This window comes from Canis lupus, chromosome 10 (genome assembly GCF_003254725.2).
Source record: "Canis lupus dingo isolate Sandy chromosome 10, ASM325472v2, whole genome shotgun sequence".
Taxonomy (NCBI): domain Eukaryota; kingdom Metazoa; phylum Chordata; class Mammalia; order Carnivora; family Canidae; genus Canis; species Canis lupus.
Genome location: NC_064252.1, coordinates 3,454,364 through 3,526,452, shown reverse-complemented (window position 1 = coordinate 3,526,452; position 72,089 = coordinate 3,454,364).

Below are 72,089 nucleotides of genomic sequence, written 5' to 3'. Positions count from 1 at the left end.
ATACTATTTCCTATAATCCTAACCACTCACTATCTTATGGGAATAGGTATTATTATATCAGTTTTATGGATGAAAGAACAAGCTTGGAGGTGTTAAATAACTTTACCCGAGTCACACAGATAATAATTGGAAAATAAAAAAATCTAGTTACATCAAATTTTAAAACTTTTTCTCCTATATTAGGTTATTGGCTTGGATGGCGCAGAGAAAAAGCAATACTTTTCTGAAACAAGCTCATGCCAAACCATAAGCATTTGCTCTGTCAGTTAATAGAACTAACTGGTAAGGAAGAAATTCTTACACCAACTTTGCAGGTGAGACACAGAGAGGTTAGGTAACTTGCTGATAAACACATGTTTATTCATTTATATATTTATTGACATATTTAAAGCCAACAAAGGGTTGGATATGAAGTTAAATAAAGCATGCCTTGTGTCTGCCCTCATGGGGATTGTAGACTAGTTTAAGAGACAAATAATAAATTGATCTATACCATAATTTGTGATAAGTGCTGTCAGAACAAAAACAACAGAAATCTAATTTAGAATTGGAACCCAAAGAAGGCTTATCCAGAGAAGTGCACTTGAGCTAAGATACAAACCTTGATTAAGATTAGCAAGATTAGCAAGATTAGTAAAAAGTGAGGGGAAAAGAATCCAAGCAGAGGGAATATCATGTGAAAGGTCTATGAGGCAGAAAAACTTAGTCCTTTAGGAACTGAAAGGACAGTGTGGCCAGTGATGAGGACAAGGGGGTGAGTGGTATAGTACGATGTTGGAATCAGTGACCAGATGACTGAGGTCTCTGATGGTAAAAACAAAGATCCTTGGCAATTCTTCTTCTTTTTTTTTTTTTTTTTTTTTTTAAGATTTTATTGATTCATTTGAGAGAAAGAAACAGTGATAGTGAGAGAGAGCACAAGTGGGGAGAAGAGGGAGAGGCAGGCCTGACTCAGACCTTGACCCCAGAACCCTGAGCTCATGATGTGAGCTGAACACAGATGCTTAACCAACTGAGCCACCCAGGTGCCCCTCTTGGCAACTCTTCTATGTCAAACCAGATAGAGAAAGAGATCTGTTTTACATTTTAAAACATCATTCTGGTTGTTCTGTAGATAGACCAACTTGGTTATGGTATAGTTCAAATAAGGAGCATGGATAAAACTAGTTGAGAATGGCAGAGATTTAATTAAATTAAATTAAATTAAATTAAATTAAATTAAATTAAATTAAATTTAATTTTAAGGATTTTATCTATTAACTCATGAGAGACACAGAGAGAGGGGAAGGCAGAGACACAGGCAGAGGAAGGAGCAGGCTCCCTGCAGGGAGCCCGACGTGGGACTCGATCCCAGGTCTCCAGGATCATGCCCTGGGCTGAAGGCAGCGCTAAACGACTGAACCACCCAGGGATCCCCCGGTTAATCGATTTCTGACAAGAGTGTCAAGACAGTTGAATGGGGGAAAGAATAATCTTTTTTTAAAATTTTATTTATTTATTCATGAGACACACACAGAGAGAGAGAGAGAGAAAGAGAGGAGAGAGAGGCAGAGACACAGACAGAGGGAGAATCAGGCTCCATGCAGGGAGCCTGATGTGGGACTTGATCCCGGGTCCACAGGATCAGGCCCTGGGCCCAAGGCAGGCGCTAAACAGCTGAGCCACCCAGGGATCTCAACACAGAGATTTTTAAAATAAGGGTTTTTTTAAAGATTTTATTTATTTATTCATGAGAGACGTAGAGAGAGGCAGAGACACAGGCAGAGGGAGAAGCAAGCAGGGGATCCCAATGTGGGACTCGATCCCAGGACCCCAAGATCACGACCTGAGTCCCATAAAAATAAGTTTGGGTTTTGAATCGTCTGAGCTTTATACTGATGGGGTGAAGACAAGGACAAAGCTACGCTGAAAATGGTTTCAAAATTTCTGTCTTTAGCAACTGGATGAAGAGAGAATAGGAGGCCATATGCTGAGAAAAGGAAAATTATAGAGGAGCAGGTTGAAATACAGAACGGAGGGCTTGGATGGAAATATGCATGTGTGGGCTTTTTGAGCACAAAGATGGTATTTTAATCCATGACAATAATAGAGTTCACCTAACGAGTCTAGAATGAGAAACAAAGAAAGCACAAGAGGTTAAGCAGAAAAGGAGCCAGAAAGTGAGACTGAGCAGGAGAAGCCAGGGACATACAGGAAATGAGCAGTGTGATGGTGTTACATAAGCCTGGGAAAGAGAGAATTTCAAGGATGGGATGGTCAGTTGTGCAGAGTTTCAGCAAGGGTTGACCGGGTGAGGAGTGAAAAATGTTCTCCACATGGCCAAACCCCAGGGACAGCTTCAGGCTCGCCCGACTTTGAAAAATATTGGCAGTAAAAATGTATAGGGAATCAGGATGAACTTTGGAGATTTGGAATTAGGGGAGGGTACTTTCTAGGGCCTCTTCATATATTAATGGGAAGGGTCCAAAAAGGAGGAAGATTAATGATCCGCAAAAATAATAGATAAAGGAAGGATAAACATTTTTTGAGAAGATGAGGACATGTGGAGGACCTCTGGCAGAAGAAGGGACACTCTTTCTGTTCTAACAGGGTTACTAAAGGATGACGATGATGATGATAGCTACCACTAACTGTTTTGCTATCCGCTGTATCATTTTCTGACTTACATACATCTGTGTGTGTTACATGAATGTTACGTTAGTATATATTAATTCAATAAATATATTAACCTTTCTAATAACTTTGTAAGATTGATATTTTTATCACCATTTTATGTATGAGGCATAAGAAGTATAAGCAATTTGCCCAGGCCCCAGAACTAGGGAATGCTGAAATGGGATTTGACCCCGAGCCCTAAGCTGAGAACCGCACACTTGCTGGTAGGAAAGGGAATCCCTTCTTGTCTGAGTACTTCTTCCTCCATAAGGCATAAGGCAGAGTCATTGACTAGAGGCTGCTGGGGTGGTGGTGGTGAAAACAACAAAAGGAGATTTTAAAGTGCATGAAATGGTGGCCAGAGAACATGGGAGAGCAAGCTCACAGGGGCTCGGGGAGATTCTCATGTGGGTACTCATTTGGGTTTTGTGAGGACTCACTTCTAGTGACACCAGTCAGCCTGATTTTATGATCGAATCTCTTCCGTAATATGCTGCATGAATCCAGGTAAAAGGAAGTGGATAGTCGGGCTCACTCAGGGCTAGAGTGCTTTGGGTTCTATTTTGTTTCAGCAAGAAGCTGGAAGCTGACAATATTTGCAAAGGAATAGCAAACCAACAGTGTAAACCTAGATCTATCTACGTGTTTTCCACTCCCGCTGCAGTGCTACCAGGAATTACTGGATTACTGCGAGTAAACAAAGCAGTAATGATGCTTCAAACTGTGACTCTGTAAGATTAAAACTGGAAGAAAGAAAGTGTTTAAGAAGAGGGAACAAAAAAAAAGAAGAGGGAACAAAAAAAAGTGCTACATAGCTAGTTACCCATAATAAATAATTTGCTGCAATTAGGGAAGTACTAGAAATTTTTCTGACTTGCAATATGTCTGAATGTACCCACATTTGGACAATCTTCCAGGATTGCTAGTGATACTATGCTCCAAGCACATGGCTGAGATTTCCTATATTGTCTCCAAAATGCTTAACTTTTGAAATGTGTTTTTCCTATACCTTTGCTATATTTTCCCTTAAATTCTTTGTTTTCTTAAAACTATTTCCCATATCTATTTCATCCCTGTTAATGGATACTTGCAAAGTTACAACTTCATGGACCTTAATGTTGATTAAAATAGATTTTCTATCATTTATATAGGAAAGACATGATACATAATTGCTCATAAAATTTAAGCAGCAATGGTGTGTAAATTGATTCCTTTAAGAGAGATGTGCGGTTTTAAGGTCACTATTTCATGCATGCATCATTCATTACCCATGGTGACACTACATTGCCTATTCAAAGTTATCTTAAAGCCAGAAACAAATAAAAAGCTAGGCCTAAGCTGGTGAGAAATGTGGTTTATTAGCATTTTTACAGATTCTTGCAAGTAAAGTTTCACTAAATGGATCCACATGGGAATGGTTGTGAATAGATAATTTTCTCTACAAATCTTTCATTGTAGGATCAAGGATTATGAATTTCACAGCCATAGACAATGTTAAATTTATTTTATTCCAATCTCAGATATACATATTTATTTCTGAGCTTTATGCAAAATCAGCTACCATATATTATGTGCAAATGTTGGTTCATGCCTGTATCTTAATTGAGAAAGTGGAATCAGAAATCAGTATGTAAAATTTTGGGAAAAGTCTACGTAGTAAATACTGGAATATATTCAGATATCAAAATTCATTATGGTGAAAACCAGTACTTTTTAATGAAATTTACACGTGTATCAAAGGCAGTAGCTATAATTCATAAACCCTAAAATAAGTAGACAAGGTAAGTGACATAAAAAAATTAAGATCTTTTTCATGTCACTTGATACTGACAGAAGACTTACCAGAAGGAGGGCTAGAGCTTAGTATCGGGATGGACAAAACAAAGACATTCTACAGCTGATACCCAGACAGGCCTGATGGAGTTCCCCAAGTGAGTGAGTGAGGAATCAAAAACTAGTGTTCCAGCATTTCCCTTCTAGAGCCTGTGTAGGCAATCTTCTTGCCAAGTAAGGAGAAACTCTGACTTGGCAACTTAGCCAAACAGACTGAAATATTTCCATTATGCATCTTGTTACACTATCTTCTCAAGACACAACTTCATGTGTCATGGAATAAAAAGTCCTAAGATTAAAAAAAAAAGAAAAAAGTCCTAAGATAAAATATCTCTCCAACTATCCATGCCACAAATTTAAAAAGTGTCAAAAAAAAAAAAAAATCTCAGTTCCTGGGAAGGCTGAGAGACTGTCTAATAAGGTATTGAGTAGAAGAATTGCAAATGCATTGTTTCTGTTGTATGTATTAAGTATTTGTTTTAAATACTAAAGCCATACTGAATCCTCCTTATCATAATTTATGCTCCTAAGAATGACATACATATATTTAATATTTCAAATGACATAATTATTTACTTAAGGCAGTGATTTTTTTTATATGTTCCAGGGTTTAAGTTCTTGAGAATAAGTCTTTTTGCCACAACTTTCAATATTATTAGATTCAAGTGACTATTTTCTCTTCAAAATAATTATCAACATAAGCAACTTTTCCTCTATTGAGGACAGATCTCATCTATTTTTTGAATGACTGAATGTCACTTGGATCCAAATCCAATGAGTGATTTGGGATCAAATGATTTTGTGATTATGCAGTAATTGACTTGGGAACTAACATTTCTGGGGGGAAAATTAAAGATATAATTTTAACGTGATGAGGCTGGTTTCTCATGCATAGTAAAAGGATTCTAGAAAGAGGTATAACAAATAGTAATATGGAAAAGAACTACATCTTCAAAAGAGAAGCATTGCTTTTCAAGATAACTACTTGGTAAAACATAACCTTAACGTTGAAATTTCTAAGATCAATATTATTCTTTATCTTGTCAATTCATATGTGACATATGGAAAACTAAAACAAAGATACTTGAATATTACTGGCATTGAAGGCTTTATACTTCTAGTATTCTCCTCTTGATTTTTAATTTATGCCTTGATTTTAGAAGGAAATGCATATGTGATTCAATTCCTCAGAACTCATATGCTATTTCTGGCTCTCACCCATTTATAGTACTCAAAAGGCATGTAATAATTAAATGAAAATTCAGAATATTCAGAAAGTCAGAAATATTCTTTACCCTATTTCTTTTCTTACAATCTCAAATATGTGTGTCACTCAGATTAAGCCTACTAGTATACTTCATGAATATTAAATCCAGAAATAAAGATGAGTGCCATTTTTGTTAAATGTTAAATATATCAGATATTTTCTTTTAAAGAGTGAGAAATTAATTGCTTTGCTTTTATTTTATCTTTTAAAATATTTTATTTATTTATTCATGAGAGACAGAGAGAGAGAGAGAGGCAGAGACACAGGCAGAGGGAGAATCAGACTCCCTGCGGGGAGCCTGATGTGGGACTCGATCTTGGGACCCCGGGATCATGACCTGAGCTGAAGGCAGATGCCCAACCACTGAGCCACCCAGGTGCCCCAATTGCTTTGCTTTTTGACAACATTACCAGTGTTTTCTTTGTTTCCCCCGCAATGAACAGCATTGTAGTATAGCTTACGTGTAACTAACGTAGTGTTACTTAAAAATATTATTGTTAGTAATGAATATTTCCTAGAAATCAACTTTGAAATTTATGAAAGTGGGCTCAAAAAGAGGCAAGTTTTCAACTCTTGCAATTGGCATGGGTTCTAATAAATAAACATAAAAGAAATAATGTATCCTCAGCAACAAATATAGAAAACTTATCCATTTCTACTATAAAATAGCTATATTTCAGGTTTATCAGACTGAATTTAATTAGTTTGCCTTATGGTCTACATGTTAGAGATTAAATGACTTCCCTTCTGTGAGTGTATTTGCCACATAATTTCTAATATTTGAAATATATTACAAAAGTTAGTTGAATCTGTGACTTCTTATAATAAATTTATGACTAGATTGCTTTAAAATTAATTGAAATTGGAAGGAAAAATTATCCAGTAAAATTGTAATAAAACAAGACACAAATAAGCTTCTCAAAAAGATCTATTTGATGTTTGTTCATTGTGAATAAAAGAGGAGTAATGAAATTCTCTGAAACCTTTTTTTCTACAGAGACTTCAAAAATGGAAAAAATATTTAAAAAGCCATTTATTAAAACAATCTTTTTTAAAATCTATGAGTCATCAACATCCATTTCACCCCAGATTATTTTTTTCTGAGCCAGTCATGGTAATTCCTTTATTATTATTATTTTTTTTTGCTGACAATTAGTTCAGAAATAGATGTGTGACCCAAATATTGTGGATTTAAAGTAAAGACAAGTTAACAGAGAGATCTGGGAAATATTCTTTCCCTTTTAAATGGAATTAACAAGAAGAGATAGTTTAGTTTATCATTTGCAACCATGTTTCTACCTACTTGAATATGAAGCCAGTACCAAGGATCACAGATCAGATCAAGGAAAGCAGAAGCATAGTTGATATCTCAGATATCAACTTTGGAGCACATACCCTACATCGGACTTGCAATTACATAATATAGTATTATACTTATTTGCTTTTTGTCTCCATCCCACTACAACATAAGCTCTATGAAGCAAAGCAAAACATTATTTTGTTCACAGTTGTAGCTCTGAAGCCTAAATCAGTGGTGAATACATGGCAGGTACCAATATCTGTCAAACTGATAAGTAAATAACAAACTCTGCTGCTTTAAAGACAGCCTGATCAGGATTTCTCTTACTTGTAGCTGAAAGCATACTACTTGATAAAACCATTTTTAGTGTCTTCAAAAAATAAACATGTTAGTTTTGAAGTTTGACTTAAAAGGTAGCAAGAGAATGTTTATGTAGTCATATATTCAGAACCTAGTTTAGATATATTATAGGCATATGAGCAAATGAATACAGATATTAATGTTTTTAGGAGCCAGGTTCTGTAGAAAAAGGGATACACAAAGATGGGAGGAGGGAAAACAAGAAAAAACCTCTGACAATGAAGTGAGATTGGAGGTATCATTTAGATGTATATAAAATTATGTGTGTAAATACATATATGTTTTCACATGTTTATATGTATGTGCATATATACATGTATTTATGTGGGAATATATTACACAAACATATATAACTATTAGCTGTTTCCACTGAACACATATTAATGACAAATGAGCACACCTAGTGCCTTGGTTTCTAATAACATTGCTCAATAAAAGGAACTAGGGCTCCTCAGAGAAATGACAGATTCCAAGCTGGGGCAGGGAGGGAACAACATGAGCTGGAAACCAGCTGTTATGCATGAAAAAACTGTCTAAAAATATGATAGGGTTATGTCCCAAGAACACAAGAGCCCTGAATGTCTTCCACTGGTCAAATCTGAGGTATTTGGGCATTGAAATAACTCAGGCTTATAAGTAATTATAAATTATTGAAGGAATAGGAATTTATACACCCCTATCGATATTTAATAGATAAATAACTAAAAAATAAATTGGGGAAAGTGTCACCTGGCAAGTTTGGAGGGAGTACTGGAGTTGGAAAACCATTACGTCAAATCATCATAGTTTGGATCGCTTCATTCAAGATATATCAGTGGATGCTAAACCTATATACGGAGGGGATTTGATGAGGAGTGGGGTCTATGAATGATCCTAACATGTTTCTTAACAGATTTCTTATTCTTTACTGGGAAGAATAGTAACTATGAAGTGAGAAAATTGGATAATACCTGGAACAGTTAATCAAAATTAATAGCACCAGTAGCCTCCAGATTTGATACCCTGAAAAGGATATAACATCACTTTTGTAGTTTTCCAGGTCAAAAATGCTTTACTTAAGTCTAATCATGTGGAAAAATTAGACAAATAAAAAATTAGGGGCATCCTATCACCAAGGTAAGGGAAGTATTCTTTCAAAATGTGAACATCACCGTAGTCATCAAGACAGTATGATACTGGCACAAAAACAGACACATAGATAAATGTAACAGAATAGAAAACCCAGAAATGGACCAATAACTATATGATCAACTCATCTTTGACAAAGCAGGACAGACTATCCAATGGAAAAAAAAAAGCAGTCTCTTCAACAAATGGTGTTGGGAAAACTGGACAGCAACATGCAGAAGAATGAAACTGGACCACTTTCTTACATCACATACAAAAATAAACTCAAAATGAATGAAAGACCTAAATGAGAGACAGGAAACTATCAAAATCCTAGAGGAGAACACAAGCAGAAGCCTCTCTGAACTTGGCCATAGCAACTTCTACTAGACACGTTGCTGGAAGCAAGGCAAACAAAGGCAAAAATGAACTATTGGGACCTCATCAAGATAAAAAGCTTTTGCACAGCAAAGGAAACAATCAACAAAACTGAAAGGCAGCTTATGGAAGAGGAGAAGATATTTGTAGATGACATATCTATAAAGGGTTAGTATCCAAAATCTATAAAGAACTTACCAAACTGAACACCCCAAAAATAAATAATCCAGTTTAAAAATGGGAAGGAGACATAAATAGACATTTTTCCAAAGAAGATATCCAGATGGCTAACAGACACATGAGAAGATGTTCAAAATCATCATCAGGGAAATACAAATCAAAACCCCAATGAGATACCGCCTCACACCAGTGAGAATGGCTAAAATTAACAACACAAGAAACAACAGATGTTGGCAAGGATGAGAGGAAAGACCCTCTTACATACACTGTTGGTGGGAATGCACACTGGTGCAGCTACTTTGGAAAACAGTATAGAGATTCCTCAAAAAGTTAAAAATAGAACTACTCTACAACCCAACAATTGCACTACTAGGTATTTACCCATAGGATACAAAAATACAGATTTGAAGGGGTACATGCACCCTGATGTTTATAGCAGCATTACCAACAATAGCCAAACTATGAAAAGAGTCCACATGTCCACCAACTGATGAATAGATAAAAAAGGGGTGACATATATATATCATATACATATATATATGACATAGATACATGTCACCCCTTCTTTATATATGACATATATATATAGATACATATATATAAGCCATCAAAAAAAATGAAATCTTGACATTTACAACAATGTGAATGGAGCTACAGTGTATTATGCTACCGAAATAGAGAAAGACAAAGAACATATGATTTCCCTCATATGTGGAATTTAAGAAGCAAAACAGATGAGCATATGGGAAGTGATAAAAAAAAAAAAGTGAGAAGGGAAAAAACCATAAGAGACTTTTCATGACAGAGAACAAACAGAGTTGATGGAGGGATGCGATGGGGGATGGGCTAGCAGGGTGATGGGTATTAAGGAGGGCACTTGTTATGATGAGCACTGGGTGTTATATATATTAACATATATATTAAGTGATGAATCACAAAATTCTACTCCTGTAACCAATATTACACTACAGGTTAACTAACTAACTAGAATTTAAATAAAATTTGAAAAAAAAAATTAAGATGTGAACTTCATAAAAGACAAGGTGAGGCTGAGGAATTATATAGGTTAAAAGACCTGGCAATTAAATGAAATACATTATTCTGGACTAAATCTGGCTCTAACAACATTAGACACTACTTTATTGGATAAAAATATTGCATCAATAATAAATACTAAAGCTGATGATACTACTATGGTTATGAGAATATTTTTATTCTGTGGAAATACAATGAAGAATCTATTTATTTAGAGATAAAGGGCCATATGTATGCAACTTTCTCTTAAAGGCTTTAAACAAAAACAATGTATGAAGAAAGAACAAATGATAAAGCAGATGGGGAAAGATGTTGACAATAGGTGAATTTGGCAAAATTGTAAAAAGTTGTTTTGTATACCAGTTTTGTAACTTTTCTGTAAGTTTGAAATTATTTCTAAATAAAAGTGGTTTTGTGTAGTTCTTGTTTGTTTAATATGGTAAAGTTTGATATTCTTTAAAAATGTCTAGAATATCACTCCATGGGAATACTAAAATAAATGAGATGTTTCCAAGATGATATCAAAAGATAAGGGGATATGCAAAAGGAGGAAGAACTTTATTTAAGCTGAAACCAGAAAAGCCTTAAAGAAAAGTAGTACAAGATTGATTTGCCACTTATATAACTAATAGTTGTACGGGGGAGAAATGGAGATCTTTGAAAAAGATACCTTCCTTCGCAAATGAGAGATTAATGAGAGAGCCATTAAAGCAAGAATGAGAACGAATTCAAATTAAACACAGAGCAATGATAACATGAGGCAATCTTTCTCTTACAACCAGCCTGTAACAACAGTTTTTTTTTTTTTTTTCAAGTAAAAGAGGTGGAAAAGAGCAGAAAAGAAATTTAAATGCATTTTGGAAAATAGAAAAGTGGATGACTCTGGTAAATGAAGAAGTTAAACCATAAAAAGCTAACAAGAGAAAAGTTGAAGGGCCTGTGAAATCCCTGGAGAAACCTGGCAGGTTTGACACTTGGAAAGGGGGGGAATTCTCTATACAGATGATTTTCCTGATACACTCTGCACTGACTGACTTTATGTGCCATCTTGGCTATGCTTCTGTACCCAAGTGTTTTGGTTAAACATCAGCCTAGACTTGGCTGCGAAGGCAATTTTAAATATCATTAATATTTTAATCAATAGCCTTTGAGTAAAGCATGTGGGTGGGCCCCATCTAATCAGTTGAAGGCCTTAGAATAGACTAAGGTCTTTTTTTCTGCTTTCAAACTGCCTTCTGTCTCAAAATACATCAAATCCTGCTCAAATTTCCAGCCTGCAAACTTGCTGGCCTGCTCTGTGAATTTCAGACTTACCAGCTCCCACAATCACATGAGCCAACCCCTCAATTAATATATATACATATAGGGCAGCCTGGGTGGCCCAGTGGTTTAGCACTGCCTTCAGCCCAGGGCCTGACCCTGGAGTCCCGGAATCGAGTCCCACGTCGGGCTCCCTGCATGGAGCCTGCTCCTCCCTCTGCCTGTGTCTCTGCCTCTCTCTCTCTCTCTTTCTCTGTCTGTCTCTCATGAATAAATAAATAAAATATTTAAAAAAATTTATATATATATATATACACACACACACACATATGTCACACACACATACAAAACTAGAGACAAGACTACTTAGAACAGGCACAGAAACAGGACAGTGTGAGGTCAGTTACTAAAAACAGGGAAAATAGTCAAGGTAATCATCCAAAGGAAAACACAAGGACAAAGAGATGGAAAATAGTTCAAAGCTGATAAGAAAATGAGTACTCTGATGTAGAAGTTCCAGTATCTAAGAGAAGGTTCAAGTCCAATAAAAAGAACAGAAAAAGCAGAATGGACAAAATTATCAAAGAAATGTGTCAAGGAGGGATCCCTGGGTGGCGCAGCGGTTTGGCACCTGCCTTTGGCCCAGAGCGCGATCCTGGAGACCCGGGATCGAGTCCCACGTCGGGCTCTCGGTGCATGGAGCCTGCTTCTCCCCTCTGCCTATGTCTCTGCCCCTCTCTCTCTCTCTCTGTGACTATCATAAATAAATAAAAAATTAAAAAAAAAAAGAAATGTGTCAAGGAAAGTATATATCATTCACCAAATTGAAAGGGCAGCTTGTTGGTCTCAGGAACATGAATAAAATGACCTCTACAAAGTCACATCACCAAGACAAACACAGGGATAACCAGAAGTGACTAGCAGCCTCCAAAGTGTAGGATAGATCAAGCAGCAAAATATGGGATTCAGGATGTCATCAGACTTAGTCAACATCACTACATATTAGAAATAAAAGCTTTCAAACAGCTAAGAAGATTTTTTTCCCTAGAATTCCATATCCAGGCAAAAAGAATCAATAATACATAAGGGATAAAATAATGACATTTTTAGATATCCAAGAATAACAGTATCAACAACAACCACCCAAGCATCTTTTCTTAGGAAGTCAGTAGAGGATGTTCTTGATCAGGCAAAATAAGGGCTTAAATCCAAAGAAAGTCAGTTATGGGGTCCAGAAAGGAAGGATCCAAGAGAGGGAATCAGAAAAAGTAAGTTCTTCGAAAGCAATCTGATCACTCAGTCCAGGAACAACCTCTGCAAACATGAGCGGAAAGATGCAGGAGGAAAGTGGGGAGGCCTCCACGATGTAAGCACAGGTGATGGATTATTTCATACATTTGACTATTTGGAGAAAATTATTGATATTTGACAAATTTATTGGAGTATAAAAAATTCTCATGACTTCATAGAATTCTAAGCCAATGAGAAAATGAAGTAATTAATTAAAAGTAATTAACTAGAGGAGAAACAAAAAGTTGGACAAGAAAGGAGATTAAACATTGTCTTTAATAATGTAAACTCTATTGCTTTATCCAAAAAAATCCAAAACCAAACAAAACAAAACAAAAAAATAAAACACCCTAAGGAATATAAATTTTTGAGGGAATCGGGAAAGTGAAATTGGAGAAGTCTAGTAGAGAACTGTCTTCTTAGTGACCATAAGAAGAAGGTAATAGATAATGAGAAAAATCATTAAGTTAAGGAGAAATAGTATATATATTTTATTAAGGTAAATGGATATATGTACCAGAAGAAATAGCTAAAAGACTTGAAAGTGGTTGCCTCTGGTAATAGTACAGGTAAATAGAAAGGAACTTTCCAGAAGACAATTTTTGACATCAATATTTTATTACTATTCATACTGTAAACATATTAATAATCTTTGATTTTTAAACTTGGGTAGATATAATATTTTCATTTAAAGTTTAATTTTTGAGAACAATGATATACATCTCATGCATGTATAATCAGGAACATTATTTCAATTAGTATTTATAGAGGATGGTAATAATTTCAATATGGTTTGTCCTTTATAAAGCATTTTGATTGTAGGAATTGCAAATGTGTGTAAAACTGTGACTGAAAGAAACACAACTATGGATTTCAGTATTGTGAAGCTAGCTTCAGGTAAAAAGCACTTACTTTCATTTTACATAGAATTTGTGATCTAACTGAATTTAGGGCAATCTACTCTGGTGTTTACGAACTGAATAGTCACTCCTTTATACACGCTTTGGATAGAAATTGAGTAAATGGACACAATATTTGAAAAACTGTCACACAAACAATAGCAAAGGACTGAACATATGTATGGTACAGACTGCTAGTGCAAGCCAGTGCCCTTTTCATCTTCTTTTTAGTAATAAGAATCCCAATTTGATCTGTTTCCTAGAGGAGGGAGGATACTATAAACTTTGGCCTCCCTAGAAGCTGCATCGATCTTCCTTGCCCTTTTACTTGTGCTGCATTTTGGAATGAAGAGGGAAATAAGATGGATGGAGCGCAGGCATCTATCTTGGACTCAGAAGATGAGGATCATATCAGGGATGAAATATCGAAAACTCTGTCTACAATATGGAGCCACTATACCAGTCTGAGCCATTTTTTACATGAGAAAAACAATTATTTTTTGCTTAAGCTGGATTTCTCAGTCATACCTGTATATAGTATGAAATAGTTTTTCTTCCTCCTAAGATTTACTTAGATTTTAATGTAGACACAAGAGAAATAGAAACAGAGTAGTATTATAATAATAGAAGTTTTCAGCATGGCTGAAGAAGCAATGGTGTTACAGAGAGGTGTCAATAAAGAGGATGATAAACAGATTGATGGAGATAGGACTTATATTTGTTAGAAGCATTACTGCTTGAGGTTATAATTACTTATGAAGTAGGAAAATAAAACTAGCTCCATGAAGGAATATATCTAACCCAAATCCAGCAGAATCACTTAATAGGTTTATTGAGAATATTGCTGCTGTCAACTTCTATTGGCATCGCAGGCCAAATAACAAAATTAAGACTATTGTACTAATAGGAAGCACAGATGGAACTTGTAGTTTATTATCTCATCTTAAAAGAGGTCACTGTTTTATTAAAAGCCCTATCGATTTCTGTTATGTTTCTTATCCTCTGTATTTCCTGAGTGACCTATACTGAGAAGGTACATAGTGGTTTTACAAAAAGCCATGACTGGTAGGATATTATTTGTGCCCCTAATCTAAAAAAAATAAGTTTTATTGAGACATAATTTACATACTATAAAATTCATTCTTTTTATTAAAGAGTGCAATTCAGTGGGTTTTTTTTAGTATACTTGAAAAGTTGTGTAATTATCACAACTATTTAATCTGGGGACATTTCACCACCTCAAAAAGAAACATGAAAAATATAAATGACCCATTGGCCATTTCATTACCTCAAAAAGATATGTATTAGCAGTCACCCTTCCCACCTTGGTCCCTGGGAACCAATAAGCTACTTTCTCTTGGTATGGATTTGTTGGTAGCCTTTGTGTCTGATCTATTTTATTTAACATATTTTTTGAAGATTCATCCATGTTGCAGCATGTCTCAGTATCTTGTTGCTTCTTATGGCTGGATCATATTACATAATACATAATATTAATAATATTACATAATATTGTGTGGTTATGCTGCTTTTTGTATTTCTCGTCAACAGTTCGAGGACAATGGGGTTGCTTCCATCTTTTGACTATCATGAATAATGCTGCTCCGAGCATTTGTGCACAGGCTTTTCGTGTGCATGTGTCTTCAATTCTCCTGAGTATATACCTAGGAGTGGAATTACTAGGTTATATGGCAATTTTTTTTTTAATTAAAAATTCTTTTTTTTTTATATGGCAATTCTAAGTTTAAAATGTTAAGTCAAATTGTTTCCCACAGTGGTGGTACCATTGTAAATCCCCACCAGTAACGTAGGATGGTTCCAGCTTCTCTAAATCCTTGCCAACACTTGTGTCTTTTTTGTTATAGTAATTGTAGTGAGTGTGAAGCGAAATCTCATCATGGTTGCGATCTACATTTCCCTAACAGTAATGATGTTGAGCATCTTTTTATGCGTTTATTAGGCATGTATGTATCTTCTGTAGAGAAATAACTATTCAAAGACTTTGCCCATTTTTAATTGGGTTATTTTTTATTGTAGTGTTCTTTATATATCCTAGGTATAAGACCCTTTCAGATGTCTTAGAAATATGTTCTCCCATTGTCTGGGCTGTCTTTTCATTTTCTTTGGGTGTCCTTTGAAGCACCAAAGTTTTGAATTATGATTAAGTCCAATTTATTTTTTATTTAGTTGCTTATGCTTTTGGTGTCATTTTAAAGAAAGTATTACCTAATCAAAAGTCATAAAGACTTACACCTATGATTTCTGATCAGAGTGCTATACTTTTAGCTCTTACGCTTATGTCAATGGTCCACTTTGAATTAATTCCCATACATGGTGTGAAGTAGGGACTCAACTTCATTTTTTTTTGCATGTGAAAATATAGTTGTACAGCAACATTTGTTGAAAAGAATACCTTCCTGCGTATATTGTCTTGGAATCCTGATCAAAAAATAATTGACAATAAATATAAGGGCTTATTTCCTGATTTTCAATTATATCCCATTTATCTACATGTTTATCCTCACACCAGTACCACAGTATCTTGATTATTGTATTGAGTATTGTAGGAAAATTTTGAAACCTGAGAGTGTAAATCCTGCAACTTTATTCTTCTTTCCAAGAAAATTTTGGCTACTCTATGTCATTTGCATTTCTATATGAATTTTTTCAGCTTGTCAATGTCTACAAAAAAAGACAGTAGGGGTTTTGATAGGTTGTTCTGTAGTTTCAGTATCTAAGTTTTGTTACATTTATCATAAGTATTTTACTCTTTTTGGTACTATTATGAATTAAATTGTTTTCTTGATTTCTTCTTCATACTGTACAGTTTGGCACTAAAAATACAATTGATTTTTGTATATTGAACTTGTGCCTTACAAATTTGCTGAATTCATTTATTAACTGTTTTTTAATTACTTATGATTTCTACTTCAAGATTATGTCATTTGCAAATAGTTATAGTTTAAATTCTTCCTTTTTAATTGTATTCTTTTATTTCTTTACCTTAACTATTGACTTGGTTAGAATTCCTAGTATAATATTGAATAGAAGTGATGAAAATGAAAATCCTTGTCTTGTTCCTTATCTTAAGGGAAAAACAGTCTTTCACCATTAAGTATGAGGGTAGCTGTGGCTTTTTTGTACATAACCTATCTCAAGTTGAGAAAGTTCCACTTAATCTTGAGTGTTTTAAATAGATATTGAATTTGGACTAGTTTTCTTTTTTGTAATGTTTTTGGTCTGCTTCATACCAAGGTAACTGGACTCCACATGAGTTGAAAGGTGTTCTTGCTCTTCTAATTGAAAGAGTTTGTGAATGGTTGTTAAGTTTCTTTTACCTGTTTGGTAGAATTAACCATAAAGCTATCAGGGCCTGGGGTTTTCTGGGAATGTCTTAATATCTCCTTCATTTTTGAAAGATGGTTTTGCTGGACATAGAATTCTTGTTTTACAGTCTTTTTCTTTTAGTACTTAGAATATGTCATCCTGCTGCCTTATATTCTTCATGGTTTCTGTTGTGAAATCAGTTGTTATTGAGGTTCTGTTGTATATGATGATTAGCTTTACTCTTAGTGCTTTCAAGAGTCTCTTTGGATTTGACTCTCAACGGTTTGACTATGATGTTTCTAATTATGCTCCTAAAGTTTCTTGAGCTTCTTGGATTTGAAGATTAATACTTTTTATCAAATTTGGAAAGTTATTGGACGTTATTCATTTAAATATTATTTTTGCCATTTCTTTCCTCTTTTTCAAAGACTCTCATTATGTGTATGTTGGTACAATGAATGTTGTTCCATAGGTCTCTGAGGTCCTGTTAATTTTCATTTGGTGATATATAATTCTCACATTTTCTTTTAATTCCTTACACATATTTTCCTTTAATTCTTTGAACAGTCTTAAAATAGATGATTGGAAGTACTTGTCTAGTAAGTCCAATGTCTCTGTTTCTTTCTGAACAGTTTCTTTGCTCTTTGCCCTATGTACAGACCATACTTTGTGTCTTTTTATTTTGGCTGTTGTTGAAAATTGAACATTTAAATAAAATGATGTGGAAACTCTGGTAATCATATACTGCCCCAAGGCTTTTTGTGCTTTTATTTATTTATTTATTTTTTGCTGTTGCTGTTGTTTGTTTAGCGACTTTCCTGAACTAAATCTATAATGTCTTTGTCATGTGTAGCCACTGAAGTCTCTGCTCAGTGAGATAAACTACTTTAAATGTCTTCCTTCTATAAAACAAATCTTTGAATGGCAAGGATACTAATAAGAGAGGAAAAAAATGAAAATAAAAGGGCAATTACAAAACCAGGTGACATAGTAAGGACATGGATCCTTGCCACATTGCCTAGTCCCCTATAATCACTTCTTGTATACAGAGCTGAATTTAGAGGAGGATATGGGATTCCTATATTTCAAATTCAAAGGATGGCCGCTGGGGCCCTCAGTTTGGCTGCTCCAAATCCTAAGAAATAGACTTGATTTCTTTCCTTAATGTACACCCCTAAAAGCACATAGTATGATATAGTTATAGATAACAGTGATTGTTGATTTCTTCATTTTTAAAGATACAGAAAATGATATTGAGAGCAGTTCAGTATTTTTTCCCAGGTCACGCAATTCTTAGTAACAGAGTTGAGTTGTAAAATCCAGGCTCTTTGCCATTTACTATGCTACTTCCATTACAGCATTCTATTATGTCAATAGATAAAACACTTTTTTTTTTTTATTCTTCTGAGAATATAAGTAATTACTCTCTCATGACTTTTTCACATACTATATGTGTTATTGAGCTCAGGCTAAAGGGTTTCTATAAGAAATAGTTTTATAGTTCTGTATCAGAAATAATGGGACAGAGCTTCCAGATAAAATGGAAAAATGTATTTTGCAGATGGGTGGCCTCTGGTTTTTATGTGGGGTGCCAAATCACTTGATATATGAGTATTAGGATAAGTGTGAAAGTGAATTCTTTTCGCTTTGTAACCATGGTATGCCATTCATCTAAATATAATGTAAGCTTCTTAAAACTATTTTCTTCTCTCCAATTTTTCCTTTAAAGCATTGGAGTGTATTTTTCCAAAATTTCCAACAGATGTATTAAAAAATTAACTACATTGTCCTCCATAACTATAAACACTATAAAACTATGAAGCAACCTATATTAATGTCTCCTTATCATATTCTCTTTAAAATGAATATTTTGAAGGACTAGAATATGTCTGAATATGGGTGTTAGTTATATCTTGATATTTATTCGTAATAAAGGAATAAATACCAAAAGGGTATATTATATCCAGAAACAATTTTCTGATCTGGCAACATTAATATTCATTGGAGCTACCATTTATATTAGAATTTCAGATGAAAAATTAGCCTTAGTATCCAATTCAACTTTAACAATCAAGTCTGGATGCAGTATATTGATTCAGAATTTTGGAACATCACTTTTCATCACATCATGTTGCAACAAAATGTATCACGGCATGATGAGCCTGGCTTGAATCTTTGATATGAATAATTACAATAAATAAGATATGGATCAGGATTATCAAACAGAAATCCAAAAAGGAAAGGATGTATTTAATAACATTTGCAGAAAAGGCAGCACCTAATAGACTGTGGAAGTGTCAGAGTTTCTGCTTCTTAATGATGGAAGTAAGAGGTCTGGGGATAAGAAGTTTTACTTCTGAGAGAATGACTCCTCCAATGCTATGACCTCCCCTGTTCCCCAGGAGTCAAACTGTCTCAGAAATTGAGTGTGTATTCAGGGACAATAGAGTGATAATATCTTCCTGAGATAGGAGAGATCAAGGTTATATAGACATTTTAACATCAGCTGACTGCCATTCCTGGATTGCAAACCAGAAGAAAGATCTAAGTGATAATGTGTAGTTGTGAATTGCCTCTGTGGTTAATGGTGTTTTGATCCAGCCTGTTCTTGTTAATATGAGAGTGAGAAAGCAGATAGAAAGGCAAGAGTTAAACCAACTTCAGAGACAGCCTAATTCTAGTATTTCCTTGTGAGTCATTCATTAGTTTGTCAATTAAAAAGTCACTCTAGCACTCATATTCTCTTAATATTTTCTGATATAACATTCAATTTGCTGAGGAATGCTATTATGGGGGTGGGGGAGAAGTGACAGGGAGGGAGAGAGGAAGAAAGCCGAAACCAGGCCTAGTTAAAGGTGCACTATCTCCACAAGATAGAGACCCAAACGGACTCCATGCTTAGCACAGAACCCAAGGCAAGCCTGATCCCAACCCTGACTTCATGACTCCAGGACAACTATACCAGCTGAAACCAAGAGTCAGATGCTTCAAACAACTGCACTACCCAGGCCCCCCTCCACAAGATTTTAATATAAAACATTTATCATTGATTAGGAGTCATGGCCATCCGACCATGGTATCTCTACCTTGCATTCTAACTTAGAGATGCCACCCAGAACTCTTTGGTTCTCACCATCATTTGCCAAAAAAATTAGAAAATTTAACTAGAATTCACCCATGTTCCACCTCAATTACAATAATGATTGTACTGATTATGTGCTAGGTTTTTTACATGCACTAACTCATGTAATGATCACAACACTTAATCTCTTTAATATTTATTTTATAGATAAGATTATTGAGGCCTTGGGCAGTTAACTATTTTATTTCAGTTGACCTTATACAAGAAAGGGGAATAGGTGATTGGATCTTGGCTCCAAAGACTATGAAAATTATATTACACCACTCCATACTACTTTGCAAAATAATAAATGTTTATTTAAATGTTGAAATGAATGATATTTGCCCAACTTTTCCTAAAAGCATGAAGTTCTACTTTCATAAGATTATTGGGGTCTTTTTAAAAAAAGATTTTTATTATTTATTTATTCATGAAAGACACACACAGAGAGAGAGGGAGAGAGAGAGAGGGGGGGGGGGCAGAGACACAGGCAGAAGGAGAAGCAGGCTCCATGCAGGCAGCCCGATGTGGGACTGGATCCCGGGACTCCAGGATCACGCCCCAGGCCGAAAGCAGGCACTAAACTCCTGAGCCACCCAGGCATCCCCAATTACTGGGGACTTTTGATGAGACAGTTTCTGTTAGATTATCAACACTCTTTCCTGGCATAGTGCCTGGTTCATAGTAGGCACTGAATGAATAGAAGAACTGGCATTCCTGGCAACAAAATAATCCACACTCCCCTTTCCAGGCTACTGGATATAGCTGTATTTTACTTGTTGGTCAAAGACAATTCCTGATGTCTTCATCCTTTTCCACTGTGACTAATAAAAGAAACATATATACTAAAACATAGCTTAAAAACATAGAAATAGCATGCATGTTCATTTTCAGAAAAGAATCTCAAATGATAGACATGAAGCTCATCATCATCATTCTGTGACATTCATTCACAGATTTTTCAGGTAACCCAAAAGCAGACCTTATTATAAATAAATAAATAAATAAATAAATAAATAAATAAATAAATAATCACACACAGACACACACACTTTACTAATCATAAGCTCCAAATTTTAAGTGAATTTTAATAAGAATATATGCCTTGGAGTAAGACAAATCAGACTTTAAACCTGGTAATGTGACTTTAGGCAAATCCCTTAGCTTTCTTCTAAGAATGGGAAAAATTATTGCTACTTTTGTGTTTGTAATAAGGATTAGAAATAATATCATTAAGTTATTGGCAAATAAATCATCAATAATTGGCATTTACTATGGTAAAAAACAAAGGGGTGTTCTCTTTGGTTGGCTCTGTGAAAACAGTAAGTCTTTAAAAATAAGATATATTTGAATTATACTATAAGTTTGTCAAGATGTTTCCATGGATAGCTGTCTGGGGAAGCACATAAATAATATGAGTTATATTTTCCAGTTTTATTAATGCTTTTTTTCTCCCACATATATCTTTCACGGCCTATATTACTTTGTGAAACTAATATGGTTTTTTAAATCTCTCTGCTATGAAACTAGCTCTAAACAAACTTATCTGTACAGTATCATCTGGAAGGAAACTGTTTATAGCCACTGCATAGAGTACATAGCTAATTATGATTGTAAGGTGGCATCCAGGAATACACAAATGGGGAAATACTTGGACTGACCTTAGACAAAGACTATAAAATGAACTCACTCTAAACAGTCACACAGTTGAACCTAACCAAACATTATTACCTTTGCTTTTGATTTCTTTGGAATGCCACCAAGGCCCTGTTGTTGTAACACTACTGTGGTCTCTACTTATTAACTCGGTGCTGTAACCTGACCGTTTTGTAACTGGCATTAAAATTACAGAATCAAAACCCTCAGTGTGTACATGCAAATTATTCAGGTTAAGAGAAATCCTGCTGGGAAATACAGACACTCAAATCCCCTTCCTAATTTTAACTTCATATAGCTTACAATTTTGAAATAATAGGAAGATCTCAAGAGTAATAATGATATACAGCAACCAACAAGTTTAGAGTAATAGCAAAAGTCTCTTTGTTCTTTGGTTTAAATTAAACTAGTTTGTAAATATATAAAGGTTTTTTTTTTTGTTTTTTTTTTTTTTAATTTCAGGTTTTCCTTCTGTGTTTTGACTCTTATAGTCTCATTCGATCAATGATACTAGTACCTAGGTATAATTCCATATTATCAAACCCAGGATTGTGACTCCATAATAGGGACCCATCTACCTTCTTTCTTACCTTTAGCCAAATGAACCTAAAAGAGGACACCATTATCTGATCACCTCTGGTTCATAGGGTGAGAGTATTCAGTGAGACTGTCATGGTTCTGTTTCATAGGTGGCATATAATAATTAAGAGCTTAGAGACCAGAATTGAATACCTGAGCTCAGATGCAATTTGCTAATTAATTTATTCATTCAGCAATTATGTATGGGTCAGGCACAATTTTGGACACTGAGGATTAAATAGGAAGCAAAACAGAGAAGTCTCTGCCCTCATATTTCTAAACATTCTAGTTGGAGGACACAGGAAAAAATGGAAGATAAAGATTGTAAAGTAAGAACAGACACAGTGAGTACTGTAATGTAGAGAAGGTTTGTTTGCCAGGTTACTAGATTAATTTGCCAGTTCTGTCACCTTTGAAAAGTGGTTGTATACCTCTAAGTAATTATAAAAGATAGATAATATTACCAAATTCATAGGGCTGAAGTGAAATAGAACACATAAAATGCTGAACTCAGTGGCTGGTACACAGTAAGTGCTCAAACAAATATAAACCGGTAAAGGGTAATTTTCTCAACTTGATAAAGGCAATCTACAAAATGCTTACACTTAACATTTAATGATGAAGACTCAAAACTTTCCCACTAAAATCAGATACAAGACATGGATGTCCCTTCTTACCACTCCTTTTCAAGATTGTATTGGAAGTCTTACTAACGTAGCTAGGCAAGGAAATAAAGTAAAAGGCATAAAGATTTGAAGGAAGACATGAAAATGATCTTTGTTTGCAGATGACATTATTGTCTATATAGAAAATTCAAAAGAATCAATCAAAAAGCTCCAAGAAATGAAAAGCAAGTATAGCAAGGTTGCAGGATACAAGAATAATACACAAAAATCAATTGCCTTATAGTGTACCGATAATGAACAAGTGACATTTGAAATTAAAAATACAATACCATTTACTTCAGCACACTCAAAAAGTGGAATACTTAAATATAAATCTAACAAAATATATACAAGATTTATGTAAGGAATACTACAGAACTGATGAGTGAAATCAAAGAAAAACTAAATAAATGGAGAGATAGTCCATGCACATGGTTTGGAAAACTCAATACTGTCAAGATATTCATTCTTCTCCACTTGTTCTATAGATTCAATAAAACTGCAATCAAAACCCAGCAAATTATTTTATAGATATTGATAAACTAATTTTAAAGTTTATACAGATAGGCAAAAGACCCAGAATAGCGAAACATATTAAATTACAAAGTTGGAAGTCTTTTATAAAACTATAGTAATCAAGACAACATGTAATGGCAAGAGAATAGACAACTGTATAAATTGAATAGAAAAAAAAAATAAATGGAACAGAGCAGAGAGCCTAGAAATAGGCCCTCATAATAGGGTCAACTGATCTTTGACAAAGGAGCAAAGGTAACACAATGGAACAAAGATAGTTTCCTCAACAAATGTGCTGGAACAACTGCACATCCACTTGCAAAAATGAATCTAGACATAGACATTACATCCTTTACAAAATTTAAGTCAAAAATATATCACAGACCTAAATGTAAAAGATAAAACTCTAAAACTCCCAAAAGAATTTTGTGGGGTGTATATGTGTTTTACAAAGTGAAACATAGTCTTGCCATGTGTTCCAGCAAACATGCTTCTTGGTATTTACCCAAAAGAGTTGAAAATTTATTTTCACACAAAAACCTGCATATGAATATCTATAATAGCTTCATTCATAATTGCTCAAACTTGGAAACAATCAAGAGGTCTTTAAAAAAAACACAAAACAGTACACAATCAAGAGGCCCTTCAGTAGGTGAATATGCATAAACTGTAGTACATCCAGACATTGAAATATTATTTGTCACTAAAAAGAAGTGAGCAATCAAGCTATGAAAATACATGGAGAAACTTAAATATACATTGTTAAGTGAAAGAAGCCAATGTTTTAAAATAGATATATATTATATAATTTCAGGGGTATAACATGCAGTAAAAGGTAAAACTATAGAGACAATAAAATAGATCAGTGGTAGCTAGAGGTTTGGGGGTAGGGAGAGACAAAAATAGCACGGAGGATTTTTAGAGCAGTGAAAATATTCTGTATGGCACTATAATAATGGACACATGTCATTTATACATTTGTCCAAACCCATAAAATGTACAAAAGCAAGAGTGAACCCAAATGCAAACTATGGACTTTAGGTAATTGTGATGTGTCAAAGTAGGTTCATCAATTGTAACAAATGTACCAGTGGTAGATGTTGATAATCGGGAAGCTATGGATGTGTTAGGGCAGTGGGTGTGTGGGAAATCTGGGTACCTTACTTTCAATTTTATTGCAAACCTACAACTGCTCTAAAAAAATCTAAAAAGTCTAGGCCATCGTTTTCTTTGCTAACTAAATTTGCTCATTAATCTTGATTTTTATTTTCCCTTTCCACTTACTATTTACATTTATTCCATAAATTAAGAAAATGATTATTATATACCATACCATGTCAAAGCACTGCTTTAGATATTGCCGGGCATGAAATAAAAAATAAAGCAAAAACAACAAAAAACACCCGGTCCACAGGGAGTTTATATTTTAGTACACATGATTTTATTAAGTTGAACCATATGATTATTGTTTTATAAACTGTTGATAAGGGATTTATTCAACTTGTGGTTTCTTATATCTCTAAAGTAGAGGAATGAAACCCCAATTCATACTTATAAGATTTTAAGTTATTATTTAAACAGTAAATAAGAGACTAAAGTGTTGAGCTACATATGAGTAATAACAAGCTACATAAAGCCTTCAATATTTTCGAGCACATCTTATCTTTTTTTTTTAAGATTTTATTTATTTATTTATGAGAGACACAGAGGAGAGAGAGGCAGAGACATAGGCTGAGGGAGAAACAGGCTCCCTGCAGAGGAGGGGATAAATTTATAATTATTTATTCAATCCACAGACATCCCAACTTGAAGACAGTCTAATAAAAGTGTATATTTTCTCAACATTAATTTTTGTTTTAAAATATTATATTTTGAAATCATTTCTGGACATATTTGCAATATGATATTGTGTCCAACTTAGGACAGTTTAAATGCAAAACTCAATTACATTTAAAGGAAACAAAAAGATTAAGATGAATTATCAAAAGATAAGATTTGGCTTTCTTAAAGTAAAATAGTGTTCCGCAACCCAGGATCAGTATCTGATTATGTTAGACCAGAGTCCAGGTCTAAGGAATTGGTTTCTCATATTCATGGCGAAGAGCATCACTTTGGAGCTGACTCCCTCTGGTTAGAATACTAGCCTTGTCATTTTCTGTCTGTGTCTCTGTGGAAAAGTCAGCCCCTCTCAATTTCTTAGTCTCTTCACATGTAAAGGTGAGATAATGTAGGACGCCTGGATGGCTCAGCGGGTAAGCATCTATCTGCCTTTGGTCCAGAGCATGATCCTGGAGACCTGGGATCGAGTCCTGCATCGGGCTCCTTGCGGGGAGCCTGCTTTCCCCTCTGCCTGTGTCTCTCCCTTTCTCTGTGTGTCTCTCATGGATAAATAAATAAACTCTTAAAAATATTAAGTTGAGATAATCGTAGTTCTAGTGTTAAAGGTTTTTTATGAAGATTAAATAAATGTGCATGTGAAATACTTAGAACAGTACCTGGCACATGGTAAGTGTTATATGTTTCACTGCTGTTATTATCATTATTAATACAATATTAAACTTCATCATTTCTATAGACTATATATTTGTATTGAAACCTAATCCCTGATATGATAGTTTTAGGAGGCATCACTTTGGGGAGGTGATTAGGTTGTGAGGGCAGAGACCTTATAAATGGGTTTAGTGCTCTTATCAAAGAGGTGTCAGAGAGCTCCTTTGTTCCTTCCACCATGTGAGGACACAGTGAGAAGATGGCCATCTATGAACCAGGAAATGCTGTCACCAGATACCAGATCTGCTGGTACCTTGACCTTTTTGGGCTTCCTAGTCTCCAGAATGGTGAAACATAAATTTCTGTTTTTGTTTAAGATTTTACTTATTCATTTGACAGAGAAATAGAAATAGCCAGAGAGCACAATAAAGGGTACTAGGGGGAATGGCAGCAGGAGAGGGAAAAGCAGGCTCCCCATTGAGCAGGGAGCCCAGTCAATCCCAGGACCTTGGAATCATGACATGAGCTGAAGGCAGATGCTTACCAACCGAGCTACCCAATTGTCCCATTTTCTGTTTTTTTTTTTTTTTTTTAATACTTCATCCCAGTCTATGTTATTTTTGTTCTAGCAGCCTGAATGGATGAAGATAGTCATTTTGCAAAGAATTAATTTATATCAAATGTATCGTCTTCTTTTGTACCCTTTCCTCTTTATGTGGCTGAGTTAAGGAAGAAAAAGAAAAAGACTATTTTGCAAATGAGGTTACATTTCCTAGAAAATGTTCCTCAAACACCTGTCACTCACTAAGAATTGGTTTTAGAATTAACACTCCCAGATTTATTACTCTTGTTATTCAAACCAGGGAACCTCTCTGACTGAGCCTTAGTTTGCACATCTCTAAAACAGGGACAATTAAGACCTTAGTTATATGTAGATGCTTGAGAGCTTTCACAAGTTGTTAATTTGAATACACAAATATAAGATGGTGTTACCTTACTTGAATTGATAACATACACTATTTTTCTCAAAATGATCTCAAAGTGCCATTGGAAAGAATCAACACATTGTAGAAAGTACCTCTTTCTAATATCTTATGGGATAATTGTAGAGGTGAAAAAATCAAGTTTAGATTTTCTAAGTGTTCAAATTTAGGGTGCTCTTACTATGCAGGAAAGGGTCCTGAGAATTGGCTAATACTGCCAAAGTAGTCCAGTTTTCCTTCCATATGCCACTCATTGAGATCAAACCTAGCTCCTTTCAGAGACACCATATTTTCCACCAGAGAATGTTATTTTTTTTCCAAACCAGGGAAAGTTATACTAAAAATTATAATAAAAATAGATATAATACCTATAGCCACACTTTTATAAAACTTTCCATGTCGGACACTATTCTTAGCATTTTATGTCATCTCACTTACATTGTATTTGTGCCACCAGTCAAAAGTTGTGTTGTGCCATTGTCCAGTTGACTTTACAATTGAATCGATATTATTCATTCATTCATTCATGAATATTTATAGAAGGCCTAATATGTGTTAAACTTTTATTTAGAAAGTTGAAACTAGATGTTCCCTCTATACCTCACACCCTAGTTATTTTTGGTTCTACAAAAACATAAGCTGCTTTATTTCTCAATCTTTCACATATTGTTATTCATAAATTAATTTATTCTTTCTCTGCTTCCCTGTATTCCTACTCTTTCCCAGCATGTCCTAGGCATTTTTTTTCATAGAAAATAAATTACTTTACATTCCCAAATTCTCCAGAGCAAGTTCTCTTCTTTTTTTTTTTTTTTTTTTTTATGATAGTCACAGAGAGAGAAAGAGAGAGAGGCATAGACATAGGCAGAGGGAGAAGCAGGCTCCATGCACCGGGAGCCTGATGTGGGATTCGATCCCGGGTCTCCAGGATCGCGCCCTGGGCCAAAGGCAGGCGCCAAACCGCTGCGCCACCCAGGGATCCCTTCTTTTCTAAGCTTAATTGAACCTGACTTAAATTTCAGGATTGACCTGGCTCTGCAACCACCTAGGGTATAAAATGTTCATGTAGGGATAGGCCACAAATCACAGGGACATGTCTTTGCGTGTAGAATTACCACTTTTCTTAGTGTCTATTACCTTCCTAAATCCTTGTTTTTTAAAAAATCATCTTCATTTGGAGATTGTGTCTTCTGATTCAATTTGATGTAAACTGGATTTTTTTTTAACAAAAGCAGGTTACTTAAGTATAAAATGAAATCAGCTCATTTTGTGTTTATATATATATCAGACAGAAAATTACAGAGGACAATCATTTTAAGTTATTTTTCACTTTTTAAAACTTATTAGACTTAAGTGTAATATAGTCACTTATTAGTATAGTCAGAAGACCATATCAATAAATTCATTCCAAAGGCAAAGTAATTCATATACTCTATAGATAAAATCACTATCCTGCAAATGTTTTCTATTCATGAAAGTTACTTCCATAACCAAAATGTTTTAAAATGCAATCAATAAATGTTAAAAGATTAACAAACCCAAAGTCAAAGTAAGGGTTGTTGGAAGAATAAATAATGGGGTCTTGGATTCTTGCTAACAGATGCATGCAGCAGGCCGCAAAAATAATGAGATTATTTTGTCCTAATAATAAATTAATAACCCCTAATCACACTCACTTCTGTTTAGTTTTCCTTCTCTGAGCACAGGGTCAGCACAGCGTTCTCCCCATTAATGGAGAGAACCATTAACATCCCTAATACAGAATAGATGACCATCCCGTTGGGAGTTTTCTTGCAGTCACAGCAATTTCCAAGCCTCAGAGAAAAAGAAAGAAGAAAGGAAAACAGAGGGATAAATACTAGCTACAGAAAAATAATTTAAACTTTCTTCCAATAATTTGAATTTCTGAGCTCAAAAGCCTGTTTCGGTTTCTTTATTTTCATTTCCTTAATTGAACACACATTTATCAAAACATCATTTGCAAAGTAGTGATAAGTGCTACAGTGTATACCACTAAGGATAAGACAGGAGGCAAACTACAGGAATTGAATAATTATCCCCAAACTATTAATTCTATAAAATCATGGAAAATGTCTGTTTCATCCATCAACATATTCAACATCCAGCAGAGTGCCTACCCACATTTGTGGTGCCTAAAAAACGTTTGGTTAGTGAATGAATAAATAAGAAACAATGTCAGAAGGGATTGAGAAAGTCTGGACAACCCAGTAAAGGGTCAAGTGCTTAGTCACATGCTACTCACCAATCTGAAAGCTCTAATAAATAAGTAACAAAGAAAGCAATTACATATTTAAATAAGGCTCACACATGCCCTTGCCCATGAATTGAGGGCAATGTAGCTGGCAGTCTGATATTAACATACTTGTGGGGGAGAAGGACATTTACAGTGTCCCTTCCTTGCAGGCACCAGGAAAGGTCCTAGCATACGCCATAGGCAGGGCTGCTATTATTTGCTTCAGAGGTGTGGTCTTCTGAAAGTGGTCAGGAAAGAAAATTCAGGCTAATAAACATCACACTGGTAAAGTGTTACTACCAAAATTATCATGCCTACATCCTCCTAGAGAATTTAATCCCAAAATATTTGCATTAATTTTCACAAATTGGTTCCTGATTTGAGAATTTTCACAGTGGTTACTTTTTCTCCCTGGTGATCTCAGGAATGACTGGCAGGTTTCAGTTAGGTAGTTTGAGACACACAACTCTTAAGATTTTGCTATTTGCACAGTAGAAAGGATTTCAAATTGGTAGCCCTATTTAACGTCTTACTTGTATTTCTTTTAGATAGATTAAGGGTAATATTTCATATTTTTGCCTCCTCTGATTTTTTAAAAAATTTTCACAGCTGTAACGCAGAATGTCCATCTTTCTATGTAATTCTTAGGGCTTTTCTGAAGCTTCCCTACATTTACACTATGAATGAGTGCTTAGAAGTTGGCTGTAGGCTGTTATGGTGGTACACATTTAATCAGCATGACTGTCTCTTAGGTCATCATTCTAAGAAGTACACTGCATAAATTATCCATTAATCTTGCTGGGATCAGAATGTTTAGAGTTACTGAGAAGTGACATCACATTAGCTGTTTGCTATTATATTAGTCTTTTTATTGAGGTGTTTGGACAATTTGGAAGTTTAGATTTTTATCTTTTTGTCTTATAATTTTTAAAAAGAACTAGCTCACTTTGAAGAGTAAACATATATATTTGCCTAACATATACATAAATAAAATATAAACAAAACATAAACATAAACATACATAAACAAAAAGTATATTTGCCTAACACATAACTTCAAAAGCTATACCTAGTTCTATTCCTAATTTTATTACTTAAAGAGATATTAGAGATATATAGTTCATATATATGTATCTCATTTGCCCCTTTTCAAATAGCCATGTAGCTCAGGGCCAAAGGAGAAAACCTAAATGTGAATAGTACACATAGGTTCATGAAGCTTTCTGAGAAACAAATCACCTTAATTGCAGAAAAGGAATTTAATGAAATTGAAAAAAAAAAAAGTAGCTGGTATTTAATGAGTGCTTACAACATATCACACATACAATTTTAGTGCTTTATATAGATTCTTTCACTAGAAGCTTACAATGATATTTAGCAATAGGTACTTTCATTATCCTCATTACAACACAACTCAAAAATGATTCCTGGGGGATCCCTGGGTGGTGCAGCGGTTTGGCGCCTGCCTTTGGCCCAGGGCGCGATCCTGGAGACCCGGGATCGAATCCCACGTCGGGCTCCCAGTGCATGGAGCCTGCTTCTCCCTCTGCCTGTATCTCTGCCTCTCTCTCTCTCTGTGACTATCATAAATAAATAAAAAAAAAAATTAAAAAAAAAATGATTCCTGGAGTATGGATCTTGTACTATCAACTGCTCAGGTCTTTGATTTCAAATGATTATTTTTCCTACTGTCCTTTAGCTACGCACTCCCTGGTTTTACCCCTGACCTTTTCATCACCAGTCACCTTCAAAGAGTCAAATGCAAGTATCTCGCTTTTTGACTAACATCTCTATGTAATTCTAAATCAATCTCATTTCATAATTAAATCTATATTAGAGCAGCATGGAGATTAGCATGTCCTTTGCAAGGCTAATGCTTAAATTCACAAAGTGTTTCATATTTTTATGTTCATTGGTCAGATAATTTAATATTGGAATTGTATAAACTTTCTCCAAATTGAAATTTGGATTTACTGCAATTATAATAAAAATACCAAATAATTACTTTATTTTCTGAGAAACTTGAAAGCAAATACTAAAATTTGTGTAAAATACAAAGGGTAAAAAAAATCTAAGACATCTTTAAAAAAAAAGATCAAGGTTATAGGACTTGCTCTACAAATACCAAGACAAATTATAAAGATACTATAATTATGAGGGTTGCTGGAGGGGATATGAGTGGGGGAATGGGCTAAATGGGTGATGGGTATTAAGGAGGGCACTTGTGATGAGCCCTGGGTGTTATATGTAAGTGATGAATCACTAAATTCTACTCCTGAAATGGATATTATACCATATGTTAACAAATTAGAATTTAGATAAAAACTTGAAATATTAAAAAAAAAAAGGAAAAAAAGATGCCATAATTAAAAGTAGATAGTATCAGTGGAAGTACAGACAGATATAAATGGGACAGAATGGAAGTTCAGAAATAGACCCACAAACATGAAAATTTGATTTTTAGCAATGGTAGTTCTATGATACACTGAGGAAAATAGTCTTCAAAAAATATTGTTGCAAAAACTATATATCCGTGAGTAAAACCCAAAAACCACTACCTCACCTAATACAGACATACACAATTAATTCCGATGAATTATAGACTTAAATCTGAAAAGGACCAAATAAAAGTTCTAGAATATTATGTGGTAGTCTCTTGATACAATCTTCAGGGGGTAGGGAGTGGTTTATTAAGCAAGACACAAAAGAAGTAGGCAAAAACAGAAAGACTAATAAATGGACTACAGTAAAATTAAGAACTCATGTTCATCAGAGCAGAATATTTAAAGAATAAAATTCTACAGATAGGAAATATTTAAAATATGTGTAACCCACAAAATTTCATGTTCAGAATATGTTAAAAGTTCTTAAAATGCAATAAGAAGAAAGGAAAAAATGGGACAATGAGCAAAAATCTTAAAAACCATCTTAGAATTTTTTTTCTATATTTTTACATCCAACAAAAGAAAAAATTTAAAAGAGGATAAGAAACGATTCCTGTGGGATGATTTTAACATGCAAAATGTCCCCGGGGTTTCTTCTTTGCTTGCTTTCTTCCTCCTTACCCTGTCCCTAACCCCCCATACACACACACACACACACACACACACACACACATACACTTTCTGTAAAACTTGAAAATAGAAAGCAAAAACCCTCAACTGTTGTAAATCATGCAATTAAAATTGATTACTTATAAATATGAACTTTGGATCACTGTATAGACTGTTAAATTTGATTTCTTATTACCTATTGTTAAACTGTGTGAGACAGACAAAAAAATCTTAGAAAACATTCAATATTACTAATAATTAAGAAAATAAATGCAACCTAAAGTTATAATTCATCAATGAATAGAATGGCAAAATCCAAACAGTGTCTAAGTGTTGGGAAGGACAGAGATTTTCCCAATTTGCTGGTCAGAGTGTTAACTGTGAAGATCACTTTTTTCTTTTTTTAAGATTTTATTTATTTATGAGAGACACAGAGAGAGAGAGGCAGAGACACAGGCAGAGGGAGAAGCAGGCTCCATGCAGGGAGCCCAACGTGGGACTCGATCCTGGGTCTCCAGGATCACACCCTGGGCTGAAGGTGACACTAAACCACTAAGCCACCGGGGCTGCCCTGAAGATCACTTTGGAAAACAATTGACCATATCTAGTAAATCTGGAAGACAGACATATGACATGAGCTATGTTATGCCTTGGAATAAACCCCATAGAAAGGTTTCCTTATGTTCACTAGGATACATGTATTTGAAAGCTCATACTGCATAGTTCAAAACTATAAATAACCCAAGTGTCCACAAACTGTAAAGTAGATAAACACATTACAGCAAATTTATATGAAAGAATATTAAAAAGCAATGATAAAAACTACAGATGCATACAAAAGCATTGATGGATTTAAAAAAACATATCAAAAGAAAGAAGCCAACAGTTAAGAAAAGTGTTGTATGGTTTCATTATATAAAATTCAAAAACAACAAAATTACTGCTATGTATATAGTAAAGCTCTAAAGTAAAAAAGGAAAACAAAAACTATAAAACTCAGGATAGTTATTAATGCAATGCAGGAAGTAGGGAGGGTTATGATCAGAAAGGCCTGTGTGGGAAGCTTCTGAGGACCTGCTATGTGTCATGTCTTGTTCTGAGCAGAGGATATAGGGGGTTTGTTCACCATAAATTTCTTAAGATAGACATGTTTTCTCATCTCTATTACATATTAATGAAAAGGAAGATGTATTAAAAGTTATGGAATCAAATACCACATTTTTCCCAAAGATCTTATTCATATTAGAAAGAGAGAGAGAGAGTGAGCATGAGTGGGGCAAGGGACAGAGGGAAAGAGAGAATTTCAAGTAGATTCTGCACCAAGCATGAGCCTGATGTGGGGCTTGATCTCACAATCCTCAGATCAAGACCTAAGGTGAAACCAAGAGTCAGGTGCACAATTGATTGAGCCACCCAGGTACCCCAGCAAATACCACATTTTAATGTTTGTAGACAACTCTTTGAGAAAACAGTTGAAAGATTACCACAAGACAACACCTTGAAAGAAAAAGAAAGATGGAGAGGGGGTATCCTAATACCAATAATATTTGAACATATTTACATGTCAAAAAAAAAAGCAAAAGAAGTAAAGCTGTGAGCAAGGTAAAAAGAGAAAGAGAATTGTATCTTGGACCTGGAGAAGATGAAAGAAGCTTGAGTCAGTCAGGGTGCTACCTGGATATATATGGCATGTCAAAATGGTTCACATGAAAGAGATAGAGTGTCTACAGAGGAAGGAACAGGACTAAAGAAACAAGGATTGCTGAGGCACCTAGGGGCTTGTAACACAGGGAGTCCTTACAACCCCTTTGGCCTGAAGGGGCAAGGGAGAAAATGAATGCCGTAGCCAGGTCCAATAAGAGTTGAAGCTGAGGAAGAGGGGTTACCCCAAGAACCAGAGCCCATCTGCATTGCCCACTAACATTGCAGTAAAGCAAGAAAAGGGCATGGGCTGAAAACGAAGTGGGAAATAAATCCCTTGGTATCTTCTTCTTCCCACCTTCCGATTTCCTTCTACTTCTTGCCATTGGTCCAAAGCCAACAGAAAATCATGAGTGGGCATGAGTGGTTGAGTGATGTAGTCTGGAAAGGCTGGTCTTTGCAACTCAGATCAGAACAGAGAAAGGCAGAGACATCATGTAGGGACGGAGAGGGGCAAGTGTAGAATAATCTGCACAGGACCGTAATTAACAGAGAAAGCTTGGTTCAGAAAGGATACTTCTCCTTCGGTCAGAGGAACTACAGAAACTCATGGGTGCTAATCCAAAGACAATATTGGTGGAAGGGAAAGATAGTTAAGAGAGAGCTTATCTGGTGACTTTAATCTCAAGAAAGTCAATGCAGGGGTTGTTTCCTAGGAGGGAAGAAAAACAGAGATAGATCGGGATTTTGAGAAGATCAGAGAAATTTGAAATTACTTTGGTAAGAAATTTAGTAAGAAGTCAATTAGCTATGGGTAAAGAACTGCTGAGTTGCACTGAAGGCAACTGAATTTTTCATATGATGACAGTTCCTCTATTTCAGTGTTTAAGCAAATATTAATCAAAACCACCTATATAGAAGTGAAAATAAGTCTTCTTTACTGTTTCGAAGGCAAGAAAGAATTTTGAGGGCAAAAACTGGGTTTGATTCACATCTATTTACACATCTCTTTTCACCCTCACCCTCATTACAGATATTAAACACATGTGCATGCTTGTGCATGTATACACACACACACACACACACACACAATCTGACACAATATACTTATATAAACTGGCACTTGAGATTTTCCTAATCAGGACAGGTAATTCTTATTTTAATGTAATGTAATTAACACAAGAATACATATAAAGAGTGTTGGTTGGTTAAATCTTGGATTTTAGTCCTAGTTCCACCATGTAATTTTGGTAGAATCTATAGTCTAAAAGCTTGTGTCTCCCCCAAAACTCACATGTTGAAATACTAATGCCCGAAATGATGTTTGTAGTTGGGACCTTTGGGAGATGCTTGAACCATGACGGTGGAGCCATCATGAAGGACACAAATGCCTTAAAAAAGTTGCTCAGTAGAGACCTGTAGCTCCTTTCACCACATGAGTAAATAGCATGAAAAAGCAAGTTATGAAGCAGAAAGAAGGTAGTCAATAGAAGGCAACCATGCTGGTGCCCTGGTCTTGGACTTCCCAGCTTCCAGGACTATGAACAATAAATACCTGTTGTTTGTAAGCCACACAGTCAGTGGTATTTTGCTATGGAAGCTCCAATGGACCAAGACAGTAAGTCAGGCATATGTTTGTGCAAGCTTGAATGCAGTATGCATTTACTTTTATGAAGGCATTCTAGGTAAGGCTATGTGAAATATGGTTTCCGTAGTTGATTGTTTTTATGAAATCCAGAAATATACATAACAAAATATATCAAAGAGTTCTGGAAAATTTGACTGATACATACATATGCATTTTTCTTTATCTTTGTTCATCTGTTTTCTATCCTTAACAGTAAAGGTGGTATTAAGCTAAACCAAGAAAATTAATCACATAGTATAGTCGAATTTTTCTAATCTTCTATTGGAAAGTATTGGAAATTGGGAGATGACTTAAAGATGAGAGATACGATCATAGCTATATTCTTACAGAGGAGATTCTCTATCCAGAGTTCAAGTGTACATTATGCAAACTTTCACTGAGGGAGAGTTATGTGCAAGGTAAGACATTAGGCACTAAGGAGAGTGCCAGCAGGAGGGCAGAGGTGGGGGTGTAGGAAAATCCCTACTCCATGACCTGTTGCATTCAGAAATAATTCCCTGCCTTAGGTAACGATAGAGGAAGAATCCACAGTTCTTTGAATCATCCAATTATTAATATCTGACAATCAGAGAGTTGATTATAATCAGTTATTAGACATGTCTTTCAATAGCCTCAAGGTAGTAAAAATCAGTTAGATGTCCTTGAGATGCTAGCTGAGAAGTTTCTCCATTAACAAATGATGTAAAGCAAGACTGTTTTTCCAAATGAGCCAGCTCTGAGATTAATCCTTTTAACTGTGTGTCATTTAAACACAGTGAATAGTGGTGGGGTGACAAGGGACGGGGGCCAGGCAGAGAGCAAACAGCATACTCTAATTATAAAGCTATATTTACACCAGTTTTTGGAATATGGGAAAGCCATTCGAGAATCAGCAGACATATTTCTTATTCAATCTGCTACTAATTATCAGTGCAAAATGTGATGTTTTGGCATGAGTGTTTTGGTATGAGAGTGTAAAAATATTGGAATATCTATCCAAGTAATGTTTGTGTAACAGACCTCTCCAATCAGCATCATCATCTGCAAGCCTGATTGAATAATGGGGTAGGTGGGGATCAGGAACAATTAGAAAAGTATGGATTACTTGATCATAGTTTTTATAATAAAAGGTGTTAGTAGCATCAAAATGTCGTATATCCTCATTTACTAATCCGAAGCAAGCTATTTGTGCATTCTTGGTCTTGGTTTTCTTTTCTAAAAATTGAAATAGTTGGGTTAAGTTATCTCTAAGTTCTCTTTGGCTCTAAAAGACTATGGAACAGTAATGGTTCATGGTAAACAAACATAATTGGATCCTGAGTATGATCCTTAAAGCCCATTATTTATGTGACCAATCATAATAGATAAAATATCTTTTCTGCTACGGGGTATTTATTATTATTTTTAGCAACATCAATAGCTACCAAAACTCTACCACACTAGAGCTTGAACTCTCTATAATGCAGCTTTGACTACTGATGTATTAGTACATCAACTTTTGAGTAGTGGATGTACTATTAAGATTTGAAGCTACAGGATCATTGTAGCTTACCCAAGCTAGAGCCTTTTATCAATATTTCTTCGAGTTTTTCTTAATCTTTGCATATGCAGCATATCATAAGGAATCCTGGCAAGCTTAAAACTACATCTATCGGTCAATGTCGAGAGCTCAGAACTTTTAGAACATATATTTTTTTGTTTTTATTATAATTGTAGCAAGATACACATAACATGAGATTTATCATTTTAATCATTTTAAGACATATAGTTCACGGGCATGAAGAACATTCACGATGTTGTACAACTATCACTATGGTCTAATTGCAGAACTTTTTCATCACACATGGAAACCCTGTACCCATTGGCAGTCACTCCTTATTTTCTCCTGCCAACCACTAATTCGTTTTCTGTCTCTATGTGTTTGCCTATCATGGACATTTACTACAAATGAGACCATATAATTTTTGGCCTTTGTATTTGGCTTCTTTCACTTAGCAAGTTTCCAAAGTTCATCTATATTTATAGCACTTATCAATACTTCATTTTTTGGTGCCTGAATAATAATCCATTATATGTATATACCACATTTTGTTTATATGTTCATCAGTAGATGAACATTTGGGTTAGTTTCTGTTCTTTTGACTATTGTGAATAATGCTGCTATGAACACTTATATACAAGTTTTCAATTATTTTAGATAAATATTTAAGAGTAGAATTGTTTTTATTTTTTTTTAAGATTTATTTATTTATGAGAGAGAGAGAGAGGCAGAGACACAGGAGGAGGGAGAAGCAGGCTCCATGCCGGGAGCCCGATGCGGGACTCCATTCCGGGTCTCCAGGTCACGCCCTGGGCCAAAGGCAGGCGCCAAACCACTGAGCCACCCAGGGATCCAAGAGTAGAATTGTTGAATCACGTGACTAGCTACATTTAACTTACTGAGATACTGGCAAACTGTCAATCAATAGCAGTTGTATTACTTTACCGTCTGTATCTTTGTTTTAAATATAATTCTCAAAACATCCCTATAAGGTAGGTAAAATTATTATGCTGATAAAATGGGTGAGGGCTTGTGAAGTTAGGTAACTTACCCCAGGTCACCACCTGTAATTCGTTGGCTACCTGACTAAACTTGGAACTCATCAGCCATAAGGCTGAGTCCCTAAACACAAACAGGGAAACATCTTTGATACACTTGTGCTTTTTTCCCCTGGAATATGAAGACCACTTTTGGCTTTATTTTGACATTTTGTTGTTGTAAATTTAATTAAATAGTCCGGATCAAAATTCCTATTTCATCTTAGTTTGAGTTACTTCTTGTTACCAACCTTGGCATAGTTTAAAGTTGTTTGGATTATATAGGGCACCATTAATTCTTCCACTCATTTGCAACACTTACTTGACGATTTTGCAGCACAGTAGTTGAATATTCACTGTTAAACTTTAATATAATTCCATACTCTTTGCTCTACATATTTTACCCAGTTTGCTTAATTTTTAAACCTAATTTTACCTAAGAGGAGTTGTGGCCCATTAGTTTCTTTGCTGGAGAAGAGAAGCTATCAATTTTAGAAGGAAGGAAATGTTATTGAAACTAAGATTCAGGCATCAGGATGAGTCTTGTCATTCTAGACTCCTACGCATCACAGTGACACTGTTGTATTAAGAGCATCTGCAGGCCACAGTGCAGTACTCCATAGGAATTTCCCCTTCTGGAATTCCAGAAGTCTCTGAGTATCACTTGTGGATACTTCTTTTATGTATCTCTTCACCTCCTTCTTCACCTCCTTCAAACATCCTTAGGCACATTAGGGAATTGCCTTCGTTCAATTGCAGGTGTCACAGAGCTCATGAAAATACATCTAATCTTGTTGGGGAGAATTCAAAACTTGTCCTACTCCTTGTATAATCCATAGAGCTAGTGTGCTTATAGGAAGTTAGGGGAAAATGATCACATTCTACAATGATTTCTAGGGCACTGAGTATTCCTGTGAGAAATAATATGTAGAGAATATCCTAGAGCCAGATATTGAAGAATGATTTTAGTAAAATGAGGTGCAGAGGTCCATAATGTATGGACATTATTGCCAAAAATACATATTTAGTATTTGAACAGTCAACAGATTATTTCAACGAATCGTCCTGTAACCTATTTAGTAGGTACTCCAAAAACAACCAGGCATTGTATTAGACCCTCCAGATCTATTGCCTTATTTCATATGTACATAATTCAGAGCCATCAGCATGAAATGTGCATACAAACATAAACATGGGTATGTATTTATATCATGACAACACCTCATATGAAAGAAACTAATAAAATATCAATACATTTACAACACATGCTTTATCGTTTTATGCATAAGCGAATAGATCAAGATGTGGTCTTTCTCTAGCTATGTGTAAGTTTCATTTGGTGGTAAATTTTCATAAAGCATTGATTTATACATTCTAGATGAAAGAATGCCTTCTTCAATAGTTTTAGGACAGAGCTTTGAAAAGTGGTGGGATATAATCTGAAGATGGAATAGGTGTAATGTTTGATGCCACACCATGCTGATAACATTTTCCTGAAAATATCAACTGGTTTTGTGAGATGCTTAATGTAACTGGAAAAAAAAAAAAAAGGCAAAGATTAGGGCACAGACAACAGACCTCACTTAAAAGAGATACAGTGCTAGTTTGGCTTCCTATGTGTGTGGCGTTCCATTTGAACTCCACATGGGATCTTTCTGTACCAAGTCTACATAATCAAGTCCATTGTTAGCCAATTTTAGAAGGAAATTAGTCCCATCCTATAAATGGATACTCAGTTCACTGCAGTCTGTGTTGAAGTGCTAGCATGCACTTTCTATTTTACTCTATGTGATTCATTGAACATATTATGAGCTTGTTTACTATGGAGAATGAAAAGGTTACTTGTGAAGTTGGCCTTAGAGAAATCCAGGTGAGGACCAGTAATGAAAAGACTTAATTACATCTCTCAGTAATCCTCACCCCCGCCCAATATCACAAAAGGAGGGAAATAGTACCAAAAATGAAATCTCTGCAGACATCACACATACCAAGTGAGCTTACAGACTTCCTCAGAAATCCTAGCAACTGGTGGTAAAATATCTTTGAATGACACACGAATAAGTTACAACATGATAGAGAAAGAAGATTAAAATTAGGGTGCTAAAATTTTCAACAGGAATGCAACAACTAAATATTTGAGTTTTTTCAGCATGGACACTCTGGATATACCTTTGTTTTTAATTTAACTATATAAATTGTCATTTACTTTCAGAGATAATCATATTCAGTGGAATGGAAGAGGTAAAGAATATGTTTTGAATGCTTCCAGTGCCATCTATTGGCTGTTAAATTTATAGTTTCAATGCTAAGCCAAGACATACAGTTACTATTAGGTAAGGAAGAAGATATTCCACACATTTAAGATAAAAATGCATCCGGTTTGATGTTTGAAGGGTTATAAATATCATAATGTGCCTTAGGATTCTCATATGTAGTATTTCAAATCAGATAATATAATAAGGAATAAACAGGAATACAAATATTTTAAGTACTAACTCCAGACTCACAAGGATCCAAGTACATTATATTTAATACCAACCATAGAATATTTCACTTGTCACAAACAAAATAAAATCAACGACTCTTCTTTACATAATGAATAATTTTCTAAAAGCCTTGTAGCTTTTACCAACACAATGTTAATCTTCTTTTTGTCATTGTAAGCATAAAGGAAGCTATTTCGTGTCACAAAAATGGCTCAATTAATAGCAATTTCTCTTCGTGCATGGAACAGAAATGAACAGAGAAAAGACTATGAAGTAGATTTTTAAAGACATCTTTCTAGAGCTCCTTTTTTACATGTGTATTACAATTGTTGAATTAGATAATTTGAACATTCAAATTAAAGGACATGCAAATAATTCATTTCAGGTAAAATTATTTTCTCATTCAACTTTACAAGCACAGCTAATTGAATAATGAAGACTTAAGCTGAGGAACAAGAAAGCCACCCCTTTAAAATCTGCCCCTCTCATTCTGCTTCTCATAATGAATACTTTCATACATTTTTGATCTACAAATGTCCTCATTGAGAGAGACTAAGGAGGGAAGAGGTGGGGAGAGAGACAGAGAGAGAGAGAGAGAGAGAGAGAGAGAAAGTATGAGGGGAAGAGGGAAATATTGGGACGATTGGTAGTCATGATGTATCCAAAAATAATACAGTTTTCTCATGGTATACTGAGTTAAAATTTCTCCTGCTTTTTTTTTTTTTTTTTTTTTTTTTTTTAAGAGAGAGGAGAAGTTGGGGGAGGATAGAGGGGCAGAAGAAGAGGGAGAAAGAGAATCCTAAGCAGGCTCCATGCCCAATGCAGCGCTCAATGTGGAGCTGGATCTCAGGACACTGAGATTATGACCCTGAGTTCATGACCTAAGCCAAAATCAAGAGTTAAATGTTTAACTGATGAGTCACCCACATGTCCCTAAAACTTCTCCTTTTTTATGTCCAATCCACCTCCCTTTTGGTTTGTAAATCTATCTGTGGTTTTTAACACTGTATTTTTGTATAACACTTCATAATAGTGCATATTTTCTATTTGTTTCTGCCATATTAATTAACTGTAGACTCTTTATGACAGAACTTTTTTTATGTTTAATTTTCTAAAATGTGAGCTATTATTAGTTTTATCAGTTAAACTTTTATTTCTTTTAATTCCTATGGTGATACTTCAGTTTTACCAAAGAAATAACAAAGTCTTCACAGCATCCAAAGGACTTCCTGGGTGACTTAACTTCTGTAGATATAAGTCTATTTAAAAATGGAGCCCCATTTTCCAATATTTCTACTATTCAAATAGATTGCTTTCACATATGGAAGACAGATGACATAGTACTTTGCATTGTCAATGTCACCAATTTCCTCAGGAGGGTTAGCTAGACAATGAAATAGACCAAAAATGACTGTAAAAAGTGTATAGGTACTTGACTCTTGTCTATAATTTAGAGATGTTGTGACTGATTCTCATTCTCTGTTTCCTTCCAAGAGTATCTTTTGCGTGACCAGAGGTCTTTTTGATTTTGTAGTCTATTTTATATTCAGATAATACCTGAATAGAAGTGTGGTAATCTGTGCTTGAAAATAAACAGAACACTTAAAATCAAACTCCAAGCAAACACACAAGCAGCCTTTCCTATCTTATAGTAATGCTTTCTTTTTCTGTAATGATTTTATTGGTCATGGTTTACCCTGGCTCTCAAAGATCATCATTCTGCAGAGAACTGGTTTTACTGCCTGGTAAGACCATGACATTCTTAAAGATGAACCTCAGGATTTGAGATGACTCAGCAATGTCTAGGAACTTGCTTGCATTTGGCTCATTAAAAATTAATACAGCTCAGAATATAATGGTACTTCTCATCAATGGATTGCTATTTAAGTGTTATTCATATACACATCTTGACAAGAAACTAAGTAAGTATGCTGGGAATAATTTAGACAAGAAAATGAAGAGAGACTAGAAGGAAGAATCTAGTTAAAGAAATTTTTTTGTACAAATGATGAAGACATATGTGCAAATATATTTGCATTTCGCAGCTCACAACAGAAAGCTACTTAGTATTTTATAGCAATATCTCTACGTTTTCCAGCTGCATAGAAATCCTATTAAAGATGCAACTCTGTATGTCCTGAAACCAAGTAGCTGCAGCCACATTAACTTCGTTCCCTCTATCAATCTATACTGATTAAGAATCGGAGCTCTGGAAGCAGACTACTTGGGTTCAAATCCCTATCTGATACTTATCTCTTGTGTAGACTTGGGAAAATGACATAAATTTTCTGAACCTCAGTTTCCTTATGTGCAAAATAAAAAGAATACCTTCTAGTGCTGGAAAGATCACATATGATGGTACCTTTAAAGTACTTGTTACAGGAGCTGGTATGCAGAACACATATTTAACAAGTTTTAGCCATTTAATAAGATTAAATTATAAGACTCAAACTTATTTGGTTAAAAAATAAAAAAGAAACCATGATGAGAAAAAAGAGGGGGATACAATTAAACAACTGGATCCTAGCCTGCAAAAGACTTTCAATTCAGCTTCGTGACTCTAAACTGAGAAAGATGCAAATACATTTGTATTTTGGCTCCTCACCAACCATAATGAGTAGTGCAGTAATAAACAAAAGTGGCATTAAACTCCTCACCAAAAACAAAAAAAACCAAAAACAAACAAACAAACAAAAAAACACACTTCTCACCAGCACCCTATGTGGTTAGGATAATGACATTTACTGAATGCACAGGTATCCCAGGTGGTAAGAAATCAGCGCCTTTGCTCTCAGGGCAGCCCTGGGGGCTCTGCTGTCATCTCTTTACCCACAATAGTGAAGGGTATCCCTTACAACACCAAGGGTATCGCTCCAAAAGACCGGCTTCTGACAACATTCATATTCCAAGGTGACCATCAGATTCCAAGTCACATCAAATCATGGATCATAGAGAATTTTACCTTTTTTAAAAAATATATTTGAATAGCAAAGATAGAGAGATGAGAACTGAGAGAGACAGAGAGAGAAAAAGAATGAACAGAAGGGAATTCAGAGAGAAAATCTGAAGTTCAGAGTCAGGCAGTAAGTGAGAGAGAAAAAACAAAATGGTCATTAAGTACAAAACAGCAAAAGCACAAGGAGAGAGGAGAGAAGAAACAGAAGAGCAGGGAAGGGAGGACAGGTGGAGTGCAGGTGCTAAGGAGAAGCTTCTTCTGGAAACCATATAAAGCCATTCAGGGACAGCACATTTTTTTCTTTTCCTTGCTTTGGTGCCATAGTCTTTAAATGTGTCAACTTCCGTATTTTTTACAGTAACAGTACGAGGTAGGTAGATACTATTGTGTTTGCCATATTTATAGACAAGAAAAGTTAGGCTTAGGAATAAGAAGCAACTGGAAGAAGCATACGGTGGCGTCTCTTCTTTCCTCACAGATAATTAAGTCAAGTCCCCTTCGATACGGTTTATCCCATTGAAGGAACCCCAACCTCTCCCACTGAAGCCCATTCTTTACTATCAAACTATACAGAAACGTGCCTCAGAAAACCAGCTCTTCAGCTCTGGCATTTTGCAGTGTGATCAACCACTATGTCTCAACTCATACGTCTCATCTTACTTACAAAAATGCAACCACTGGATATTTAGACTATTTCTGAGAGTACTGAAATTATCTTCTTCTTCCTATTTTGATTAAGAGGCAGGAAATGTGGGGCATATATGATTAAAAGATTTTTAAAATATCGTTTTCCTAAGGAATAGTGAAAAATTTAACCCTTTCCTTTTTTTAGGGCAAGCTCATCCTCTTTTCATCTTTTCACTAGTCACTATGTACGGCTACATTAAACATTGTACCCGTCATTAGTAACTAGTGCTCAACTGAAAAGCACTGTAGAAAAACCCCAAACTTGAAAACTAAAGCATTTTGGAATGCAAATTTTGAGAAAAAGGATTTTCAATGCTTTTCTATTACATAGTATTTCAATAGCATTTAGAATTTGAAATGAGCTTTGCAATTTTTTAGAGTTAATTTCCACAATATTGCTGTGAAGAAAGTAGGTGTTATGTATTGTGTGATTACAATTAGGTGCCAGTTGAATATTTTAAGCCACATTGTATGCACAATAGTTTCAAATTGGTTATTATTAGCAGATAAGGAAATTAAAGTTCATGTGCTAAGCTCCAACTAAGAGATTATACTGTCAACTTGAGACTATACTGTTATGATTGGTATATAGATTTTGAGGATAAACAATCTCATGATATGGAAATAGAATAAATTGCCACCTAAAACCTTAACACAGTAAGAATTTCCTTGAGTGTAGCTTTAGCTCTTTGATGATGAAGTGAATCTACAACATATTTCTGAGGGTATACACTCGATATATCTGTCCTGGTAAAATTATGGCTAATTAATAATAGGAAAAGGAAAGAATGAGCAAGATGAAGAAAAAGGAGAAGGAGAAGGGGGAGGAGAAAAAGCGAGAATTACTTTTAGTCACAGAGCACTTATAAGATATGGGGCTTCATAAATATCTTATGAAATGGCTACTATTTCTGTTTTACACATAAGGAGACTGAGGTCCAATTTTTAAATGAGTTAAGGTCATATAAATGCAATTTTCATTGACATGAAATTGGTATCGTAGGATACCATTCCTTTCAATATCTCTTAAGATACTCATGTGTATGTATGTTTGCTAAATCACATCAGCATCAATGAATAATCATTTTGCCATATGCTCCCAAAGTGAAATAAAAATAATGTCGATTTCCAACAGCTCATGCTTTATAACCATTTTATAACATTTAGAAAGTTTAACTAGAAACCTTTTCTCTTGGGCTGTATTCAAATGATTTATGATAATGTCCTTAGCAAAAAGACGCATCATTATTGTGATTAATCTCATCTGGTGACAGTACCATTGCACATCTAAATCATCACGCTAGAAAGAAACAAAATCAGTAACTCCATTTAGCAGATCTGGTGATGATGCTTGTTCAAGTATTGCAAAATTTGTATTAAATTACTTCCATATGGCATTAAACACTGTTCATTGCCTGCTAAAGACCTCAGTCTAAAAAAAAAAAAAAAAATCAGTGATTTTCCATTTCTATTGCATACATGTGTTTAGACTTGTCAGTTACTTGAGATAATGCTGGTATTGAGGGAAAAATGCCCTTGTCAGTGTTGTTCCTGAAATCATTCCTTGCTTATGATTTTCAGGTAATTCTTTTCCTATCTGGAAAACATATTTTCCAGTAAACATGATCTCATAATATTGTCCATAACACCTTACTCTTGTCCCTAGATGAGATAGTGTTGCTAAATTTTAACTTTTTCCATTCCCATTCTGCATCTATTAAACACCAAAAAACTTGGCTTTACAGCATCATTTCATTTACTCTGATATAAAACTCAAGTTGGAGTTCCAAAAAACATTAAATTCTTCTATTTCAAGAGGACCAAAAAGCTATCTTGCTTCAGATAAACAGATTTAACTTTAGTGTTCACATCTTCATCTGCTCTGCCCCTGGATGTTATACCTTCTCCACAGCATGATTGGCACATCACTACTATCCACCTAAAGTGAAGTAGAGCTGATTGTATATTCACCATCTTTACTGGAAAGTAAGCTCATTGACCCAGGGGCCCAGTCTTACTTACCTTTGACATCTTACAACCTGGCTAGATAAGTTCTATTCAGTAAATAACTGTTAAGTGAATAATAGTATTTATAATGGCTAATGGCTAAAACATGAATGCTATTTTGCTGCACACTTTCCTTATATTACCTCATTTAATACTTGCAGCAATCCATGAAATAGAGCCTATCAATATCCTCACTACAGAAATAAGGAACCTCAACTGACAAAGATGGCATTGCACAATCTTTCACACAATTAGTATAGTAGTGAAGCTAGAATTCAATCTCAAGCAGTCTGACTCCAGAGTCAAGGCCTTAGGGCACTGCTCCACAACCCTGTCTTGCTGGAGAGGGCTTTGGCGTCAGGAATTAATGATTCTTAATGACTAAGACTGATATGATGACTTTTATCAATTATACTTGATATGGAATTACATCACCATTTCCTACATTTTATTTATCATGTGTGATGATTAATTTTATGTGTCATTTTGACTCAGTAAAGGGATGCCCAGAGAGCTGGTGAAACGTTTTTTCTGGGTGTGTCTGTGAGGGTGCTTCTGAGAGAGATTAGCCTCAGGCTCAGTAGACTGAGTAACGAAGATCTGCCTGCCCTTCACTGATGTGGGCAGGCATCATCTGCTCTACTGACCGCCCAAGTAGGACAAAGGCAGAGAAATGGTGAATTTTCTCTCTCCTTGGCTTGAGATTCATCTTCTGCTCTCAGATATTGGAGCCCCTGGTTCTCAAGCCTTCATCCTCTGAGACTTATACCAGCAACTCCTGTTCTCAGGCCTTAGGCCTGAGACTGGGAATTACATGTTCAGCTCTCCTGGTTCTTAGGCCTTTGCACTCAGACTGAATTATACCACAGCCTTTTCTGGTTCTCCAGCTTGCAGATGGCAGTTTGTACTTCTTGGCCTCTAAACTGCATAAGCCATTCCCCACAATAAATCTTTTCATATATATATATATATATATATATATATATATATATATATATATATATTAAGATTTATTTATTTATTCATGAGACACACACACACACAGAGGCAGAGACATAGGCAGAGGGAGAAGCAGACTCCTCACAGGGAGCCCAATGTGGGACTTGATTCTAGATCCTGGGATCATGCCCTGAACCAAGGGCAAATGCTCAACTGCTGAGCCACCCAGGCATCCCAGGAAATTGAAATTTTAAAGACTCTATTTATCTTTTAGAGCCAAAAGATGAAAGACCCCACATGTTCATGGATGGACAGATGGATAAACAAACCAGACACAGTCTACATGGTGGAATGTTATTCAGTCCTAAACAGGAAGGAACTCAGCCACCTGCCATCAACTGGATAAACCCCAAGAACATTATACTGAATGAAGTGAGCCAGTCACAAAGGGACAAATGCTCTGTGATTCATGTACAGGAGGCCCAGAGGGGAGTCAGGCCACAGAGAGAGAAGGTAGATGGTGGGTATTGGGTATGGGGAGCTCATGTTTAATGAGGGGCAGAGTTTTGGGGGGAAATGGATGTTCACAACAGTATGATGGTACTTACTGCCACAGAAGCATAGTCCTAGAAATGGTTAAAATGATAAATTCCAGGGGCACCTAGGTGACTCTGTTGGTGAAGCGTCTGCCTTCAGCTCAGGTCAGGATCACAGGGTCCTGGGATCGAGCCCTGTGTCAGGCTCCCTGCTCAGTGGGGGTCTGCTTTTCCCTCTCCTCCTTACTCCTGTTTGTGTTCTCTTGCTCTCTCTCTCTAATAAATAAATACAATCTATATATATATATATATATATATATATATATATACACACACATCTTCCCTATTGGTGCTGTTTCTTTGGAGAACTCTGACTAACATACCATGGCTCCTGTCTTTATTTGCTTTTCAGTAAATAAAAACCTTTCATTATCCATGCTCAGAGATGAGTCGACTGATTAATATATTCCAAAACTGCAGATTGTTCAAAATGCTCTTATATTTGGCATATTGTTTAAAATTTTTTTTTGCATGAGAATTGACTTTCTAAAGATGTTTTTTAGACTTCAAGTTTTATGTGCTTAGGGTTTGGGTCTGTCCTCACCAATTATTCTTAGCAACTAGCATAATAGCTAGACCACAAGTACTTAAAATTTTTTGAGTTTCATGGCTAACTATTGCTATTGTTGTTAGATTTTTAAAAATATAACAAGACAATGTGAGTAGTTTGGAAGACACATTGGGATCATAAAAAATTTGTAACAAAAAGAATCAAGTTTGGCTGTAGGTAATTACTAACAGAGACGAACCAAGAACTCTATTTTCTACCCTTTCCATTCCAACCAACTTTGAGATGGTCATGTAGTTTCAATGCATAAAGAATGCCTATGCTGGATAATAAACAGAGAGGCTATAAAATCAGAAGCACAATATATAATTGTTGGGACCCCTGGGTGGCTCAGTGGGTAAGTGCCTGCCTAAGCTCAGGGCATGATCCTGGAGTCCCAGGATCGAGTCCTGTATTGGGCTTCCTGCATGGAGCCTGTTTCTCCCTCTGCCTGTGTCTCTGTTTCTCTCTGTGTCTCTCATGAATAAATAAGTAAAATCTTAAAAAAAAAATAGAATATACAATTGTCTGCCTTGTAGAGGTTAAATATGGTCTTAGGAGAGGGTGAAAAATTATCATCCAGAATACTATTTAGCACTATTTGATAATTATCTTATTAATTAGCTCAGCTCTTCAAAATTAGTGTAAATAAATGCTTATCAGATCAACACGTACTAACCCCAAAATAGAATAAGTATTTTGAAAATGGCACTGTACTTTCTTTGATCCTGAGGACCTCTTCCGTATGGACAGCTAACTGTAAAGTATCCACTGATCCAAGAGGGAGGTAGTTGTCATATCAGAAAACAGGCATTAAATTCATGCTGATATATATAAATGCAATGTTTTGGAAGACTGCTTGATCTAATTTTTCCTTTAACTTCAGAGTAGTTTTAAAAATAACAGGTAACTCTCTAGGTTGCAAGAAAAAGGGTAAAAATAAGAGAACTATGGATTTAGACACTGCCAGTGGTCTCTGTGATGACCTAGGCCTAGCACCCTGACCCAGAGTAGTGATCACAGAAACCACAGAGGAGTTATAGATCGGAGAGTGCACATTTCTGAACCAATTACCAGGGTAGCATCTCATCAGAAGTAAGAGTTTGGCAGACAGACAGAGGCAGTGCATCTTCCTGTGAGGAAAACAATACATACAAAGGCAGCAAGACCTTTATATTCCCCTTTCCCTTATCACCACTGGTAGGTGTCCATATATTCATGAATTGCTTCATGATAACCAATCAAGACATGCCTCCCCTGACCACATATAGTGGACAAAAGCAAATTTTGCAGCAATATCATAGTAAAGTTGCTCGACCTTTTACCCTTTTTAGAGTCTTCCTAAATAAAACTGCATATCCAGTCTCAAGTTATTGATTTGATCAGGTTAATAAATGGAACGTCGATTCAAAACACAGTCTCATTAATTCTGCTTCCATGGAGTTAAATCAACCTGACCCTACTTTCATCTATGAAAGATAGTATTTGATTAATTTAACTAGCAAACGTATAGTTGGAAGTATTTTACAATTTGGAAAGAAAAAAAGCACTCTTAAAAATCCTGGCTATAAAGATGCTAATAAAGATTAAAGAAGAACATCACAGTTAAGATATAAATGTGAACTTCAAGGAAGACTAAAAAATAAATTTTGGATAAATGAAAAAATTTAACATTAAATATTTTCTCAGTAAATACATACAGATTTATAAAAGAAGATATGGCATGGGGCAAAATCATACAGAAGTGAAAACATCTTATAGTCCATGAAATCTTTCCTTCCTTTCAGCCAAAGCTGTTTCCCAAATGTCCAAATTCTCTACCACCTTTTAGAGAGGGTTCACTTTTTTCTTGCTGAAGTAGCAGGCTGTTCTTTTGATAAATACATATCTTGAGGTCATTTTGCTGACACTTTATTTGATAGAATGTCCACTTTCTCCTAAGAAAAACTAAGGAAATCGGGGGATGTACTTAGTTTAAAAAAATACTAGGACTTCCTTATTTCATATGACAGTCAAATAATGAAAAATAATAAAATGAAAAGTGTTAGTGATAGTTACATCCTCATGCAGTAGCACGATGGTGTTCTACAGTCTGTTGAAATTTCCCATTTATTTAACCAGAAAAATGGGCAAGAGTCATGTCATGAGCCAGATTTAAGGTATATAGTTTTTCCTCTTACATACTATGGGATATTAGACATATTCCTTAATTTTTCTAAGTCTCAGTAACCTCATCTGTAAAATTAGAATAACAAAAGTATTAATTCATAAAGTCAGTTTGAAGACTAAATGAAATAATGCCTTGAGAGCATTTAACAGAGTTCTTAACACATCTTAATCACTTCATAGATATCAGAGAGTATTACTGTTATAATTTTATATTTTTCTTTATGAATTACTCATTCTCCAAAATGTAGCTTTGGAAGATATTTGACATTTTAAACTATTTTTTTTTATTTTTTGAAATTCATCTACTAAGGGAAAATTACATTATTTCATAAGTTGTTCCTTGTAGATGCAGTTTTAAAATATAAATATTGATCTGAAACATGCTAATAAGTTTGCCAAATGAATAGGACACAATAATGAAAAGAGAGAAGAAAATCTGTAATGAAGTGAATTGGAAATGAGTATGATTTAACTCAAATCGAAAGAAGGGATATATTAGTGCATTTTCTGTTTAGGATATGTCAGTCATAAAACATTTCAAAGAGAAGAAAAGTGGCAAAGCCTGTGTAAGAAGGAAGAAGTTGAATGATGGAAAAGAAAAAAAAACGTGTAGTTATTAATTCCAGAATGGAGATGAAGTCACGATAGTTGAAAATGAAATGTTTGCCGACTTTGAAAAATAAAGTTTTGAGCTAGAAATACTAGGAATATGGTATACTTCTCCTAAAAAAAATCACCAACAAAAGACTTAAATCTCCATGTTCCTGACAATATCTCTGAAAGAAAGTCTAGGTGCTATTAAAATTGGAAGTAAAAAATGGAACTTGAAGATAAATCAGTAAGCACTTGCAAATTAACTAAAATCAGTAACTCTTTGATTCATTCATGTGTGAATGAATGCATTTATTTTATTTACTATGGCCTTATGAATGAAATGTAAAATTCAGACTTGAAAGGGAACACTAGTATAATTAAATATCCAATGCTTGGGAGGCTGAGTTGCTCAGCGGTTTAGCGCCTGCCTTCGGCCCAGAGCGCAATCCTGGAGTTCCGGGATCGAGTCCCACGTCAGGCTCCCTGCATGGAGCCTGCTTCTTCCTCTGCCTCTGTCTCTTCTTCTCTATCTCTCTGTGTCCCTCATGAATATATAAATAAAATCTTTTTTAAAAAATAAGAACTTTCTGTTTCTAAAAAGACAAAATTCAGATTATGATAATGTATGTTTCATACTGAGAGAAGATATTCATAATACACATATCTGAAACAAATTTAATTCCAAAATATTTTAAAAGCTATAGAGAAAAAACCACTGACAATCATCTTCTTTAATGAGCAAAAAAACCTGAATAGACACTTTATAAAAGATAGTCAAAAAGTCTACAGAAAAATAATCAACATAAAAAGTCATCAGGGAAACTCCAATTAAAACTATGAGATACCACTTTATTTCACCTGAATGGATGAACTGAAGAATTAATAATACCAAGGATGTGAAGCAATTAGAATTTCACACAGTAGTAAAAATGACACAAAAACTTTAAAAAATTGTTTAGTAGTGTGTACCAAAACTCCCTCCACACACACACACACACACACACACACACACATACACATCCCATCGATCTTTGAACCTTTGATTCTATTCTGAGATTTGCAAAATAAATTAGTGAATGTGTTCACCAAAAAACCCCACAACTGTATTACAATGTTCATGACATTATTAATAAAAGCCTCATGCTGCAAACAGCAATGTCCATGAACAGTAGGATAGAGAAATAAATCACAAAATATCCATATAGTACAGTTATGTAGAGCTGTGGAAAAAGAACAGACTACTCCCACACACCCTAATACAATTGATTCACAAGACATGATGCTGAGCAAAAAGAAGGCAGATATGAAAGGACATAATCTATTATTTCACTGAAATTAAACTAGGAAATTAGGGGTGCCTGGGTGGCTCAGTCGGGTAAGCACCTGAGTCTTGATTTCTTTTCTTTTTTTTTTTTTTGAGTCTTGATTTCTGCTTAGGTGGTGATCTCAGGGGTGTGAGACTGAGTCCCACATCAGGATCTGAGCTGGGCCTGCTTGAGATTCTGTTTCTCCTTCTCTCTCTGCCTCTCCCCCTGACTCATGTATGAATACTCTCCATCTTTTTCTAAAATAAAATAAAATAAAATAAAATAAAATAAAATAAAATAAATAAAATAAAATAAAATAATGAATAAAATAAATAATGAAACTTAAAAAGCAACAACAACTTCTGATGAAAGAAGTCAGAATAGTAGTTACCTTTGGGGGAAGTATATACTGGTGAGGGCATGAGGAAGCCTGCTAGAGTGCTGGAAATGTTGATCACACACACACACACACACACATATATAATATGTATATATTAATATAATATGTATATATTACATATATAATGTGTTGAGTACATGGATATATATGCATATGAAAAATATCAATTTGTGCAGCTATAATCAAGTTGATACCCTACTATGTGACATTATATCTCAATAGAAGGAATATGGAAATAAAATAATATAGAGGAGATACAGAATAATTTGAACAAGGCCTTGGAGGTAGCTAAGGGGATGGACTAACAGTACAAGTGGAGGATTAGCATTGAAAAGGAGGGATGCTGGGGATCCCTGGGTGGCGCAGCGGTTTGGTGCCTGCCTTTGGCCCAGGGCGCAATCCTGGAGATCCGGGATCGAGTCCCACGTCGGGCTCCTGGTGCATGGAGCCTGCTTCTCCCTCTGCCTGTGTCTCTGCCTCTCTCTCTCTCTCTCTCTCTGTGACTATCATAAATAAATAAAAAAAAAGAAAAAGAAAAGGAGGGATGCTACTACTTTCTCTGAGATTTTAGGGAAGGAGATTGATATTCTGAATCTGAATATCAATTTTGGAGGGATTTTGTTTTAAGTGAAAAGGAGTGAGAAATATGAGGAATTCAAACTATTAATTGGAGAAGACCTATTGGCCCCAAGAGTCCACTGCCATGGAAACAGCCACCCCTGCACTAGTATGGTACTAGTTATGGTCAAAGCACAGAAGTCATGTTATGCCACAGCATTCTCATCAGCTACTTTAAACTTCCATTTCATTTTGCTTCCCTTTTTGACAGTTATTCATCCCTTCATTTCTGCCCTAAACTCTATGTTTCTAAGATTCAAGACCAGCCCAAAAAGCCATAGTCACCTGAGGATCTCAAAAAGTGGCTTCCCTGTATTGGACCAACACCTTTCAATGTAAGTTTGGTAGCAGATGTTCATCTTGTGACTTGTTCTGATGCGTTTCTCTCTGTATTATCAAGATACAGTGCTTTATATTAATGTACTGAAATGACAGGATCTCTATAATCATGTGCTTGGAATCTTTAAAAAAAATCTTAAAAAAAAGATTCTGAAGTAAAGAATATTCATATAATTTTGAATTAAATATCTATTTACTATATCCATTACTGAGAGAGAAAGAGAGATGTATCAACCTATTTCCTCTCCGAGAATGGTGAGCTTTAAGGAAGCCAAGAATTTCCAAAACAAAGAAGTGCTCTTCTTGGATCTAGAAGATGTGATAGTAGAACCATTTGGAATGTCTTCTTACAGTCCTCATGAGTTGTCTCGTGATAAATCAGGGGCATCTCCGTGGGAGGAATACCAGAGAGAGACTGTCTTAACTTTTAAGAAAAGAAATAGTCACCTCTTACCAGAGAATGCTTTGGAGAAAGTATTTAAAAACAATTCAGTCTTAAGTGCTCCTTGATGTTTTTGGTCTCTAATTCACAATGCCTTGTCAAAAATCTAGAGCCAGAAAGCATAATTATTCAAATCCTGGCCCATATGCAAAATATTTCTTTCCTAAATTTAGCAACACAGTTTGTGGTTTGACTCGGCTACTAAACAAGGACAGGGGTCACAGACAGGAGAGAAATCCCTCTTTGTACCCAAGGGGTTTGGGGCCAATATTACAGAATTATTTGCCAGTACAGGCTGCAGGGGCTGTACCCGTAAAAACCTTAAAAATACTCCAGTTTCTAAACAGTAAGGATGTTTATTTCTGGTTGTGATGATAATATATTCTCTGATCCCCTTCATCAGTAAAGCAGAGCTTCAGATTCCCTCGAACATTTGCTTCTCCAGTTGATCTTCCAAATGTATTTGGAACTACCAAGGAAGCTATTTCTGAAAGCTCCTGGGGTGAGCAATGGGAAGTATTACTGTAATAAATCACGATTCAGAGGCCCAGAGACAACTGGGTGGTACTAAAGCTCTTCAAAAGACTTGATCAGATTGAAGCAACAAGGGCTGTTTGCCCTACAGCTGCCAGGAAATACATCTGCAGAATTCTTGTTTTGTTTTGTTTACTGGAGAATAACTGGGTTTTAGTCATCTGTATAGAATTTGAAACTCAACCTCTGACATTTCAGAAAAATAGAGCCTAATACTAAACTGCATCCGTATGTTTTGTGCTGAAACACAAGGCGGTACTAGGTGAAAGGAGTAAGGATAGAGATCATGCTCAAAGGGAATGACCTATAGGAGAAATAAAATATCCAGGACAAAGTCAGCAATGGCATCAGACAACAAGAACCATGCTCAAGGATGCCCTGGGCTTTTATCTTTACAAGAGCTCCTTACAACCATATAGCTCTCTGCAGATTACAGGGCACTTCAAACACATTATACCAACCACCTCCCCTCTGTCCCTTAAAATCCCACATCAGGAAAATCAAGGAGGCAAGTGAAAGGGAAACATAACTGTGGCTACGTATGTCCCATTTTTGGAAAGACACTTTGAAATTTCTGTCACATTTTGTTGTTGGAAGGTAAGGAACATTTCTTCAAGTTTCCAGAAATGGCATGAATTTTTGGTTATGAATAACCTTGTTTCCTTCATTATCTATATTTTTAAACAACTAATTCGGGGTTTCTCAACTTTGCCATTATTGACCCTTTGGGTGGGATAATTCTTTGTTGTGGGACAGTGTTCTGTGCATTGGAGGATATTTGGCCGTGTTTCTGTTCTCTGCTTGCCAGAAACCAGTAGCCACCACTACACCCAGTTGTGAAAGCCACAAACGGCAAATGACGCCAGATGGATTGGGGACCAGTTAGGGGAGGGGAATTAATAAGGCAAGAGAACAAAGTAGCTACTTTGATTCAAATAAATTCTCATACAAAACATCCATATTATATAGGAACAATTTGAAAGAATTGTTACTTAACAAATTTGGTTACTACGCACAAAACAGGTTCTGCTGATTCTTTTGGACATCAAGTGAATAGATCACTCCCTTGGCCAAATGCGTCTCTTTGTTATATTTTGGAAGAATTTGTTCTGGCCTTTTTAATGGTGGCCTACCTTTGCATTCAGAAGTTCATTCTGATAGACAAGGTTTTTTTCAAAGGTCAGATTTGGGTTTCTCCTTCTTTCTACCATTCTCTCTCCGGTAGCTAGGAAGACATAACATTTGACTGCAGTTACATTATACAGGACTCAATCTGAATCTTTTGATTCACATGTTTTGTTCTCTCTTTGTCATGGAAACAGAACCAGTATTTGTATAATACCTTTCAAACTAATGATAAAAGACAGATGTTCGTTCTTCAAATCGATATATCTCTAGGGATGACCTGAAAATAAAAGATGATCTCAAGTGAAAATAGAAACTCACCAAAGATAAGTGAAAATAAAAGCTTCCAGAATTAAAACATTTGACAGAATTTTTAAGAGAATTAATGTAAATAAATTAGGTGAAAATAATTAGGTGTAAATAAATGTTAATTAAGCTAGTTTTAAAGGTGGGGAGCTATTTTCAATCTTTGGATACTATCTGAACTTGGAGAATAATAAAATGTCAACTTGACCCTAGCAGAAACTTAGCAACACAGATGAGATCATTTGGGTGGATAAGAATCCAACAATTGAGAAACAATCAGAAATTCTGAATTTGAAGAAATTCAGTCAAGAACTAGGCTAATTGAGAATGAGGTGAGAATGTGAAAAATGTTTTAAGGTTCTTATTTGTTAAGAGCATCAGAGATGAATCAAATGAACATTGAAAGCGATTTTCTTGAATAAACCAGACGAATCTGAGGTATTAAAGATATAGTTCCAATACTTTATTTTTGCTGTTGTCAGGAGTCACATCTAGAAAGATGTTGCTATGGCTGATATCAGAGAAATTGCTGTCGGTACTCTCTTCTAGGATTTTTATGGTTTCAGTTCTCACATTTAGGTCCTAATCCGTTTTGAGTTTATTTTTGTGTATGGTGTAAGAAAGTGATCCAGTTTTATTAATTTGCATGTTGCTGTCCAGTTTTCTTAATACCATTTGTGGAAGAGGCAGTCTTTTACCCATTACATAGTGTTGCCTCCTCCGTCAAATATTAATTGACCATATAAATGTGGGTTTATTTCTGGGCTTTCTATTCTGTTCCATTGTTCTACATGTCTATTTTCATACTGTCTGCACAACAAAGGAAGCAACCAATAAAGCTAAAAGAAACCTACTGAGTGGGAAAAAATATTTTCAAATGACATATCTGATAAAGGGTTAGAAACCAAAATATAGGGCAGCTCAGCGGGTTAGCGCTGCCTTCAGCCCAGGGAATGATCCTGGAGACCCAGGATTGAGTCCCACATCGGGCTGCCTGCATGGAGCCTGCTTCTCCCTCTGCCTGTGTCTCTGCCTCTCTCTCTCTCTCTCTCTCTCTCTCTGTGTCTCTCATGAATAAATAAATAAAATCTTAAAAAAAAAAAAGAAACCGAAATATATAAAGAACTTATATAACTCAAAACCAAAAAAACAAATAATCGAATTAAAATATGGACAGAGGACATGAACAGACATTTCTCCAAAGAAGACACATTCATCATCAGGAAAATGCAAATCAAAATCATGACAAGGTATTACCTCACGCCTGTCAGAACGGCTAAAGTCAAAAACTCCGGAAACCAGAAATATATGGAGAAAAAGGAACTTTTGTGCAGTCTTGGTAGGAATGCAAACTGAGTGCAGCCAGTGTGAAAGACAACATGGAGTTTCCTCAAAAAATTAAAAATAGAACTACTCTATGATCCAGTAATTCCACTACTGGGTATTTACCCAAAGGACACAAAGACACTAATTCAAAAGTATACATGCACCCCTATATTTATTGCAGCATTATTTATAATAGCCAAATCATGGAAGCAACCTATGTGTCCATCGATAGGTGAATGGATAAAGAAGGTATATGTGTGTGTATAAATATATATAATATATTAATATATAATATTTGGAAAATTATATATACACACATATATATTATTTTCCAAATATTATTCGGCCATAAAAATAATGAAATCTTTCATTTGCAACAATATGGATGGATCTAGAGAGTATTATTCTATGTGAAATAAAACAGAGAAAGGCAAATACCCATCTGATTTCATTTACATGTGGAATTTAAGAAACAGAATAAACAAAGGAAAAAAAAAAAAGAGAGAGCGAAACAGCCCCAAAACCGGACTCCTAACAATAGAGAACAAACTGAAGGTTACCAGAGGGGAGGTGGGTGGGGGATGGGTGAAATAGGTAATAGGGATTAAGAGTACACTCATCTTGATGACCACTGAGTAATATATAGAATTGTTAAGTCACTATATTGTACAGCTGAAGCAAATATAACACTGTATGTTAATTACGCTGGAATTAAAATTAAAAAGGAAAAGAAAAAGAATAAAAATTAGGTATATACTATCACCACTGCAAGCCACATCTATGAACACATGTGAACAAAAAACAATAAAAATTTCAAAAATCTCAAAAAAGATAAAAAAAAAAAGAGTAGGATTAAGCTTTTTGCTTGGAACCGGGTCTTACTCATTTACAAGTGCATTTATAGTCCTGTTCCCCAGGCTTTCAGGTCCACTTGAAAAACATGCCCCACAAAATGTTCAGTTTCTATGTTGCCTGTAAATGTTATATCCCTTTAAATGCAAAGTCCCTGTAGTTTTTAAGCAGTTTTATGTTAATTAGAGCCCTAAACTCTGCAAACACTCATTCTATTGCTGTTCAGTGCCAAATTTTGGGCTTTCTGGAAGCATGACATAAAGAGCAAAAAAGAGAAGCAGCTGTCCAAGATTCTGGTTTGGAAGATGATAAACCCAAAGCAGAGAATGATTTAGCTTTAAGAACCAGGGCTTTCTGTTGGAAAACAAATGTCAAGAAATCTAGTTTGCTTCTCCCTCTGTGGGAGTTAGGCTGGGCTAATGGACCATCTCGTTTTATTTACTTACAAGATGGTCATAACAATTTTTATGCATCAGCCACTGTTCTAGGCACTTTACTAATATTAGCTTATATCCTTCTTGAAATAAGTCTATAAGGTCCTACTATTATAATCCCAATTTTATAGAAAACTAGTAAAGTTGTTTACCCAGGACCCTCAGCTGATTAAACATGAATCAGCTTTCAAATCTAGACATTATGGCTCTTTAATCCATCCCCTTACATACTCTGCTGCCTGAATCAGAAATAAAAATGTAACAAAAGCAGCTCAATTCTGGCAGCAGGAGCCAGAGGACGAGGATGTCTTGAGTGCTTAGACACACAAAGGGATCAAAACCTGGGAAATCAATTTTACCATGAGAACCAAGGGTATGTGACCAGAACCTAAATGGAGAGAGGAGAGTCTGGTAACAGGCAGGACTGGAAAATGAAATAGTAGTAAGTTAAGGGAGTGGAAGGAAACAGAAAGAAGGAAGGCAGTAACACTTTCCTGTGAGATTTCTACATGTTCAGAAATGAATACAAACAGAAGCAAAGGAGCCAAGCTGTATTCAGGCAAATAACATAACTGCCCCCCAAAAATGGGTGTGGGGAGAAATGATTTAAATAACACCTGAACTTGTATTTGAACACATGCTTCAAATTTAAAAACAAAATAACGATAAATCCCTTACTCTTCTTAATATGTGTGTAGGAGCCCAGAAGTAACCAAAATATGCCTCCTTTCCACTACAATTCATTCAATCAGTAGGGTCACTGCTTAGGGCTATCAGTATACACCCTCAAGTTAGCTCCTTGAAACTTGATTTGAATAATGATAGAGCAGAAAGACCATGGACTTTGGAACCCTACTGACAAAGTTTTAAATTCCAAATTTGTTCTTTGTTAGCTTTTAGCATTGGGCAGATCACTTAATCTTTCTGAGTATGATTTGTCCCATCAGTAAAGTGAACATAATAAAATCTAATTTACTGGATTGTAGTAAAATTAAATGATATAATTAGGCAAAGACTGCTGGGCATGCATTCCCTACTTATCTTAAAAGAAAAGCAATCAAGTCTCCATCTTGCTAGAACGGTTAGTCCAACATTAGACTATGAATGACTACACTCCATATACATGATTGAAGGCTAAACCCAAGAACCAAATAGCAGTAATTAAGCTTGAAATAGAATTCCATATCAGTGTCTCAGTTAATGTAGGACTCATTTGGAGGATTTCATATACCAAGATTTAGGCATTAGAGAGGTTACCTCTTGGTGATGATGAAACCTCTAATCCATAATTAAATATAGTTAAATATTCAAGATTTCCCTCACATAAGACTGAAAGGTCAGTTACATGGGCTTCAGTAGATTTTTGTCTTGACACAAAGATAAAGAAAATTGCCAAAAAAAGAAAATGTAAATCCTTAACCCCCTTTGACCTCATTCACATCTTTGGGTTTCTGGCAATGGAGTAAGTATATAGAATCAAGCGAGGGCTTTCCTTGCTGAAAAAGATGAATCCCAGTTATTGGGATGCTTTAGAACTAAAACTATTTTTGCTATTGAATAGTTACTTATAAAAATTAAATTTCATTCATTTTCCTAAATGTAACATAAGATCTATTAATAATTCTTCTTGTAAAATGATAAAAAATTTTTAAAAATGCACATTTCAGCATGATCTGAGAAATGTAATGATATTATGAGCTACAAGGCAATATCTAAAAATTACTATTCATTTCCAAACAATATCACATAATTATTTTCCTGTCCTGTCAGCACCATTATGCTAGTATTTTAGACTCAGACAAAGAGTCCAAAATAGGTATCCTAGCATATTTGGAATTTTTGCAAGAAAATAAAAAGAGGCTTTTTAAATCATGGCAAATGGGAGAATAATACAATGAATGCTTTTAGGATATTGACTAATTATTTAGAAGAAAATAAAGTTTGATTACTAACCTTCAAACATAAAAAGGAATTCTAGAGGGTTTAAAAATTCAAACATTATAATGTTTGGAAGAAAAAATATGGAAATATCTTCATAATAGTGAAGGAGAAGAATACCTTTGAGATAATGCACCAAACCCAGAAGAGACGTAGGTGCGATACGGCTGACTTGAATATGCAGTGATTACAGATTTTTGTATAGTGAAAGGTACCTTAAATAACAAATAATAAATGTTTGCAAGCATAACATAAAAAAGAATTTTAACAAAGCAATATGAGTATGAACAAGTAAATTTAAAAACCCGGCAAATAATGGAAAGAGGCCACACACAGACAACAAATAGAAATAACTAATAAACATATAAAAAGATGTCCAGGATCATTAACAAGGAAATTCAGCAAGCCTCACTAGTCAAAAGGGAATGGTATAGTCAAGAGCACAGTTGGACTGGCAAGAATGTCATGTTGCCTTTATATCAAAAAAGAGGCAGCTACATCTTTGAAAGAAACATTAATTTCACTGCCTTCATGAAGTGACACTGCTGGCTCAATGTGGGGGGGGCTTTGATTCACAGGTGTTCTAAATTTCTAGGCCTGGTTTACTGATGGCTCGGCTAAATTAAAACTTAGTGGTGTCCACTGAACCACTACTGATGTTCAGTATGTGTGCCAGCTACTTGCAAACAGAAGTGGATGGGTTACTCCAGTCAGTGAGCAGAACTCAAGACCCTCTTAATAGCTCTGGCCCAAACTACCCTTCATGAATCTTTTTTACATTTTTATTAACACTTGAGAGGCTGCCAGCATCCCAGGTGTTTTGTCTACCACTTGGAAGACCACAGAGTAGCCGGTTAAATACACGCCTTTGCAGGGCCATGAACTGTGGAAACAAATCTCAGCTGGTGCTCAGACTTTATCACTCATGTAGATGTTGACCGTAAAGGCCCATTCTCTGATGAGACCAACTAACATCAAGCTGCTGATCGAGCCTGCTCAGAGGGTGACCATCACCTCCTAAATTCATCATTGCATCAGAAAGGGCAGCACATCTACTTTTTCCTTTTGTAGGCAGGGTGTAAAGTAAAGGACTCTGTTTCTGGTGCAGAAATCACTTCATGCCAAACGTGGCTCTTGATAAAAATTTGACTCACACAGTTCAAAGCACATTGCAGAAATAATTGCTCCTGCCTTCTTTGGCAAACTGACTACATGGGATTTTTTATCCATCTTGCTTAGGCTACCTATGGTATTTCATGACTGTCGACACTTCCTGGTAAGAGTGCTGCTGTTCTAATCTAATCAGCTAACTCTGGCTACCCAAATATGATTCTTAAATCTAGACTGTGCTCTAGGTTCTGCTTTCCAAACCATCTCTCTAGTCTGGCAGTGGTTTGCCCCTTAAAAGCCACTGAAATACAGGCAGATGATTATGGTAGTTGAGAGACATTCACACCTGTTATCACTTTTAGCTGCTATCTCTGAGAGGTGGAATGGATTTTTTAGAAATCACCTAAAAACTCTTTCTGATTCTATGTACTTTATCTCTATACTTCTTAGTGAGGTAACTTAGTCACTGAATATGACCATCCAAGAATGAGTTGACTCCTCTTGGCTCCCTCCTGGGCAATGATCAGAGAAAAGGGGAGGATAAACATATAAAACTATCTTGAAAATTCAGAATTATTCCTTGACCATCCCTGGGCATGATGTTTATCTTTCTCCTGTTAGTAAGCTCCGGTGGGCCTGACTGGTATACTCCCTGAACGGCAACCTAGGGGAAAAAAGAAGCAGGTAGATTCCAACATAACTGTAATTAAGACACCTGGAATCTAGTCCGTCACTCCACAGAGCCCTGGAGGCCGATAGGACAAGGGAATGAGGTATCTATTGATGTTCACACGCTGCTTGCAATATTGTGAATAATAAAGTCCATCGTCTCTGACCTTGGAGTCTTGTATCTTCTACTAGCATCCATGAAAAGTAACAGGTTAATATAATAGCTTACAAAAAAAAGGTAAAGTCAAATCCCAGACTGGCATTTACATGAATCTGATACTCACTAAAAGCTGAAAAATTACTGAATTTGATTCTAAAACAACAGATTGTATCACCCCTAAAATCACAAACTGTATCTATTCTTTGATCACTCTAGTCTACCTGTTTTTTTTTCTACAAAGCTTGTGTTATTTAAATGTAAATTAGCTAAATCACATCAGGAATACCTGCTATAAAAGAAATACCTGCATGCAGGGGTGCCTGGGTGGCATTGTTGGTTAAGTGTTTGACTCTTGGTTTAAGCTCAGGTTATGATTCCATGGTCGTGAGATCGAGCCCCATTAGGTTATGTGCTCAACTTGGAGTCTGCTTGAGATTCTCTCTGGTTCTGAGCCTCCCACTCGTGCTCTCTGTCTTGTTCTCTCTCTCAGAGATAAGTAAATCTTAAAAAAAAAAAAAAGAAAAGAAAAATATCAGCATACAGTAATAGGATCACAGGTACACACATTATTTTTGATTCACTCAATATACAAAATACTAACTATACAAAATATGCATATCCAGGAAAAATATCTTCCTGTTCTATAACCATTATAACTACAGTTGGTAAAATGTTAGTTTTAATTTTCATGATAAAGGAGTTGTTAAATTATATTTAATGATGTCATTTTCTTCAATTCAAGAAAATATTGCCCAGATTAGTTTAAAAATTAGTCTTCAGATATTGCATCTTAGTTTTTTTTAAATATCTGACCACTTTATTAAATTTAGAGCTCTACTAAAAGTTTTCTAGTTAAATTTTAAAAACCAAGGAAATCAATTTTCTCAGCAAACTATCAGCTCCAGGATAGCTTTTCTGAACTTGCTATATTCTAGTTTCATTTTTAAGTATTTTATCTTAACTAGGGAACTAACTGGTTATGTGTAAATCCAGTGAAACTCAAGAATGTCAATTTACAACTCATCTCCAAAAGAGAAAATATACTTTCCTAATATTGCAATGAATTCCATCACTATAGGTGGAGTTCAATCACAGTGTCTATAAAAAGAGACAAAAGACCACAATACAAATATATAAGTCTTTTGTGTGTGATAGATATAATTTGAGAATGCGGACTGGTGCTGTCTTTGGCTGACAGAACTAAATAAATCCGGTAGGTATCGACCTAGTAGAATATAAAGTTTACTCAGAAGTATGTATGTATGTTTGTGTGTATACATTAGATGAATGGAAGTTTCCTGTGTAGAAACTGTGAGTCAGAGTAAAGCATAGATTTCATTTCCTTTTTTTTTAATAAAAAAAATTTTTTTAAAGATTTTATTTATTTATTCATGAGAGACACAGAGAGGCAGAGACACAGGCAGAAGGAGAAGCTGGCTCCATGCAGGGAGCCCGATGTGGGACTCGATCCCAGGTCTGAGCCAAAGGCAGATGCTCAACCAGTGAGCCACCAAGGCGTCCCTTCCTTTCCTTCTTTACTCTTCAATTACAGAAGACATTTCCTAAGTTGGAGGTCTCTGTATCTTTAGGCTACCATAATCGCCACAGTATTTAAATCCAGAGTTTTTACCTACCATCCCTACATTTTACCTTCCAGATTAGCCCAAAGCTGAGACAAATTACAATCAAGCTTCCATTAGCTAGACTGTAATTTATATATTTTATGAGAAGAAGTCTTTACATCTCTAATACAGTTCTTGTTTAAGTGATGGGGAAAATCTTATTTCATATAGCTATCCCATGCATAATTTTCATTATATGCTACTTTATCTTAATGTAATCTCAAATTTTTTTCATAACGAAATCTAGTACCAGAACCTTGAACTAAGGCAGGAGACAGTCCAGTGTAATAAAAAGTTATCTAAATTTTTTTGTGTGTGTTTTTTTTAAAGATTTTATTTATTTATTCATGAGAGAGAGAGAGAGGCAGAGACACAGGCAGAGGGAGAAGCAGGCTCCATGCAGGGAGCCCAACGTGGGACTCGATCCCAGGTCTCCAGGATCAGGCCCTGGGCTGAAGGCAGCGCTAAACCGCTGAGCCATCCAGGCTGCCCCTAAGCTTTTGTGTTCTAACTATGCTTCTCCCAGTATCCCATTTAGTCGCTAGTTGTTAAATGCCTGTTGTCAATTTCAGGGTTTTTTAAAAGTCTGGGTTTGGAAGTACTAGGAAGGCCATATCTCATGAGTCAATTTCATATCCTGCCATAGTAAATGGAATCCTGTGTTGAATCTCTTCTTACATATAAAAAAGGTCAGTTTCACTGTAAATATCACGTCTGTCATTGAAACAAGACATTGCTTAGCTACTGACAGATGTAGTTGTTCACCTACAGGCTTCCCTAGAGTAGTTTTCTAGTCTTAAAATCTAATTCTCTCCAACATAAATTCTGATCCAGTAACAAGAGATCTGTGTGGATGAGTCTTCCATATGGTGATTAAGACTCAGAGAGCTATGAGGAATGAATTCAGCTTCCGTTACCTAGGAGCTGTGTGACCTTCAATAAATTACTCAAAATCTCTGAACCTGAGTTTCCCCATTTATAGAATGGGGATTTAAGGTCATCGTGAGAATTACACAAGATGATGTATATAAATTACCTGATATATGTAAGCTGTAAATGACAACTGCCATTATTATGTGACATTTCCACTTCCTTCTGTTTCCTCCAATTAACATACTCTTCTTTCATTGTTACCTAAAAATATATTACCTATCTTGTAAGTTTTATCTGAAACTAAATTTTTCTTTTAGAATTTTCAAAATGAAAATTTAGAATTTTCCTGAGGTAGAAGTCATTTCTCTATTCTCTCAAACCTGGGTCAACTCAATTGAGCAAATATTTATTAAAGGGAGTGATAGACACAAAAAAGTACAATTCATTATGGTAGATTCTAGAATTGGAGTATTACTGTATTGTCTCACATAGCACCACACCACTACAATAGATGTAATATTATAAAATAACAAATGCTAGTAGTATTTGTTCTTTTGGCTCCAGAAGGGCAGAAAAAAATCACTTATTTTTAACCTTAGTGTCAGGCATTAGTCTCAGGCATTTCCAAGTTGTTTCCTGAAATGTATACGATCATCATCAAAAATGTATTAAAATACTTTCTCTATACTTTTGTTTCTTTCACCTTTATGTCCTCTGTTTTCCATGAGAATTTGTTCATCATTCATTGGGGGTTAGCAGAGGTGTTAGGGAACAAAAGGTCAAGAAGACTTCCAAATAGACTTATGAAATATGAAGGATGATTAAGTGTTACTGGACAGAGCAGAAAGAAGAAGGGCTGGTGGGAAAGAGAGAGAGAGGAGAGAGGAGAGAGTTTGATACTGTGAGGAGAACCTGACAGATGATGTAAACAAATGGACAAGAAAGAACACTTTAGCCTCGCATATTTCATTCATCCTTGCACATGTTTAAGGACAATTGTCTTTTTACAGAAATATTCCTAAGCCCAACCTTCAAAAACTGTGTTAAATTATTTCCATTTCCAAGGAAACTTCTCAGAAAATGTCATCTGAACAATGGTTGCACCAGTGTTTTTCAGATCCAAGCCTGGAATTTCAGAGCCAAGACTGCCAAAACTTGGTATTTGGAATTAAGCAACACTCCCCTCTAGAGGAGTTGGAGGTGCTGCAGACTCCTAATGTGGGTGTGACCTGGGAAAGAGAAACCAGTTCTCTTCCACATCTCTTCATGTGCTCAGGCCCTTATGTAGTTTGGAAACAAAACAAAGAAACAATCGTCATCATACATTGGTTTCCATGAAGCATACATCTATTGACGGCTATGTGTGCCCAAAAGAAGCTAAACTTAGGTGAAAAGCAATTGATCCCTGAGGTAAGTGTGGCCCCTATAATACCCCACTTCTAACACTCCCGTTATGACCACCCTAGGGACCCTTGAGATCACACTGAGAGAGCAACTGTTTGAATCAGTCCCTTTCTCAGATTTCTTTGCTCCTTACAAGTCACTTGTAAAGCCTGCTCTCAGTAAATAAGCTGGAAAGGGTTCCTTTGTCCACTATTTTCTGGAAGAGTTTATGGAGGCTTGGTATTTCTTTCTTAAATATCTGATGATATTCATTAATGGAGCTACCTAGGCCTATGCTTTCTCTCTAGTGAGATTTTTACTTACTAATAAGTATCTTTGTTACAGATAAATCCATACTTTCTCTCTTCATGACTCAACATTGACAACTGCATTTTTCTAGGAATTTGCTCATTTCATTGGGAATGTCTATTAGCATAAAAGTGCTTATAGTATTTCCTTCTAAATCTTTTCATTTCTGTAGGATCAATCAGTAGCAATGTTCCTTCCTTCTGACTTGGTAACTTTTGTCTTCTGTCCTTTTTATCATTGCTTTTTGAGGGGAAGTTTTGTTAAGCTCTTAAGAGCCCTCTACAATTCCAAAAGCTTCATCATATATTTGGTCCTTATTTTCAGACAACATAATCTATTTTATGTATGTATGTATGTATGTATGTATGTATGTATGTATGTATTTTTCAAGTGGGCTCCATGCCCAGTGTGGAGCTCAATATGGGGCTTGAACTCACAATCCTAAGATCAAGACCTTAGCTGAGATCAGGTCAGACACTTAATTGACTGAACCACCTACCTACACCCAACATATTCTATTTGAAAGGGTTGAGTAAAAAATTATTCAAATACACTATCCAGAAAGGTCAGAGAACTAGTTTTGGACACTGTACAATCAGATCACCACCACCAACAACAAAAAAACCAAGGAACATGACTATCTATGCTGTAGTATCTGTAGACACCAAATGGAGCAGTGGATGACTGCCCTAGGTACTGCAATAGTTGCCACAAGCAAACAAATCCCTTCTACTTTGTTCTTGCCTAGAGATACAGTCTTCCAGTGTGTAGCTATCACCTTCAGTTGCTCATTTCAGACTCATACATAAAGCTTGGCTCACTTACGGCAAACTAGTAGGAAAGGTGCCTGGAAAACCTATTGTCACTGTTACACAGAAAGTCAAAATTGAGGGAGTTGTAATAGATGCCAAGTAAGCCAATTTATATTTTCTACCATAGCGACTTCATATGATCTGGGTACTCCTGACTTCTCCGAACTCATCTTTTAACACTGTTCTCAAATGACCACAGTCACACTGTTCCTTTTTTTTTTTTTTTTTCTGTCTCAATAAACTTGCAAAACTCAGGACACTTGTCTTTTCTATTCTTTCTGATTCAAATGATCTTATCTTAGGTGTTGGCATGGTTGACTTCCATGCTACTTCCTCTAAGAAATACTCTGAAATCAATCCAGCTAAATGTAGCCAACTCTATCCTGACTCAGAAATTTCTCTTTGATTCCTATGATCCACTTTTATTTTATTCTTGAGCTAATATTATTAATTTGCATGCTTATTGTCTGAATATAGCAACATAAATTAGTTCCATGAAGGCAAAGATTCTGTATTTTATATAACCAACTGTTAAGGACAGAATATTGTACAATCTAGGCCAGCATTATCCAATCGGATTTTCTGCAATGATGGAAATCTTCTATATTTACAGTCCAGTAGGATAGCCACTAGACATATGTGCCTACTGAGCTCTTTGAATGTAGATAGTGCCACTGAGGAGCTGAATTTTAATTGTTATTTAATTGTGATTAATATAAATTTAAATAGCTGCATGTGTTTAGTGGCTACACCATTGGACACTATAATATTAGCTTTCAAAACTATTTGCTTAATGGAGTAGTTATTAATTAGCAAAAAGATTGTGTACATAGTTTTTATACATTTGTACCCCTATTATCAGTTCTCTTTCATAGGTGTATTTGTTAGCTATATAAATTGTTTCAATCTTTAACCTGCCTTCAAAAGAAATAAGGATTTCCTAAGAAGCGGACCCATCAAAAAATCAATTTTTCATTTTCATCTATGCTCATCCTCCATATTTAAGGAATTTACTCAGTGAAGAGCATTTCTGAAAAGCAATCGTGCCACCTCTATAATTTTTCCCCTGGAGGATAAAAGCAGGACAACGATTTTAATCATCCTCTTTGCATCAAGTGATATAATATGGAAGGTCACTAAGAGCTGACAGGAGTAAGAGATCAATGTTTCAGAATGAGAATGAAAAAGAAAAAGTGTTATTTGATATATAAAAAGTCTGCATTCTTTGTGATTTTGTAAAAACTTTAGTTCTATCATCTATGATCTTGATCTCTGAAATATCAGTTTGCTTTCAAAACAAGGTTTTTCATAGGTATTCTCACTTTCAGGATAGTATTTTTGGAAGCTTTACAGATTTATTTCCTAGAATAAGCCAGTTTCTTTGCATTCACCCCAAATGTTAAGGTTCTAACTTAGGTATGGATTTAGAAAGAACAGAGATTAATTCTATACCAGAGGATAAGAGACTGGAAAATCCTGTCTCAGAGGAGGTAGGTAATACCTATGTAACTTGCTTTCTCTGTGCTGAAGTCCAAAAAGAGGACGGCGGCATGTTAAAATAAGGGAAAGAGAGGAACTCTTGGCCTTATGCTCATTTGGAACCTTCAAAAGTACTCTCCTTGTAAAGTGTCCATTTACCAAAAACTGCAGTTCTGCAAAGCTGAGCAAAAAAAGAGCCTGTAGACGCTGTTTCATAAAGATTTTTGTTTGAAAAAAGTCTGTAGGTTGATTTATGTTTTAAGAAATCTGAGTGCTTGCCTCACTGCTTTTTAAAAAGAGACCAATTAATTTATTACAGCATGTCAAAAACAAGTGGTATTAGTAAGATTCACTAAACTATATTGTCAAAACTATACAACTTCTACTCCAGGCCAGGTTGTAGATGAATGTGAAATTTTTCACTGCCTGGAAACAAAAGGAAATATTAAGTTAAAACAAAAATCATACTTCTACAGGGATAGTGAAAAGTGAAGAATGCAAAGAAACCATGATAAACTGAATACTCAAAGAGAAGAACGCTCTTATAGAAGAGCAGATTGCCTGTCAGCAGCTTCTATGTGAGGGTCAATACCTTACCTGCATAGATTTGAATTCACATATATAGAAAGACATTTTAGAAACAAAGGAGAATCACCCAGGTCTTAGATTATAGGGTGAGCTAATGAAATTAACTGAAATCCAGAAAATCTCCAAATGCATAAACAAATTGCTCAAAAGCTGACCAATTGCAAGTCATAATTAACTAGGCCTGCATTTTCTTTATTATCTTAAAAAGCTATAAACCAGAAAAATATATGAAAAGATTATTTTCAGATTCTGAGTAGTTGGCAGTGATCCATAGAGGTGATATTTTTAAATTTACTGGATGGGATTAACAGCAGGTTATACAATGCAGAGGAAAGAAGTTCAGTGAGCATTATGACACTGCAATAGAAATTATAAAAAATAAGGCACAGAGAAATTAAAACTAAATATATACACAACATAAGGGATTTACAGGACAAACTCAAACTGTTTAATAACATTATAACTGGAATATCAGAAAGGGAGAAAACAGAAAAACACTTTGAAATTATAATGGCTGAAAAATTTCAGATTTTATGGAAATGAAAAATACAGATTCAGGAATGTTAATACACCCAAACCAGTAAAAATACAAAGAAAATTGTACAAGACATGTTGCAATTAAATTACTAAAAATCACTGAGGAGAAAACTTTTAAAACAACCAGACTGGGGTGACTGGGTGATTCAGTCGGTTAAGCGTCTGCCTTCTGCTTGAATTGTGATCTCAGAGTCCTGGGAATCAAGCCCCACATTGGACTCCCTGCTCAGCTCAATGGGGAGTCTGCTTCTTCTTTGCCCCTGCTCTTGTGCTCTCACTTGCTCTCTCCTACTCCCTCTCAAATAAATAAATAATATCTTTAAAAAAAATAAAATAAAACAACTAGACTAAGGAAAATACATTCCAAACAGGTGAATAAAAAACAATCATAGACTTTTATCAGAAACGATAAAGAAAAAGTAACAAACTTTTTAGAGATAAAAGCTATCACCTTAGAATTCTTTATCCAGAAAAAAAAAAATCTTTCAAAATAAAGGTGGTCTTTCAGCCTCTGCTTGGGGTATATTAAGTTGGAAAGAGTTTACTTCCAATCTAACAACAAGAAAAAGCCAGGTGATTTTTATGAATCATAACTCTTAAAACCAGTTGGAGAGCAACTAAATAGAATAACCAACTAGGCTGACATCTAAAGATGGATACCTTGAAGGAGAAATGAGATGCAAGTACTTACTGGCTTACCTAGGCAGACCACAGGAGGAAAACGGGCTCCCCATTATTCTGATAAGAAATATTCAGCTATGGGATGCCTGGGTGGCTCAGTGGTTGAGTCTGCCTTCAGCTTAGGGCCTGATCCTGGGGTTCTGGGATTCAATCCCACATCAAGCTCCCCACAGGGAGCCTGCTTCTCCCTCTGCCTCTCTCTGTGTGTCTCTCATGAATAAATAAATAAAATCTTTTTTTTAAAGATTTTATTTTTTTAATTTTTATTTATTTATGATAGTCACAGAGACAGAGAGAGAGAGAGAGGCAGAGACACAGGCAGAGGGAGAAGCAGGCTCCATGCAGGGAGCCCGACGTGGGATTCGATCCCGGGTCTCCAGGATCACACCCTGGGCCAAAGGCAGGCGCCAAACCGCTGCGCCAAAGAAATATTCAGCTAAAATGCTTAACCAGTTGTTGAAAGCTAAATATGCTGTAGCAAAAGTACTTTCAATTATTTGAAAGCTTTTCTCAATGGATCTCACCAAATTCTCATGAAAAAGATGGAGGGCAGGATGGGAGAATGAGGAAAGCCACCCTCAGGTGTAGACTTGAAAAAACGTAATAGGAAAAGCACAAAGTTCCATTAGATAAAAGTCTTGAGGAAAGAAAACTCTGTTACGGAGGTTCAGTGAAAACTCATTTTGGCTAGGGGAAGAGAAATAAAAGTCCCTCTACTCCTGGGCTTCAAAGAGAAACTATTCTAGACTTACACCATTAGAGGTGCAAGAGGTGGAATCCCTGAAAAAGTCCCATCTCCAACACCCAAGAATATTAAGCTTGCCCCAAAATAGGCCAAGGTGTGACAACAGAGACTACACCCTACTCCCTACCAGACAAATAAGCTTTTGGTAGCACCACTAAGTAATAGTGGTTTGCCACTGGAGAATGGACAAGAGTACAGGCTTAGAGGAAACACCTAAAGCTGAGGGTAGAACAGGAACACTGAGAAACATGCTGTACAATCTAGCCCTACACTAAACACAAGATAACACTAGAAAAATTTGAAGCTTGTAATACACTGAGGGTAATAATAGTAATAACAGACATCAAACAAAAGTAAACAGTAAAACCCAAGCCCACCTCAACTCCTACTAGATTAACTCAACCCAGCACATTTAGGGCAGAGCAGAAAGAGAAGCCTGCCAGTTTTTGGTAAAAACATTATTTCAG